Here is a 72,066-nt window from a genome sequence, read left to right as displayed (position 1 = left end):
AGCGTCTGTAAACGATTGTGTGCTTTCAGTTTGCCCAAGATTATTATTTAGACAGTAAGAAACTTCTCTCGTTTCGAAAGTACTTACAGAAATGTCCGGGAGAGCTCGCGCGTGGTGTTTTCAGTGAGCGCTGACAGCAAAACCTATGAGGAGCGCGCCGCGTGATCCTTCATACTACGCCAGCGAGGCGCTTCCGATAGATGGCGACTCCGTAACTCCTCGCCGCCAATATCGCACAAGTGTGGCTACGCACATGGCAGTGCTGTGACGACGCTCATAGTGTTCCGTAACTTTGAGAATTATTCGAGGGAACAGCAGTTATTTGTTTGCTCTGTTGCTTCTATAGACCAATCAAAGTTTAGAGAAATAATAAAACCTACAAACCGAATGTCTGCGCGTCTTTGTTTTGCTTCGTACCTTAGCAAGGGAGGTGTACTTCCGCTTCGTCTTCTCGTTCCAATGACGTGTAGTCGCGCGCGTACAGAGCGAAACTATGTGATTATCTACCGTGTTCCAGCACGCGATCATGTTCTGTGATGCGCTTGCGTCTGCCTCAGTGTTCGTGTAGCGGAAGTGGACCGCGCAGCAAAAAGGCGAGAAGAAAAAAACGAAGGAAAAAAAAAAGTCGTGGCCCGTGACGTGTACGTCACGCGATCCTCCGGCTGCGGCATGTGGGAACGCAGGGAAGGAATTTTACTTGCGGAGGCTGACGGGGACAGATGGAGAGGGTGTAATATTGGTGATGACGGTCCCCTCCTGAAATCATGCGTTCGCGGCACCGAAATATTTATATCTCGGCTATTCATAAGCAAAATTGAAAAATTCTTGCGCTAGAGTGCGCCCTAGAGGCCGCATAGATGGCGTATAACCAAATTTTCTATGTGACCTGGTGAGGGGCCCCTTAACCGCCTCCCTCCCCGTGGGCATCCGTCGCACAGCGTGTAGAAGTGACGGGTCTGTGCTTGAGGAAGCCGTGCGTGGCTGGTTCGATTCTGCTCAGCACGTAAGACGCTTTAAAGAGCATATTTTGTTGTTCAAGACTGCCATGAACGAGGTTAGGCTCGTATGTTTAGAGTGCACGCGTTAGGGATCGGCCCGCATTTCCTTTGCTGCACTATGTTCGGGATAGGTCCACATTATTGTTTACCTACAGGGCCGGAAAGGAAACTGGTGTGACATGGCAAGAACGCCACTAAAATTAACAGGAATTTAAAGTATCGCCATGCAAAGGAGCACTGATCTGAGATAGAGAGCACGCAACTGCTCGCTCAGTGGTATAATACAGTTCAGTGGTTGATTTATGGCTACTGCAGCATGCTGGCTATGTCTTCGGCTCTTGTTAGCTGGCAATCTTAACATACGAAATGCTGTCTAATTGTTCTGAAGGAATATACGGGCTCCGAATGATGTATGAAATGCAACAAGAGTTATTTGTATATTTTCTTGTATTCAGTGTTTTGCGAATATTACAATTAAAAAATAATCCGGCGTAGCCCATCTCTCCATTACTGTCGACGTTATTGAGATTTGTATTTAAGCAATGTAGCGACACACACTGTATTGCTGACGATACCTTAATTAATTTAGAATATGCAGTGGTTATTCAGAAATATCCACTGCTTCGCCTATAGCGACCTACAGTGTCTCCGGGATCGGCCCACATTGTTGTGACTCTCGCTTGCCAGGGTTGGCCATGGCCGAGACGGTACGACGGCTGTATGACGACCACGCAATCACGTCATAGGAACGACGAATGTGGTATGACGACGACGGCACGACGCCAACGGGATGGCGATTCCCAAATGACGACGATAGCATTACTACGGCAGCGTGACGACGACAGCGTGATGACAATGGGATGACGGCGAGTGCACGGCGTCGATGGCGTAACGACGGCAGTGTGACGAGAACCGGATAACGAATCTGGAATGATGATGATGATGGAACGACCACGACCGCGTCACGACGACTGTATGACGCCGATGACATGACAACGTCGGGAAGATGACGACAGAATGACGAATGCAATATCACGATGAAATTAGGCCGATGGAATGACATAGGCGGTTAGAGGAGCACGGCATGACGACAATGGGATGACGCTACTGAAGTGACGACGATCGTGCGATAACGACCGGGCGACGAAGTTATGACGACAAAGGGATGGCATCGACTGTATGACGACGGCATGACGAGAGTCGGACGACAAAACTGGAATGACTACGATGAAATTACGACGACGGCATCACGACCACCAGTGCTCAGTAGCCGAAGCTATAAGCAGAAAACATGGGTCACTGGGTCGGCGTTAAGGCTAGATATGTCATTTTTGCCGCAGTGGTTCAAACGACTTGTGAGATGGAGTACAGATACATGTATCTCCTGCTGTGTCCTCATGTGGGCACAGACCCTAAGAAATATTAAGAAAGCCACGTGTGGCAGATACCAGAATTTTAATCCTTCAGCTGTATTGCTCAAACAAGCGGGCATTAATTTCACGAGAAATCGATACACATGTATAATCCAAGAATTAGCAAAATTCACAGGTTAACTTTTTAACGAGCAACCTTACGGCACATAGAGCAATTTAAAAATTGTAGCCAGGGACAACGCAACGGCGCTTCAAGTTGAACCAAGTCTCAGGATGATATTAATTTCGATTTTTTTCCAGAACTTTGCAAAAAATACATTGGCAGTCCAGGTATTTTCGTGCTTCAATGCATAACACGGTTTTTTTTCTCTCGAAAAGTTGAACGACTGTGCATTTTTTACTGCAAGTTTGTTGTCGCGTATCTTGAAAATGATGGCACTCAAAGAATTATTTTCAACTGGATATTCCTTGCGGGATGTTCCTGCAATCACAGGCTGCAATTTGTAAATCGCAATTGCGATTGCAACAGAAGTTTTTTGCTGAAAACTTAATTCGTGATTTTGATTCGTTGATTCTCTATTTTGATTTCTCACTCCCGTCATGCCAGTCTCTTCGAGTAGACCACCTCAATGAGTAGAAATGTGCCATATGCCGAAGGCAATTTTTAAATATTACTTAATGTCTGCGCAAAAGCATCTGGTATATATACCCTTTCAACGTCAATGAAGATTCACTTGGTAGTTCTTCTACGTGCCGTCTACTTTACGTCTTTTCAAAACGTCTGTCAGCTGATTTTCTGAAAAGTATGAGCCAACTATAGCTCAGCTGAGAAACGTATTGCGCGGAACGGAAATCCAACCACGTCTCAGTGCTGGCCAGTTGCATGCTTCTGTGCTGCTAACATAATGGATCGCTGCTAGCTAGTGTTAGAACCACTGATAATAATCAGCCTTATAGTATAAAAATATCGCGTATATCGACACGCAGAAATTGCTAACTAGACGTCTTCAGTTGCCACATTTAAAAACAATAATTTAAATTAATAGCGGGGCTTGGCGTCTTGAAGCGAGGCTATGAGGTCTTCGGATTAATCTGACCTACCTGGCGTGCTCTTACGCGCAGGTAACGCTAAGTGCAGGAGCGTTTTATTGCATTTCGGCCTCCGTTGGGATGCGGCCACCGCGGCCGGTAATCAAACTCGCGGCCTCGTGCTCAGAAGCAGAACGCCATATAGCCGCTGCGATATCGTGACCGGTTGCATTATCAGTCATGAACCTCCATGAGCGCCGCATCCGATTGCAGTGCAAGACATACCCCCCCCCCCCCCCCCTATTGCCGACTATGGCCGAGAGAATTACGCACCTGTTAGAGAAGTCACTGACGAATTACAACACGCCCTGTGCCCAATTAGAAGAAAATCCACAAAGGCATTGTACCCTGATCGATTAGTTTTCGCGTACAAGTCAGAAGTTGGATTGTTACAGCAGATTGTATACACCTGTAATCCCATACCCGCCTCTTTGTTTCGACTGCCGGAATGAGATACGACGTAGTTAAACTGACATCTCATTAACCTAATGACAATGAAACAGCACACCAGTGTGTTGCAATACACCAGCGCGCACAATTTTACTGTCTGCTTTTACCTTCTGCTTTGTGATGCACAGTCCTTCTCATAAAAACAGCATAACCCTTATGTACGGTATCTTATGCCCCTTTACAGCCAAATCATCGTGCTCATGTCCCTCGAACTGTGTTGACCAGGTTACAACTGCTTGGGTGCTCTGGGGGCTGGCAGCTCTTGCGCCATAAAACCCCATCAATTACCTGAACTGGAAAACCTAATTTTGGCCAAATATTGAAACGCGACGGCACGGGGAGAAAGGCGTTGTAACACCGCCGCCTGTCTGAAAAGAGGCGCAAGACAATAACGGACGACAGGCTCAACACATCCTCGATATTCTCGACCTAGTACGCTTATGTGGTCTTACCTGTGGCGACCGCGGAAAGACGCAAAAGAAGACGGTGGGCGACGTGTGCCGAAGTCGTTATCGCTGTTGCGAGAGAATGGCCCGGACCCACCAAGGGCGATAGATCGACAAGTCGGTGACATGAAGTAGCAAGAAAAAAAAGAAAAAAAAAGAAAACGCAAGCAGTGAACGCTTAAGTGGACAGCCAGCCTTTCAAGTGCAGGAAGGCGCCTTTAAACATATGTTGGCCAGGGTTAGTAAAGATTTGAAATGTGAAATACAGAGAAAAGAAAAACGGTTTCTTTGGAAATTGGATATCACGGGGTAGAGGGGGTGGTTCTTCAATCCCTGGTCATGTTCTGCCTCACTGATCATCTGTTTGACCTGTATTTGCTGTTATCTTTTCTCTTTCATACAACGTCCGGTTTGCAATTTCTTTTCACTATACTCCCGTACTGGGCTTGGACCATTTTGCGTCGACAACAACGCTCCTGGAAAATTTCTTCGCAACTTCGTTACGTGATATCTCAGAAGATTCGAGGCACGTAGCGCTTGTACCGTTTGTCAGGCACAGCTTCGCCTGGAAACCGCACCATATAATATGTTATACTTAATACAGACCACATAGCAGCTGTCAATAGAGCGCGGGAGTGGTGCACTTCCGAAGCGGGGGCGCGCGTGTACGCTGCTACTGCTGATGATGATCATGACAATAATAATGATGATGGTGATAATGGCCCATTGTATTGGCACTCCTTTCGAATCGGGGCGGCGACAGTCATCTCGCCAGCTTGAGCTAATAGCATTTTACTACATCAATGTTGCAGTCTTGCATTTTGCCTCTACATTTCTTTGATGTTTCCTTTCTTCATTAAGTCCGCCATCTCTATAGTGTACCCATGCATGCAACTGCCCCAGCCCTATCAATCCCTCCTGTTTCTTTCTTTTTCACCAATGCTCTAAGTGTCCGTTGCATACTGCCACTGCTGGCCAGTTAATGCTTTTATCCGTTTTGAATCCCAGCGCTTCTAAGAGGAGCACGTTTCCTACGGGTCCTGCTGGGAGAATATTCTGGCATTCCATTACAATGCACTGAGTCGTGTTCGGACTTTTGCCGGGGCAGACGCGTGCCTCATCTTGTTGCGAATATTTGCTCCAGTATATTTTTGCCCTCAGGCAGCAAGCAAGCTCCGGCCTCAGGCAGGCGGGCACAGCCCTTTTGTACATATTATCTTTGCAAACTTATTTCTTGCCGTATTTGTAAATATTAGTGGACGTTTTTTTATTGTTTCCACTCTTTGCATGCACTTTACCGACTGTGTTCTCCTCACTTTATTTCTGATGACTTCTGGCTATCTATGTTCTCTTTCATCCTGTACTTAATTTTAAAGCATGAAACTTACACTGTACTTGGTTGCCAATTTTCTTGAGCTCTTGGTCCATTCCTTGTCTACATTATCACAAGATACAGATTTTACTGTACCCCATTTTTACTGTACAGACTTTACCCACCCATTATTTTTCTTCTTTCTTCTCAAAAATTAGCCAACCATATGTTACTCAGCACTGCTTCATTTGAAGCTTTTTCTTGGGCCCCCAATTCCGATTGGCCCGCATACCTTTGGTTAACTTCCGAACCCGATAATGTGTCTGTAGCCCCAAAGTGTTCCGTGTTTTCTTATTGCTGCATTCCGCTTCCCTTTCCTCCTAACGTTCTTCTGGCTCAACCCACAGACCCGCGTGTGGCGACTCCCTGTCCGCCAGAAATCACCAGAAAAGGGGGGCTGCGCATTCGCAACTCCCATTTCTGAGCGCAGGCTCAGAAACTAATACGCGCGTGCCAGCTTCCAGGCAGCCGGAACTAGGCTTGCTATTGTGTTACGGTTCCTATATTAGCACCTCTCCCGCCCTCTAGACAGCCGTGACGTGGCTGTGCGTCTATTTCCAAAAAAAAAAATGCTTTCCGCTCTATATTTGCTATCTTTCTTGTTTACTATGTTACTTTCTCCTTTCATTGCTCTTCCTTTCATTGAGATAGCAATTATGTGGACACTGCAAACCCATTTCTGCCATTGCGGTCGCCGTGACGTTCCCTACAAAGCCCAACGGCGATAACACCGTCGCCCGCGCGAAAGGAAAGAATGCGAAGAGGAAGCGCGCAGTCTTCCTTCGCGCGCGAGGCATACAATGTTGAGAGGCCTTGGGGGAGGGGGTGGGGGACGCTCTCTCCGGCTGCAACTCCGGCTGGAATGTGGCGGTTGTGCGTGGTCGCTCTGCCGTATCTTGAGAGCGCTCTGCGTTGGGGGCAGGGTACGTCGGCGGCTCGTAGCTTTGTGCGGGCTGTGTGGCTCAGCGCTCACTTTGCGTTGAAGCTATGGACGTCCGCAAGCCAAGTTGCATCCTAGATGTCAGCGCCCGTTTCTCCCATGGCGGCACGATTTCATCTCCAACGGGCGTAGGTTTCCGCCGCCGCTTCCCTTCAAGGTCGCGCCCGCGTTCAGTTCGCGCTGCGCGTGAAACGTCTCTTGTTTGCCGCGGCGCCTGTTCGAATGAGCGGAAATTATGATTGTGTTGTTAACTGTCACGACAGCAATGTAAACACGAAATTATTGATGCCACCAGTGAAATTCTGCCGATTCACAAGAAAATGGTACGAAAAAAGCAGACGACAGACATGGATTACTGCGGTGCGCCGAGCGAAGTAAAGAACTGGCAATCGAAGCGAGCTCGTTCATTGATCACTCCTGAGTGTATGATGATTTTTATACGTAACCCACATGAATTTACTAATTACTCGGTATATAATCCTTTTATTCATATAAAAAACTTTCAGTTGTTCGACCAGCGCTTGTCCTGTCTTCTTTCTCGTGTTTCGTTTGTGTGTGCGCTGCCCAAGCGTGGAAACCACTTCTGTTTTATGCGCAACAGTGGCCGAAGTTCACGCGTGCCACGAAATTGAATATATGTACGGTACATTGACCATGACCGGAGTTCATTCCCGCATCACCACCGCACTGGTCGATCGAGTTACTGGACGATACACGCACGCGTCTTGGTCGCACCGGCATTTTTGAAGCAGAAATGATTACTAATACTTTCAACTTCCGTCGCTTGAGCACTGTTAAAAAATGGCCAAGCTATTTACATTGCTGCCTCTTCTGTATTGTAGGGGACGTACTAGTTAAAGTTGTGTGCGCATGTCGTACTTGTGCTATGCAGCGATATATTTTATTTATTTCCGCACAGTGTCGATGGAAGTCCGTTTTCGCCATCAGAGACAACACGGATTTGTAGCAAACATTTCTTGAGAAACTGCAAAAATGACTTTAGCCCATATGTGCCGTATTTATATGCCGCATCGTATGTGCCGACGATTTTTCCGGCGGCACATACCACGCCGTTTCCAATTACGTGCTCAGCGTCACTTACATGGCGAAGCAGACGATGCCCTTTCACCGCATTGTAGCCATAAAAATAATCGTCAAGCGTAGCGATCTTCTTAAAGGCAAATAGAAGCGTGTACAGTATGTTTGACACTTAGGACGACTCCAACGAAAAGCTGATGCAACTAGGGGTGAACAACACCTTCGTCGAAATGGCGGAAGCACAGCGGAAGGCGCAAATGAAAAGACTAACGGGGAGCTACACGGGGCGAAACCTGATCGGTAGGCTGGGCTTCGAAATAGGAGACGTCGACCGGTACGAGGACGTACCGGCGGGAATTAGGAAAACTTTTAACGTAAAGCCTATACCGAAGAACATGGATCCCAGGCTCCACGAAGGCAGAAGGAAAGCTAGGGCCGAATACATAGAAAAGACAGTGGCTAGAGAAGAGAACACTCACTTCACGGACGCGAGCATAAGTGTAATAGGAAGCGAGGCGAAGGCCATCGCGGTAGTAATGAATAAGTAGGAAAAGCTTGTCTCGTGCGTCTCGGCCGAGATATGGAGCGTAGCTGAAGCCGAGGAAATCGCCGTGGCGCTGGCGGCGATGCAAGGATATAGGGGGAATAAATCGCTAAATATTCTCACAGATTCGAAAGAGACCTGTCGCAACTACATGAGGGGCAGAATATGCAAAACTGCCCTTAGGATTCTCAGAGGGAGTAACCCCTCGGAGGAGGCGGAAATCAAACACAATCTGATCTGGATACCTGGACACGAGGGCATAAGGGGTAACGAGGCAGCGGACGGTCTAGCTCGAGCTAATAGATTCCGAGCTGGGCAGCAGCAGGAGTACCGCGCTAGTTACGCCGGGATCCTCAGTGACAGTTATTCGGAATTACTGCAACACTACAGGGGGACTAGACTCAAGTACCCACCGCCCCATGAAGCGCTGACGAAGGAGGAAGCAACGGGCTGGCGTAGGCTCTAGACAAACACCTTCCCCAACCTATTCATATTCAACAAGATGTTCCCAACGCAGTATAGGGACACCTGCCCCTGGTGCGGGGCTACACCCACACTCTATCACATAACTTGGGAGTGTGAACGAAACGACGTATTCCGCGATCATAAACCCCCGAGTGTGGAGCATTGGGAGAGCCGGCTCGTCAGCTGCGAGCTCGCCGTCCAAAGAAGGATGGTGGAGCACGCTAGGGACGCGGCCAAACTCAGCGGAGCCCTGGACTGAGGGACCACCCGTGCTGAAGAGGCTTCCCTTCGACGAGAAGACAGCGTGAAGAAGAGAAGACCTCGATCCGCGAGAATTCCATTTTATGATTCAATAAATGTTTTTCTCTCTCTTTGACACTTAGGGGAAAACTCGGAACGTATTGCATCGCGATGCTGCAAGCAATGGAGTCGTGCGGCGGTGGCAGCACGAGCAGACGCAGACGCTCGAGGGGCGGAGTCGTGATCTGCGTCGTCTGCTACGGCGGCGCGCCTTGGCCGCATTGTCGGGAAGCGTGCTACTGTCAGGGGCACTGCATTGATTTCATCGGTACTGCGTAAACTGAGCTGATATTCTTTACTAAATGTTGTGCGACGCCAAACTCTGAGCCTTCAGTGGCGATAATGGAGTTCCACAAACTTCTTTTGACAGCATGCTTCGTTTGTTCTTACGAAAGGCCGGGGTACTGAGCGCGGGCACGCATATTTCTTCACTGTGTGTGCTACCGTAATAAGCAGCGACAAGACGCACCAGGATGTGCGCGCAACGTGCTCAGTCTTTATTTTTCTCGAAACGAAAAAAAAGCACTCAACAGTTATAAATATGTGGGTCGAACACGATGAAACAAACGCATACGATTAAAGGAATGTTTTAGGTTAAGACAATGAGCTGGAAGTGATTTTTCTCGACCATCAATTACTACACCAGACAGACCCTGCCCAACGGCGAGGAATTGGACACGTCACGCTCCGAACTTCAGTTAGTATCTCGTCTTGTCCCCAGCGGCAGTGATGACAGCGCTCATCATGGAAGGCAGTGAAACGTAGAGTGACTTCATCAGGGATGTGTTCATTTGCAGCACGTCTCAGTCGCTGACGATGGGGGACCGAAGCCTATCCTCGGGCGACTCATAGAGGGAATCGTGCGCCAGTGATACTTTCAATGAGCCCCAGACATTTTAAATAATGTTGGCGCCCGAGGATTGAGGCGGCCACTCCAAGAGAGTGACGGCGCGCTCTTCCAGCAGTTCTTGCACAACATGAGCAGTGTGGATCGGCAGTCTATCGTGTTAGAATATATAGTCGCCTTCCAGAAACCGGCCGTCAAGAATGTATGGAATCAGTACGTCGTCTGTGACTGCTCTGCACCTTTTAGCGATGAACTTACCTTCTAGGCGTATCAGTGGGCGTCGCACAACGCTTAGTAAAGAATACCGGCTCATTTCACGCAGTAACAATGAGATCGGCGCACTGCAACTGGCAGCAGAAGGCTTCCCGACAATGCGGCCAGCGCGCGCCGCCGTAGCAGACGACGCCGTTCACGACCCCGCCCCTTGAGCACCTGCGCCTGCGCGAGCTGCTGCCGCCGCCTGGCTTAAGCGCTCGCCGCATCGCGATGCGATGCGCTCCAAGTATTCCCCTAAGTGTGAAACAGACTGTACATCGTCCAGCGAATAAAACGTCCACGCACACACATGTAGGCACACACCGCGCGCGGTACGAAACGTACCCAAACACGCGCTGTGCAAGAGGCAATTAAGGCGGTGCGAACGAGAGATAGGAGAGGCGTACCACCCGCTAGTTGAATTTTGCCCCGAATGCAGCGCTCTCAGCGCCGGCGCAGCAGCGCCGCTCTCGGTACCGTTCTTGTCTATTAGCCCCGAGAACATGGATGCCCGAGAACGACCTAGAGGGGCGCTGCGAGCGGCGCTCGCGTGACGTCAGGGCGCGGACTCGCGCCTGTCGTCTGCTGCAGTTCGGGCTGTCCCCGGCCGCCTTCTGCAGTGTTTCCGTTTGTTCGCTCTCGTTGTCTATGCTTGTATACTTATGATAGGCCTCTCAAATATATCTTTTAGAAGTCTTCGTTCGCGAAAATGTAATCAAGGAGCGTATTTCCTAGATGACAATATATTTCTCAAAGGCAACGCTATAGTGTCACTCACCCGCGTGGTTGCTCAGTGGCTATGGTGCTGGGCTGCTGAGCACCAGATCGCGGGATCGGATCCCGGCCACGGCGGCCGCATTTTGATGCTGGCGAAATGCGAAAACACCCGTCTACTTAGATTTAGGTGAACGCTAAATAACCCCAGGTGGTCAAAATTTCTGGAGTCCTCCACTACGGCGCGCCACACATTAAGAAAGTGGTTTTGGCACATAAAAGCTCATAATTTTTTCTAGTGCCACTCGAGGGAGCTCAGACCAGCCTATTACGGGTTTTTCATGCACGGATCTACATTTTGCAGCGGTAGCTCACATGAATAATGAAAGCAAAGACGCAAAAGCACAGCACATAAGAATTCAGTTAGGATCCCGTGCCCACCACGGTGCAAAATGCTTGTCGCAATCAGACGCTGCCTATATATGACTTGTACAACATTTATTTTGATTTTAACCAACTAAACACGTTTGCTGACGACGAGTAGTTCATGGTAGAACATTGAATTGTTCTATTTCATCACAGAAACGCTCGGCAGTAACACGAGGACACAACCAACATTGCAGTTAAGACTCTGCCAGCACCACTTGCATTTTTAACTGCTTCTCAAAAGGCCGTTCTGCGCCGGTTAAACTTAAGTGGGCGTAATTTGAAGCAAAGATGATTGAGGCTTACAGCTCTTTGCAGCATACGGAAAGGAATATGTACGAATATTTATTCCCTTTCCATGCTACACGCTCAGCTCACTTGAGCAATTTACTGGTGCTACTTGCTTGAGAAACAGACGTGATGAACTTTTTTTGAGAACTGACACAGGTTGATCGGGCCAAATATTTGTGTGAAATATGCCTTTTGTGCCGTTGCAGCCACCAAGAAGCCGAAGCCTCATTCATTAGTAGTGTGGCACATATTGAAGATATCATTGTTCCTCAGTGGAGGTCAAAAGTCAAGTGAATTTGTTTGAGGCTAGTGGTGTCTTTTTATGAGGCGGGTATGCGAGGTTTTCTTGTGCGCACTGAAGAAGCGAATAGTTTTCTGTTTGTATAATTAAACAACGTAGGATCGAGACATGGTGAGGCAGAATGTGCTTGAATTTTCCATTTCAAGGGAGCCTAAGCTGCGCTGTAGTGCCTGGAGTATGCTGCAGGCATTGTAATTCGCGCTTTAAAGAGCTACTTCATAGTTTCAATTGGAAGTTGCACTGAGCGGCTCGGTTTCGCGAACAATGCGTGCCTCGCCATAAAGACAGTCGGTTGCTTCCGTTGGGGGAGGTGTGCCATGTCGTCGATGAAAGCTAGCGAGAGCCACTATGACACTATTCATCGTTTGCCGTTTATTGGTTCTCGATCTTAACCACAAAATTTTCTTTCATGTGATTGATGTTATGGTATTCGTTAAGTATACATATACAATATGTGATGCGCCGTTGTGTTACGAGCCAATGCGTTTCTGGGTGCCTGTTTCAGAGAACGGTGAAAGTAGTACCAAACCTTTTTACAAAAAATGCGCCCCTAACTCTTCCTCTTAGGCCTTAATACAGTTGCCACGTTTGACTAAAAGTCGCCAGAGTAATAAGAATCGTAATGAAAGCTTCCTTCTAACATGATTTTATAATGTTGACGCCATGACATTAAGGTTTCCTTCCATGTAAAATGCGATGTCGCTCACAGCTAAGTACTAAGAGAATGTTAAATGTTTAGACAAGCATCATACATAAGTTCGCGTGTTGAGCTTGCAGACATTCTTTTTAAGCAACATTTATGGACAGAACAGTAGACTCCTTCAGCGCTACTAGCTTGCGATATACAAATCGCAAATTTTCTCGATTCGCGCGGTTTTGAAGAAGAAACTGCGGTTCAGGCATGGCAGCAGAAAGAATCCGAAATATTCCTCAGCAAGTACGACTCGAGCTGCCAATACCCCAAGCATGCACGAAGGGATAACCTGATCGGTTTCCGTCCTGGACATTCGACTCAAGATGCAATGCTTTTATTCAAACATCACCTTATTCTGGCTAGCTCGCTACATACGAGAGCTCTTCTAGGCCTAGATGTAGAAAAGCCCTTTGATCGCATCAAGCACAGGGCCATATTGGATATCCTCTCGGAAATGGGATTGGGTAAGCGATTGCACAATATAGTCAAAGCCTTTCTCGGTGGCCGTTCTGCTTGTCTCAGGTTAAGCGAACTCCGATCGACAACTCTGGAACTTGGGAATCGTGGGACACCACAAGGGTCTGTCCTATCTCCCATGTTATTTATTTGGCAATGTCAAAAGTGGCTCGAGGTCTCGCGCAGAGTGAGGGTATCCACTTTGCTATATATGCAGTTGATGTAAAAATCTGGAGTGCCGAAGGTAATATTGGACAGAGACCAAACTACAGGAAAGCATTTATGTGGTGGAAACAACAATTGAGGGTATGGGACTGAACTGCTCTGCTATAAAATCAGAACTATTGGTATTACGGAGCAGTAAGCGTGGGCGCAAGCCGAATGGATATATCCCAGAGGAAGAACCCCTCATTGACATATACGCCAAGAATGGAGAACTGATCAGGCAGGTGGAGACTATTAGAGTGCTAGGACTTCTCCTGTAAGCAAATGGATCTAATTGCAGGACGATAGAACACATCTCTAACAAGTCGGAAGAAGTCATTAGGCTTCTGCGTAGAATTACCAACAGGCATAAGGGGCTAGGAGAAGACAGTGCCATAAGATGGGTACATGCATTCGCCTTTTGCCACTTCTCGTACGTGGCTTGCATGCTACTATGGACACAGGCTGATACGAACAAGCTAAACGCTTTAATCAGACGACTTATAAAGATTGCACTAGGACTTCCCACCAGCACGGCCAATGATAGCTTATTGCGCCTAGCACTTCATAACACACTAGAGGAGATAGCTGAGGCTCAACAGGTGGCCCACCAGGAGAGACTAATGGGGACACGACCTGGGAGGGCGCTACTTGAAGAAATTGGCGTAGAAATTAACAACCACACCAACGAAGGAGAATTATTAACACAATTGCAAGCGGCACTACGAGAAACATTAAAGATGACCCCGTTCCCTAGGAACATGCACCCGACACATAACCTCGAGAGATGGAAGGCAAGGGCGAAGGCACTCCTTCAAGACATAGATCAACATAAGCAGCAGGCGGTGTTCGTTGACGCTGCCTCAGTTAAAAATAAGGATGCGTGTACCTCCGTTGTTGTAGACACTCAAGGTAACATACGGCATACCACCACCGTCTATACCAAGGGCCCAACAGTAGCAGAACAAGTAGCAATCGCCTTAGCCATCCGGGCTAATCAGTGGACACATATTTACAGTGACTCTAGAACAGCGATACGCAACTTTACCAAGGGAAATGTGACACGGATAGCAACAAAATTACTAGAGAAGGTCAACAGTGTGAGGACTGAAATCCGCTGGTTTCCTGCACATCTGGGGGTGGTGGACGGAGCTCGGAGAAACCTCAATGAGGTGGCAAATGAAGCAGCATGAGGACAGCATGAAGACCGAGCAACTTACAATTCACCCGGGGAACATAGGGATCAATTATTAACATATAACAAAATCACGAAGCATTATTATTTAAGCAGAAGGGAGTACCCATTGCCACACGGTAAGCTTTCCAGAGCCCAAGCGGTCACATTACATTTGCTACAGACAAGAACATACCCGAGTCCAGATTTTAATAACAGGACCTATCCGGAGAGGGAAACTCAAAGCAACTGTAATAAGTGCAATGGCATCATTACTCTTGACCACATGCTTTGGCAGTGCCCCGCGGTCTTCACAGACTGTGACAAGGAACAAGAATGGTGGCGGCAAATGCTACACAGCGAATCACTCTCTGACCAATTACGGGCAATCCAGAAGGCCCGCGATGCGGCTGAAGGGCTCGGCCTGACAGTCCCAACGTGGGAGCGGCCCGCGTCAACGCAGGGTTGACCTTCAGGACCCAATAAAGTTCTCTACCATACCATACGAAGGGAACGAGCGCGCACGACAGCCGAGCAAGCGGGAGCGAGCGCCGTCCTGGCCGTGACGTCACTTCGCTCGCTGTTGCCTCCGCGTTATCTCATGCCAGCGTTTTGACAGCGAGTGTCTGTAGTCATTGCGTGTGATGTGTTCATGTTTGCTGTGCGCGCTGACACCATGCTTAATAATTTAGATATGAAGGGAATATTTACAAGTTGATATGGCTGTCTTACTTACTTCGTATGGCTGTCTGCTAATTTGCTGTCGCAATCAATGCTTTGTCTTCCGCGTGAAAACACGCCTTTTTATCGTTCTTCCGAATTCTCGCTGAATCATAGAATGAACCTTTCTCAATTTTCTTCCTTTTAAATCTAATTTCCATTTATCTGGACTGATTAATCAATTACTTGGTGTACTCTAGCTACTACATTTACGTTACCTTCTTCTTCGTTTCATGTATATTATTATCATTATCATCATCATCATCATCATTATTATTATTATTATTATTAACACTGCTATTATTATTATTTTATTGCGTTTTCTTAAACTCCCCCAATCTTGGCACTTTACACACTACGGGTACAGGCCACATCTGGTCTCGTAATAATCATAATCATCACGATTATTCAAGAATTCGGGCCCTGCGGAGAACGCTGGGTTTGCCGCACGCGTTCGTTCTAACACCAGCACCCGGTGAAGAGACTGCGGACGAAGACAGAAACGAAGTGAACGATGCGGGCCCGAAAGCAAACTGCCGTGCCTGCGGAGACACCGAATGTGTCCAATGATAGCGGTGAAATATACGTCCACAACGGCCCACGCGATAAAAGCAAGAGAAATGCTGTTGGACACCAGCCAGATGCAGACGAGGAACCAGGTAGGAAGACAATGGCCGCGCCCCGCGGGCGAGTCAACAGACGTGCCCGCTACGCTCGCCTCACTACTGGTGGCAAGGCAGCTTCAATGGACAATGTGCAACACGGGTCTGCAATCAAGCATCCCGCGGAGCAACCCGATTTACTCGCGCGGCAGAAACAAACATTGGATAACGACGAGCGGCGGTCTGAAGACAGAGGCCGGCGCCACCGCGAGAAGTCACCTAGAAGCGAATCCCCTGGTAAACGAGCCATGCCCAGCTGGCGCCCTTCTTACAGAGAGGCTGTCCTCGAGGAGCCCGACGCAGTCGCAACGCCACTGACGCACAAGCGACTGCTCGCTCCTCAGCTGCAGGATCAGGAGAGACAAACTACCGAAACGGAGTTGCTCAGCTCAGCGACTGAGAAAGACAAATATTCTGAGCAGGTACGCATTCCGAATAGCACTGCGGCTGACCATAAAAGTAAAAGTTTAAGTCTATTGAACGGCACACTTCATTAGAGCATCGATCTATATATGCTGATATACTGATATTTTCACGCTTTACTAATAGGCATATGAGTTAAGAATGAATTTTCTATTCGGCGTACTTGTGCTTAGAAAGACAGCATTGGTATCACAACGATAGCGGCACTCACAGTCGTCAGTCGGTCAAAAAATCTGAATGACTGTTCAAGTACGTCCAGTATTTATACATGTGAATCACAGTATGCATTCCAGATTAATCACTCGCACCAGTGTGGATTCGAGAATGTTACACAATATTCATGTCGCGTGCGCATATATTATGAGACTCAACTATTACGGTATCGAATCGGCGACAACGTTCAAAATACTTCGATACAGTTGATCAAGAATGGGGCTGACAGATGGAATAGCACCCTGTGGTATAAAGGTTGCAAATCGGGATAAGGTGCCTCAAAAATGCTTGCCAACGTTTCGATAGGAGGACCTATCTTCGTCGAAGGTGGCCTCGTCATCCTCGGCATGTTAGTTTTAACGGGTTAACCCATTAAAACTTACATGCCGAGGATGTGTCGAACCCATTGACATATCGCATTGTTTGGACGTGCTGGTCTCCCATTCTGGACTTTCGCTGGACGCCATGACACCACTTACGAAGAGCTCCGGCTTACCTACCGAGATGTTGATTAGTGTGCTGACGACAACCTTTCCCTTGAACACTGCGACGAACTTCTGTCCCACCTAGATAGTTTCCTCTATTCCTTCGACTGTACGGAAGGCGCGTTGGGTCGTACGGACAGTGTTTCCCACCACATCGACACCGGGTCCCAGCCTCATCTCAGACAACGCCCTTATCCTGTCTCAGCGGCGGAGCGTTGTGTAATCAACGATCAAGTGAATGACGTGCTCGAGCGTGGCATCATTCAACCATGCCAGAGTCTATGTTCTCCTCCAGTATTGATAGTGCGTAAAAAGGACGGTTCTATTCGATGATGTGTCGATTACCGCCGCCTCAGGAAAGTAACACGGAAGGATGTCTGCGCCTTACCCCTAATTGACGATGCACTTGATTGTTTACAAGGCACCCAGTACTTCTCGTCATTGGACCTGAGATCTGGTTACTGGCAAGGTCCCATGTCCGCGTGTGATCGTCCTAAGATAGCGTTTGTCACCCCTGATGGGCTGTATGAATTTAACGTCATGCCATTAGGACTCTGAATGCACCCACAACATTTGAGCGCATGATGAATACCATACTTCGCGGTCTAAAATGGAGCGTATGTTTGTGCTACCTCGATGATATCGTCGTTTTTTCTTCAGATTTTTCGACGCACCTCTCTCGTCTCCACAAAGTTTTGACATGCCTTAGAAACCCTGGTACTCAGTCGGATATCAAAAAGCGTCGCTTTGCAGCTCGCATCTTGACAATCTTGGGCCATCTTGTATCCAAAGATGGCGTCCTCAATGATCCTGCGAAACTTGGAGGTGTCGCCGAATTCCCTAAACCGACGTCACTGAAGAACCTTCGGAGCTTCTTCGGCCTTTGTTGTTATTTTTGTCGCTTTGCGTACGATTTCGCGACCGTTATCGCGCCTTTGAGGAGCCCTCTCACTGTTGGCACCGACATGTCTAACTGGGGAGCTATAACGTAAAACTATTCCAAACTTTTCTATTCCAATTCTGCAATCAGCCCTCCGCGATTGGTCAAACACTTTTTTGGACCAACCCAACTTCACCTGTCTCACGCGACGTCACGAAAACCGCAATAGCTGCCCATCTGATATGACGAGTACACAGTGATTATGCATAATTTGACCGAACAAAAGAAAAACAGTTATTTCTCAATCGACGCCTTCTCGCCGTTAGCCCTCGGCTATTGGTCAAAAGTTTCGGGCTGCGCCCACTTCACTTGCCTGTCACGCGACGTCACAAAACCACAAATACTCACGGCGTCAAAGTGACGTGTACGCGTTAAAGATGCATTAATATCCCGAACGAAACTGCATTTTGTTCTGAATAGCCGCATGCTGCCCCGTTCCGAAAGGAATAAAAGATGGCCACCGCCGATCGCTTAGGCACTGGCTACTCGCACCTGCGAGACAGCATGGGTTTATTTGCGTATAATAAAACGTTCTTTGCGTGGCCTTGTAACGTTTTCGAGCTCTTTCGGCACGTTTACGACCTCGTTCTGCCAACTTTTCTTTTCTGAGGATCAGTTTTAGCCACATTCTTAAGCTTCCGTTGCATGCCGCCGTGATTGTCGACGAGCTACCGCAAGCTAAGTAAGAGAAAGCGGACCAATCTTAGACGGCTGCACCACCCTTTTCATCCGGTTATCTTTCTTCAGTGCACTTGCTCGGCCCCATCGAATCTCTCTCCATTTGAGCGTGCTCCTCGTCTCTTGGGAGCCAATCAGATAAGACAAGCGGCTGAGTGTAGGCAATGGTATTCGTTTTTCAAGGAAACAAAAGTGACCTCCTATGATCGAAGAGAGCGTTTGATTGGTTTGTTCATACAACCCTGCGGATGAGTTCCCGATGCTTGCGTCGCCAGTTACGCAAATTGGACGTCAGGAGATTGGAATAAAAACATATTGGAATAGTTTTAAGTTATATGGCCTCTGGTCTCCCGAATGTGATGATGCATTCCAGACACTACGCCGATTGCTCACATCTCCTCCGATACTGCGGCACTGCGATATCCGGGCGCCTACAGAGATGCACACACAGATGCAAGTGGCGGGGGCCTTAGTGCGGTGCTCGCGGAACGCAAGCCTGAGTATTTATTCAGTTTAATATTTTACAATACTGCAGGCCCTTGTCGGGCCCATGCAGGAGTGGTTACAACATGGAATACAGTACAAAAAAAATGAAGAAGATGAAACTACAGTATCCAAAACAAAGATCATAAGCACACACAAAAATGAACCTACTCAATCAATATATACACTCTGTTTAAATGAGCGGTTCGGGAAGCAGGAGAAACAGCGTTTACCATAAGAATGCATCTACAGAAGCTGCATATGGAATACGGGGAATTTCTCCACTCGAATTTTATATTCTCAATACTGTCAATCAATGCATTGGCAGATGGGCTATAAAGAGTATACTATAACTAGTACGTTGTCTCCTATGCGAGTCGAACCCTCATAAAGGCCGCGACTAACTATTCAACCTCTGAGAAAGAGTGCCTGGCCATATTCTGAACGATTGGGAAGTTCCGACCCTACTTTACGGATGACCCTTTTACGTCGTCACGGACCATCACGCTCTTTGCTGGTTGCCAACTTCGAAAGACCCCTCGGGCTGCCTTGGTCGCTGGGCACTGCGGCTGCAGGAGTATGATATCCACGTAGTGTACAGGTCTGTCCGCAAGCACTCCGACGCGGACGCCCTTTCTCGCTCTCCACTACTCCATGATACAGCATCTCTCTCGGCACAGTACACCGTTATCTCTGCGCTCATCGTCGAGTCCATGCATTAGGAGCAACGGAAGGATCCGGGGATTGTTGCTCTGCTCGACCTTTTGTCCGATTCTACCACCATCACGCCCTCCCGCGCGCTGCGCCATGAAGCCTCTCATTTTACCTTGCGAGACAACCTTCACTACTGCCGCAACTATATACCGGATGGTCGCAAGTAACTTCTCGTCATACCACGTCACATGCGCTCCGACATCTGCGCTTCTTTTGATGCCGACCCACAGAGTGCTTACGCAGGCGTGGTGAAAATTCACGCAAGGTTGCGCCAACGCTTCTACTGGCACGGTATGTACAGCGTTGTCCTCAAGTATATCGTTGCTTGCGAAGCGTGCCAATAACGCAAGGTTCCTCCGGAACGCTCGACCGGCGCTCTTCAGCCCTTACCTTGCCCTGCGCGGCCTATCGATCGCGTCGGCATCTACCTTTCCCGCCCACTCCCGTGCACTACGTTTGGAAACCAATAGATAATCGTTGGTGTTGACTATCTCACCCGGTATGCTGGGACAGCCGCCCTTCCTGCCGCTACAGCACGCGAGGTACCTTTCTTCATTCTGCACAATTTCGTGCTTCGACATGGCACTCCTGAAGAACTCCTCAGCGACAGAGGGCGTGTCTTTCTTTCCCAAGTGGTTGAAGATCTGCTTGCCGAATGCCACGTCATCCACCGCACGTCTACCGCGTACCATCCTCAGACCAATGGATTAAGTGAGCGCTTCAATCGCACTCTCGGCCACATGCTCACTACATACGTCGCGTCGGATCACTCCAACTGGGACATGGCTCTCCCCTTTGTTACCTATGCTTACAATACCGCGACTCAAGCGACCACAGGTTTTTCGCCGTTCTTCTAGTTGTACGGACGAGAACGCTTGTGCACGCTCGATACAGCATTGCCGTACCAACCCGACGCCTCCGATTTTAGGCCCATATCAGAAGTAGCCAATTGCGCTGAAGAATGCTGCCAACTTGCCCGTAGATTCACGACGGAGGGTCAAGCTCACTAGCGGAATCTTCATGACAACGACCTGAGCGCTACCACTCTGTGTTGGCTCCCGCATTTGGTTATGGACTCCGCCTCATGTTCCCGGTCTTTTGTCTAAGCTGCTGGCACAATACCACGGACCCTATCAGATCGTCGCCGGTACACCTGCCATCAACTATGTGGTCGAACCTCTTGACTCCATCTGACGACTTGCGGCATCGCGGTCGTGAGTCAGTGCACGTCAACCGGCTTAAACCTTATTATGATCCCCTTATCGTATCGTCACCGTGAGTCGCCAGGAAGGCTACTCACGGTGGTCTCCTCACGGTACTCAAGGGTCGGTGTCGCTGTTCTCGCTCGCGCTGGCGCTTGGCTGGAATTGCTTGGCTGCTTTCTGCGCTGGACCCAATCTGACTGCGATTCCCGCTAATAGTCACCTCGTAGCAAACCTCGTAGCAACTGGAATGCCCACTGCGTTCTTACGCACATCGTGGGGTGGCTAACTTCGAAGTGGTGGTAGTCGCATGATTTTTCCTAAGCCAACATGACCTCACCACTTCTCGGGTTAAGCTTCGCAATTGCAAATCATGCCCGAAAGTGAATAATGAAAGCGTAATTGGCTAATCTCATGAATTAGCTACATATATATATATAAGTCACATGATTTTTCCTAAGCCAACATGACCTCACCGCTTCTCGGGTTAAGCTTCGCAATTGCAAATCATGCCCTAAAGTGAATAATGAAAGCGCAAGTGGCTAATCTCATTATTAGCTATATATATATATATATATACATATATATATATATATATATATATATATATATATATTCGGATTTTCGTGTGGCTTTGTTTTTTAAGTGGTCATGGGCCGACTCACCAAACGCCCAATTTTTCTGAAATGCCCTCGGCTTTTCCCATTTTCAAGTACAGCGTAGCGGAATTGGCAAATTCAGGTCATGCCGCACAAGGCTGCCATGGAGGTGGAGAGTCCAGCCGTTACTAAGACTCCTCGGAGTGCGACTGAGGTGCTGTCGGAAGAAGGCGGCTCCAGCATCTCCGCTGGTGGAGCTCGCAAGAGCGGCCAATCGACGGAGACCACGGGCCTTAACCGCACGGACATGAGCCGCGCCATCCTCGTGACTATCCTGTGCGCTGCGTTCGTTGCCATCATGGCGCTCCTTGCGCGGCTCATCGCGGCGCACAAGTTGGATGGCGCCGCTTTCACGGCTTCTACCTGGCTAAAGGTGCGAGGCGACATGTATACAGTGAATTCCACGATGATTCAGCTGCAGCGCCAAGTAAAGGGAACGAAGTGCCAAGACTATATCGCGAGATTTCCAGCCTAAAATCCCTGCTTGTTTTGCCCATTGCTATAGTATTACACTTCATACTATGCATTACACAACTGCATACCTACTTTGTACATTGGTATAGGACTTGAAGGAAGATTTTCTTCGACACATAGACGGGCTACAACGTTTCCCTTCCAAAATGGGTCAGATTGACCTAGGATATGTGGATTGAATTCGTCTACACTCCCTGAACTTGTCCGGGATGTGCATGTCGGTATTTAATTCATCAATGCAATTTGGCAGAATCTGCACGTCACCATTCGTTTTACACGGTTCAGGCTTCGTGCATAACGAGTTCACAGGCTTCCCTGTAATGGCCGCCTAGGGCGACTGCGCGAATGCGCGATGGCTCTGGGCCCGTACCCGATGGCCCCTACTAAGCCACTGGGCGGTGGCCCGCCGCAGTGGCTCAGTAGGGGCTACGAAGCTCTGCCTCGGAGCACGAGAGCTCTGGTTCCATTGCCGGGTACCACGGGGACCGGAATCACGCGCGAGTGATATGCGAATATTCGTTCACAAAACTTGCGGTGCACTCAAGAAAAAAGGTCCTTAGTGAAACTGCATCCGGGGATCCCTTCACTACGACGTCTCTCATGGCTTCTGTGCCGCTTTGAGGTGTTAAACATCCCCAATTTTTCGGAGACTGTACCTATCGGTCGCTGCGCAGTGGCGGTGATATGGGATTTGCTTACTTTGATTCGAATCTTTGAGGACCCAATTAGAAAAGCGACTTCTTCTTCGCCCCCTGTTCAGGAAATGGACGAGCATTGTAACTCTCCCGACTGCCTTATTGCCATCAAGTTCATCGCCGCCGCCATGAACGTTTCGGCCAACCCTTGCACCAACTTCTACGTGTTTGCGTGTGGCCACTGGCGATCGTTTCCGCCGGCCACGACGAATGAGTCAGACTGGACGTCGCCCGCCGATCGCAACGTATCGTACATGGCGTCACTGAGGAGCGACTACGTGGCCGCCTCCAACGAGATCCTGTTGCGCGTGGCGCAGGGATCGGCGACCTCTGACGAGCAGGTCAGTGACATGGGCAAAGTCTACGCATCGTGCCTGGCATTCTTCGTTGACAAGGTGAGTACAAGCATGGTGCAAGTTAGTTCATCCGAGTCGCAACACTATACGCAGCTGCGCTTGTTCCAGTAAAGTGTTCGGAAGACGGGAGGTCTGAGACGGTAGGTGCTTATTTGGCCCATGGTGAGGGCACCAAATACGAGCAGCGGTAAGTGTGTTGTTGTGAAATGCTGCGAGCCCCCTTGTAATAAAAAAATGTCAGCAGGATTCTTTTTGACGTGCCCTGTAGTAGTGTGCTAGTGTAATGGCGCGGACGGGAAGGCTTTGGCAATGAGATAATCCCAGCTATCGACGTGGAATTAACTGATCAATTGGCGGGCTGTTTATTTACCCGTTGGTTCATGGATATGTAGGCGAGTACCAAAGGATGATTTGCTTTCCTTAATCAGCTTGTTAATGAGCGGTGGTATCCAGTTTAGCGGCGGAAAGAGGTTAGAAGGTTTGTTCACCAAGATCGTGTCAGGTCGGCTACCCTGCATAGAGGGAGGCGAAAGAAGCATGAAGATTACGTGAAAGTACCGTGAATGACAACCTCACGCTCCCGGGAAGAGTCACCAACAAAGTTATGGCTGCCCCAGTGTCTGGCTGTCGCTAGCTTTATTTTACCGTTGTCCTCATAATTTCGTGTACTGAGAAAATTTGAATGATCTGTCTGGAGCAAAAAACAAATTGTGAAGAAACCATCGACAATGATTGTCAGTGTAAGCGAATAGAACGAACGAACGAATGAACGAACGAACGAGTGAGCGAGCGAGCGAACGAGCGAGCGAACGAACGAACGAACGTGCGAGAGAACGAACGAACGAGCGAGCGAACGAACGAACGAACGAACGAAGGAACGAACGAACGAACGAACGAGCGAACGAACGAACGAACCAACGAGCGAGCGAGCGAGCGAACGAACGAACGAACGAGCGAACGAACGAACGAACGAACGTGCGAGCGAGCGAACGAACGAACGAACGAACGAACGAACGAACGAGCGAACGAACGAGCGAGCGAGCGAGCGAGCGAGCGAGCGAACGAACGAACGAACGAACGAACGAGCGAGCGAGCGAACGAACGAACGAACGAACGAGCGAGCGAGCGAGCGAGCGAGCGAACGAACGAGCGAACGAACGAACGAACGAACGAGCGAGCGAGCGAGCGAACGAACGAACGAACGAACGAACGAACGAGCGAGCGAACGAACGAACGAACGAACGAGCGAGCGAGCGAGCGAGCGAGCGAACGAACGAACGAACGAACGAACGAACGAACGAGCGAACGAGCGAGCGAGCGAGCGAACGAACGAACGAACGAACGAACGAACGAACGAACGAGCGAGCGAGCGAGCGAGCGAGCGAACGAACGAACGAACGAACGAACGAGCGAGCGAGCGAACGAACGAACGAACGAACGAACGAGCGAGCGAGCGAGCGAACGAACGAACGAACGAGCGAGCGAGCGAGCGAACGAACGAACGAGCGAACGAACGAACGAACGAACGAACGAACGAGCGAGCGAACGAACGAACGAACGAACGAACGAGCGAGCGAACGAACGAACGAACGAACGAACGAGCGAGCGAGCGAGCGAGCGAACGAACGAACGAACGAACGAACGAACAAGCGAACGAACGAACGAACGAGCGAACGAACGAACGAACGAACGAGCGAGCGAGCGAGCGAGCGAACGAACGAACGAACGAACGAACGAACGAGCGAACGAACGAACGAACGAACGAGCGAGCGAGCGAGCGAGCGAGCGAACGAACGAACGAACGAACGAACGAACGAACGAACGAGCGAGCGAGCGAGCGAGCGAGCGAACGAACGAACGAACGAACGAGCGAGCGAACGAACGAACGAACGAACGAACGAACGAGCGAGCGAACGAACGAACGAACGAGCGAGCGAGCGAACGAACGAACGAAAGAAAGAAAGAAAGAAAGAAAGAAGGAAAGAAGGAAAGGAAGAAAGAAAGAGAGAACCGAGAGAACGAAAGAACGCTCTCCTTGCCAAAGCTCACGCTCGGCGAAGCATTATGAAACTCGCTGTACGGGGGGACTCCGGAAATTCTTGACCACTTGGCCATGGATCTTTAGCGTGCCCCCAATGCACAGCACACGGGTGTTTTTGCATTTTGCCTGCATGGAAATGCGGCCGTCGCAGCCCGTATTATACCCTTCGACTTTGTGCTAAGTTGCGCCACGCCATAGCTGCTTAGCCGCTACGGTGGGTGATTCGTTTGAGAAATTGTGCAGGTATGTAGAGCAATAAATTATCATTTTAAGCCGCATGCTGCAGAAGGAATTTCATGTTATTTACGTTTCGTCGCGGTCCTGTTCAAGTGCATACCTTTCGGCAGCATACAGTGAAGGTCTACTTAGTTCCTACCAGGCACGTACCCAGGGGGGGGGCCCGGGGGGGCCCGCGCCCCCCCCCCAAATCAAGTGGCATAACCCCCCCCCCCTCCCCAACCACGCCACCGCTCCTCACACATTCCTAAAACGCCACCAGATCAATGTTGAGACTTGACAGCTGTTCATCGGTCAGCATTAGGCTGCCTTTTTCACTCCTTTTAGACGGCGGTAGTTATCGGCACCTCTTGTAATGTGAAGGACAGGTTTCTCATAGATTCCGCACCCGCGCGATTACCTCGAGATGCCTTCAGTTGTCACCATCTATTCAACCGTCACGCGCATAGCTGTTGCTTTTGTTAGTTCAACTTTCTTTGTTTAGTCTGATCCTGGGACCAGGAGAGGGATGCGGCTGTTACTCAGCTGGTCTGTACTCTCATGGAACGAGTTGCGGCTGGAGAAAACGCCAATTGCGTTAACCTTTTCCCTTTGCTTCATTATTTTCTTGAGTTACGGCTCGCCGCGACGCTGGCAGATGCCCGGAACCATATACACGTGATATGGGTTAGATAAGGTGGGAAATAAAATAATGTGAAAGAGCGTCCATCATGAAACCCTGCAATAACCCTTAAATCCATCAGCAAGATGACTGTCGCCCGTCACCTGGTCTGTTTTTCTCTGACTGTATAGCACTTTTCGTGCAAAATTGGCAACTGGAAACAAAAATCGCAAGGAGTTGAGAAATTAAGTGATTTACTAAGACAGAGTACCAAGCCAACAACCAAACTGCAAGAAAAACGAATAAAAAAAAGTTAAGCGTTGTTTATGACACTATTTATGGATCAACATCTTTTTATTGAAAAAGGAAGTAGAGAAAATGCCGCCGGAAGTGGAGAACAATTACTTGTTTTGAATGACGCTTCTACAGTTATCGGTCGAACCTCCTCACGTAGCCACTTCTCTGCTGTGCTTATGTGGGTGTTTTTCTAACCTTTCGCGGTGAGCGCAGTACGTCTAGAATCGCAGAGTCCTGCGCTCTACGCGGTTGTATGGGACTGGCAGCCGCACAGCGTTACGCAATTCGCGGAACTGTCAAAACTGATCAACAAGGCGAAAATAACTGCTATTCGAAACTATAACATGAGAAACACTGAAGAAGCCGTAAAAAATGAATGCAGCCTGAAATCAGTAAAAAAGAAACCTGCCATAGGACAAACCATGATGTATGCACTAAAAGATAAAAAGGGGAATATCATCAGCAATCTCGAAGATATAGTAAAAGCAGCGGAAAAATTCTAAGCTGACCTGTATACAGTACCAAGAGGAGTCACGATACCTCACTTAGAAACAGTAATCAACAGGATACAGAAACTCCTATTTGACAGAAACCACATTTGAAATCCACAGAAACCCAGAAACCCACATTTGACAGCTTCTCCAGTGTATAAACACCTGGCATGTCCCTGGCATAGCGAATCCTGTTACACAAAGATGCTTGAGGTCTGCCTCACCAAATTACGCTGCCGCATTCCCTCCCTAAATTTGTATTTACACAAGTCGGGTTTGGTTCCCTCTCCCCTTTGTTCTTTTTGTGAGGAGGAGGGGACGATACAGCACTTTCTTCTATCTTGCCGCCGCTTTGCTGCGTTAAGAAAAACATTGTTGGATATACCTTTTCGAAGAATTGGCCTGGACTGGACAGAACCTGCAATTCTTTCGTTCGGGGCGTCCACTTTGGAATTCAGCCACAGGGATGCATGCTTCGCTGTCCAAACATTCCTTACAGAATCTAAACGAATGCCCTGCTAAATTCTATTTTTTATTACTTTTAAATTAATTATTCCTCATTCAACAGCACCTTCCTGATTTTATTTTAGCCGGTAATTCAACTCTATTCAATGCTATTCGAATCGATATTAGGAAATTTATGCTCTATATTATTTTGGAATAATCCACCCATTTCTTGGCCAATCCCCCATCGTGGGTAGGAGGCACACGTGCCACAGGCTACAACAACAACAACAACAACAACAACAACAAAGGAACAAGAGATCAGGATCGCCAGTCGGCCAATAGAGACTGTGAAGGAGCACGTTTACCTAGGTCAATTAATCACAGGCAACCCTGATCATGAGAAGGAAATTCACAGAAGAATAAAAATAGGTTGGATCGCATACGGCAGACATTGTCAGCTCCTGACTGGAAGCTTACCATTATTATTGAAAAGTAAGGTGTGCAATCACTGCATTTTGCCAGTGCTGACATATGGGGCAGAGACTTGAGAGCAAGTTAAGGACCACGCAAAGAGCGATCGAAGGAAGATTGCTATAGGCATAACGTTAAGAGAGAGAAAGAGCAGTTTGGATCAGAGAGCGAACGGGTATAGACGATATTCTAATTGACATCAAGAGGAAAAAATGTAGCTGGGCAGGTCATGTAATGCGCCGGTTAGATAACCGTTGGACCATTAGAATGGTTACCAAGAGAAGGAAAAGGCAATCGAGGACGACAAAAGACTAGACGGAGCGATGAAATTAGGAAAATCGCGGGCGCTAGTTGGAATCGGTTGGCGCAGGACAGGGGTAATTGGAGATCGCATTGCAGGGAGAGGCTTTCGTCCTGCAGTGGACATAAAACAGGCTGATGGTGATGATCATCATCATCATCATGATGGAGGTGGTGGGCCCCCCCCCCCCCGAAAAAAAATCCTGGGTACGTGCCTGGTTCCTACAACACGCCATGCGGAGATCTGGAACGAGTCACATCAAATATTAGTTTACGGTTGCTGAGTCAGGGACGAGCCCGTAGTAGCGTGATCATTGCTAATTAATAAGGCATTGACAGTTCCCTGCAAAGCAACCACCTCTTGCAAATGCCACGCTGCAAGCGCAGAACTCTCGTATTCCTCACCTACCGCGAGCCAACTGTATTGGCAGAGTGTGGTTCATCGCACGAAAGTGGTGCCATTTACACGACAATTGTAGCAACAACGCAATGTGACCGATTATCGCGGCACCATCTGCTGTTATAAAATTTAAGGTATGTTATCGCTTATCAAATGTGACCTTTTATTTCAATCGCAGCCACTGAATTTAATGACAGCATGGCAAGCTGCTAACATCTACACCAACCTCTGGCTTGAGGCCAAGACGTTCCAGGAGTCCTTCTTCTTGGCCGTGACCCACCTACTAAATTTCCGGCTAGACTCAGTCCTCTATGCCGCCTACAAGGCGCAGGTTGTGCACATCTCGCCGGGCACAGCCATACTGCATCACGTCAAAGCAGGGTTTCGTCGCACCATCGTGGTTCACGCCGTCAAGGCATTGCTCCCAAACTATGGCTTCCGTCAACGCTCCAATCTGGTTGACGGCGCCACGGGCGACGACCAGATGGTTGACGCTATAGTGAAACTGGACGATGTTGTGTTTAATCAGACGGATACTTCGCCTCCAGTGGAAATCGGGCTGAGTGAGTTGGACTCGTCCAAGTGGAATTGGACAGAAGTGTTCACTGCCTACTCTTCCGTAGAACTCATGGCTTTGCCCATTAAGGCGCGCGTCACAAACATCGCCGGTGTGCGAGCCATCTTGGACTCGCTGTCCAGTCAAGAGGACATGATGGCGACCAAGATCTACCTGATGCTGGTGCCGCTCGCCAAGTTCTTCGGACTGGAAGAGCGGGCCAGAGTCCACCGTCGTATACCCAAGGACGACATCAGAAACGAGCTCTGCGTGACGGCGGTGGAAACGATGTTCGGAGATGTCTATCAGCGCTGGATGACGGCCGAGTTGGTAGGCTCGGACACTGGTGCCGACTTGAGGCGCATGCTCTCCGACGTGCTGAAGGCGGCCGACAAGGTGCTAGAAATAACCCGAGGTGGCGCCCTAGACTACGGAAAGATGGTCGCGGCCACTTACCCAGCGCGAAGTGAGTACTTTAACTCTTTGCGAACATTGTCACTAAGACATTGCTTGACGCTATTGCACCGAAAAATGCGTAGACGAAAATATAATGTAGCAATGTGGGTAGGAATAGTGGAAGGTTGTACGCGACTGGAATGTCACGCATTACAAGTAGAAATGCTTTTGTTGACTACGACCTACTTCCTTCCTTCCTTTCTTTCTTTCTTTCCTTCTTTCCTTCTTTCTTTCTTTCTTTCTTTCTTTCTTTCTTTCGTTACGCCTGCGTGCTTTGCTACTCTGATAAGCAGAACATAAACGATCCGTGCAAAGCACACAAAATCGTGCTGCAAGATTAAGCATCACCAATTATCGTTGCTTTAGCAGCGTCACAGTAATGAACACAAATTTGTATCAGCCTTTGCTGAGCCACCGAAGGCGCTGCCTTTGTCTGAAATTTTTTAGCAATATCTACGAGCGCAATGGCATCAACATAGCAAGATATACAGGGTGTCCCACATAACTTGAGCCAAGAATTTCAAAATGAAAGGCGCATCGGAAGCGCATTGAACCGAACGCATACTATTCGCAATAGTGCAGGCAATGTTTTTTGTTCTCCCCAGAACTCACTACTTAAGTTTAACTACCCAACTTTCTAATTACTGCTTGAGGACCCCAAGTGTGAAACGCAGATGTGTAGAGCGCCTTCAGAAAGTACCGATCTAGTTGTTTCCTTTACGATACGTCTCACGTAGTCCTTTGTTCCGGCTTGAAAAGAAAGCCCGCGAAATGTAAAAAAAAAAAGCCACGTGACGCAGTGTTTGCGCAGTGCTATTGCGCTGCCCTCAAGCGTGCGTTCGGTGAACAAGGTCGGCTGCGTCGTGACTGGCGATGAGGAAGCAGCATGGCGTTCTTTTATGTCCTCGGCAGGGCTCGGCCAGCAGCATGCATTTTTGCCGTCGTCGGACGGGAGCCGACCTCGTTAACACCACACTACGTCTCTCAACGACGAGACCACGAATTGAAACTATGGGAAATAAAATCTAGAACCAATTTACTAAAATATTCTTTTTCCCACTCGTCATCTCAGTGGAAATTATTTTCTGAAGAGGTTGTGAATGCTGAATCTTTGTTTTACAAAGGGATCTCATATGTAAGAACGTAATTGTAATGAAATTTTGTTTTTTAGTGCTGTGATGTTGTGGTTCTTTATCACCGTGTTTAAATATGCTGTGTTTTTGCAGACAGTATTTCTATTGTACTAGTTTTTTATTACTCTTTTCTACAACAGGTGTCTTCGCTTCTCGTGGCGCCGTGTACGCCGTTGTTCTGACAAACGATAAACAACCCCCCCCCCCCCCCCCACACACACACACACGCACTGGTGCAATAATATTGAAAGGACACAATATGTCAGTTACAAAACCTCATCAATGAAGTACAAGGTGGGAAGACATGTTCCACACTCCGTGGTGGTGAAGCGGCAATGGCGCTGTGCTACTAATCCGAGGGTGCGGGATCGACTCCCGGCCACGGCGGCCACATTTCGATGGGGATGAAATGCAAGAACGCCCCTGTACCGTGAATTAGTTGCACTTTAAAGAACCGCAGGTGGTCGGAATGAATTTGAAGGCCTCTCACTACCGAATTCCTCAAATCAAATTATTGTTTTGGCATGTAAAACTCCACAATTTAATTTAAGGACATACTTAGCAATTTAGAGTCTTTGCATCAATCTGCTGCGGCACGTCCAACCTTTAACATCCCGAACGTCCGTCATTTGCTTAAATCCACACGCAAAAGAAAAACTTGATGAGGCCCAGAATAAGTTGAACGTTTAAAATGCCCCTGGGTTACAGAAAGGACAGACCTCTCTCATTTTTCTCCTTACAGTTTATCCTCTCGACAACGACACAATAACAACGGTGGAGGCCAACTACGGGTCGGACTTCGTGGTCAACGCTGTCCTCTTTACGGCCGGCGGGCGCAGTCCCGCGAGGCCTTTGCTGGACTTTGACGCGCTGTCGGCGGAGTGGAGTGACCGAGAAGTGGCTCAACGCCTCCTGATACCCGACTTCTACTACGCGCATACGGCGCAGGTCGTGCTCAACTACGCCACTGTCGGGTACTACTTGGCCAGGCAAGCCTTTTGGGCAGGATCGCCGTGGCACGGCGCTGGGAACGACAGGTAACTCCGAACATGGAAAGCATCAGGCTGAAGGTTATTGATAAAGTGTAAGTCATAAGTAGGCTTCAGTGTTTTCGGTTTTTTCTTTTCCGAGATTCGGCATACTTTTGCCGCTCTTTACTCCTGCTCTAAAATTTCTCCTTCTTCGGCGATTATGTTTTCCCATTCGAACTGCTTTCTTTTCGTTGGATCCTTGGGCCATATAACGTAAAACTATTCCAATGCTTTTATTCCAATCTCCTGCGCGAAGTTCGCGTAACGACCGACGCAAGCATCGGGTGGTCACCCGCAGTGTTGTCTGAACAGACCAATCAGACGCTCTCCTCGTTTATGGAAGGTCAATTTGCTTTAAAAACGATAGACATTGCCTTTAATGAGTGGCTTTAATGAGTGGTCATTAAGGGTTACGGACTGGATCCCAAGGGAAGGGAAGCGTAGCAGGGTGCGGCAGAAAGTTAGGTGGGCGAAGGAGATTAAGAAGTTTGCAGGGACGGCATGGCCACAATTAGTACATGACCGGGGTTGTTGGAGAAGTATGGGAGAGGCCTTTGCCCTGCAGTGGGCGTAACCAGGCTGATGATGATGATGATGATGATGATTATATCTGATCTAATTAGCTGACAAGAGGCAAGAAGCACGCTCATGCGGAGAGGGATTCAATGGGGCCGAGGCACTGCACGCAAAATCGATAACCGGATGGAGAGGGTGGTGCCGGCGTCTGTGATTTGTCCGATTTCTCTTACACACCTTGCGGTGGCTGATCGAAAATCGCGGCTGCATGCAACGGAATTAATGATGACGCTAAAACGGATCCTCAGCAAAGGAGAGTTGGCAGAACGAGGTCGTGAACGGGCCGAAAGTGCTCGAAAGTGTTACACGGTCACGTAGAAAGTTTTATTACGCGCAAATAAGCCCTTGCTATTCGACAGGGGCGAGAAGCCAGTGCCTGAGCGATCGGCGGCAGCCATCTTCTATTCCTTTCTGAACGGGGCAGCCTGCGGCTATTCAGAAGAAAATTCAGTTTTGTTCCGCATATTATTGCATCTTTATCGCGTACACGACACTTTGACGCGGTGGGTTTTTGCGGTTTTGCGACTTCGCGTGAGAGGCAGGTGAAGTGGGCGCAGCCCGAAAACTTTTGACCGATGGCCGAGGGCTAATGGCGAATAGGCGTCAAATCAGTAATAACTATTTTTCTTTTGTTCGATCAAACCATGCATAATCCGTGTGTACACGTTATATCCCTATTGGAAAATCCTATTTAAATTCAAACTGGGTTATACAGGTTTAAACTGGTTCTAACAGGGACCTGTTTAGCAACAAACAGGTATAAACAGGACCAGTTTACACATGAACAGGTTTGAACGGGGTCCCGTTTGGCATGCAAACAGGTATAAACTGGACCAGTTTACACACGAACAGGTCTGAACGGGGTCCCGTTTGGCATTCAAACAGGTATAAACTGGACCAGTTTACACACGAACAGGTCTGAATGGGGTCCCGTTTGGCATTCAAAGAGGTATAAACAGGACCAGTTCACACACGAACAGGTCTGAACGGGGTCCCGTTTGGCATGCAAGCAGGTATAGGCATGACCAGTTCACACAGAAATGGGTCTTAACAGGAGCCCTGTTTGCAACTAAACTGGCTTATACTGGATGCAGTGGCACCATATAGGGTCGCCTGTTTGTCACAAAAGCTGGTTTAATCTGGAGCTTTGTGGCAACTATACTGGATGGCATCATGCATACCAGTTTAATGCTTGAATATAACTGGGGAGGAGCTTTTTTATTGTTCGACATCCTGACAATTTAACCCCTAGTGCTAAATTGGGCCATTATCAAGCTCTACAGAAATTGCGTGAACACCTCGGAACATTCACAGACCAAACTGCGATATGATAGCTGCAAATTTCAAACCGATTCCCGGTCCTGCCCAGTTGAAAAAGACAACAGGAATTCCTGCTGCAAATACAGAAATTTCTGTTGTACGACAGAAGTTCCTAACGTTTCTGTAGTTGCGACAGACATTTCTGGCGTTACGACAGCAATTCTGACGTCGCAACAGAAACATTCGGTCGCGACGGCCAAGAGTTCTGAAGTCGCAACAGAAGCACTTTCCGTTGCGGCCCTTTAAAATGTCAGCTTCGCATCGGTGGTGTACACTGCACTTTTCTCTTGCGCGGTATTCAATCGTGCTTCTCTGAAGCCGGCAATACTGATAGCACCGACACCGGTATTAAAGTCGACGTGGCCAATTGTTATAATTGTGCCGTGACGACGCGGCACCAGCAACGCGCTACCGGCCTCCTCAAAATCGGCCGCTGATCAAAATCATACCATCTGCGGGAATGGCTGCGTATCCGCTTTGTTTTATTTGGTAAGATGGGGCACACAGTCCTGTGGACTTACATGTGCGGTTACACTGACACATTAGTTAATTTCCCAGAAATACTGCACAAGCTTATGCGAAGCGGAAAAGAAGTTTTGGATTGTTTCACAAAGTTGCGTGAAAAGCTTTCTCGCTCGGGTCTCGTTAATCTGGTACAGCGCTGCCGTGAGAAGCCAGTATACTGTCCGGATCAAGACTCACCCACGAGTGTTTATGTAGCTATTTTGCATTGAACGCACGAATTATATGCGAGCTCAAAAGTGTAAAGAGCAAGAGACAACTGTCGAAATTAGCAGTAAAAACCTTCAGTGTCCCCGGTCACCGTTGTCTATTTCTGAATTTCTTATTAAATATGGATATCGTTACAGCAAAATTGATGTTCTAGCATGCCACGATGTACCTGTCGATGGTAACAACACTTTTGCGCATATAGAGATACGGTAGTTGACGCGACCGGTGAAGTGAAAGCGCATCTTGGCTTTTAAAATGTAAATGTAAACAGCAACCCAGAAAGAGATTTATATTGCTAGCCTAGTCGAGGCGTGGGCGTGTTTGGCGTGGTGCGGTGGTAAGATGCTTGTCTCGGAATCGTGAGGTCCGCAGTTCGAATCCTGCGCGAAAGCTTTTTTTCTTCTACTTTCTTTTTTTTGTATTAATAATTTTTCTTATCCTTAAAGAGGTCTCTGTCAATTTTTAATCAAATATATTGATCAGAAGCTACAGAATTTTCGACTACAAGACGTCACACTACAGAGAACAGAACGACAGTCACAACGTCCCAAAATACGACAGACTGAAAATTTCCTGTTGTGTTATTCAAGTGGGTGAGACGTCTATACGGCGTATACGCACATTGCCGTCCTTACTATTAAAAGCAACGTTGCTGAAACACGTCGTACAAGACGCTGTACGACTCGCATAACATCGAAATACAACGCCGTCACCATCCATGAGATCACCGAAAGCACGGTCGCTTTCGGTGGCTGCCTACAGATGGCAGCACAGGTAGCGCCGGTAAAGTTACAGGTGATATTATTTTGCCGTCTTCAGCCTTAGCTACATGTGAGTGCGCGCTGCATTGACGCCGTCCGATGCAGTTGTTTAATTGTGTGTACGCTGTGCCGAGAGTAATTGTGGTGCATTTTGTATTCATTGAGAATCACAAAACCACTGGGACCGCGTAATGTAGCCCGCAGTATCCTTCGTGTGGTGCGCCGATGTCGAAGGTATGAGCCTTCGCCACTTTCTTTGTTCCGGGCTCACGAAAAGGATCTCCTCCTCTGGCACTCTCGCATCGTATCACACTGTACGGAAGAATTTGGTGAAAATTGTGCTCTTACGTCCTGTAGTTGATCCGCAATTCAACAGTGTGTGCGCCGGAAGGACCGTTGGTGCAGTCGACGCCGCGGCACCTGTGACGCTAAAAGGAGCGTTTTCCGAGTACGCCTAGAAAGGTAAGTCCGGCGCTTGCGCGCATTCTTCCTGTCTATGGTTCGTGAAGTGTGCGTTCTTGTACGTATCGCAAGATCCGTACAACAACCGAATCCGAATGAGTAAAGCAGCAAGAATTATAAATGTGCTTTTCAAATGGTTGTTCATGTCGCAGTGCACATTTAGCAAAAAGTTCCATGGAAATTGCCCTAAAACGTATTCATGTTACCAACAGCTCTATCTGTGGTTTATTTACTTTCACCTATGAAGCACGCTAGCGCGGGTGGTTCTTTGATCTGAATGGGCACAAAAATTCAAGCAAAGAAAGTTACTGTTTGCGTACATAATTTTTCATTAAGAAATGGTATAGGCATTTCCAGAAGTAGTACGTCGATGTGTCGTCTTCACAGCTAACAGCTGCGCGAGATAGCACCCGATTTCTTCGTCGACGCATGGCCAGATTTTCAGCTTGTATGGAAATTCTTCTGTTTATAGAGTGTCGTCAGATGACGTGTATTAGTGTCCTGTGTGTTTTCGTGTACTTGTAAAGGGTTCCGATCTTGCAGAGAAGCCGAAATTACAAAAGCAATGTTTCTTTTTAATCGAAAAATCTTTCTCTTTTCTGTATTGTCTCTCCAGAAACAGAGGTGGTCTGTTGTAATTTTGAGCGCATCGTCCTTTGGGAGCAGTGCTTTGTTGCGCCGCATAAACAAATTAGGTTTTGGAACGCTTTTCATGTCCTAAGGAATTTTTCGATAGTACAATTCACATTTCACGTTATACAGCTGTACGTTTGTGTGAACCTTTTCATAGTAGATTCATGTTTGCTACAGTTCGATTTACGTGTTATTTAACCGCCTGTGATGTTACGGTCAGATATTTGCACAACCAGTTGCAGCTTCATGTAACTGGTTGTATGAGACTTTTTTCAAAATATGACGTGATCTTTTTATATCACAAGTTTGCAGTTTCAGCAGGGATTACAATAAATTAAGCATTTATTATTGTTTAGGGATGGCAAGATTTTGTGAACCAGAGGCACCTCCACATATGCACCTGCGGCACTTCTGCAGCCTCAACAGCACGGCAAAGTACCTGATATGCATGCTGTGACAAGGTGTGTGCAAAGCAGTCGCTGTCACTTACACGAGCTACAGATTTTGTTCGTATCATCCATGTTTGGAAACTCTCCTGAATTTTTCGTGGGTTTACAAATGTGGGCTCATTTTACAATTTTTTCAATGTCACTTTAGAAAGACAATGAAGTTGTGTTGGTTAAGATGTTTTAAAGCTGTTGAGAGATTAAGGGCATGACATTGTTAAAATGCATGTAAAAAATTAATTGTAATGGTACTTGTACTGGTTTATTATTAGCGATGCAATATCTCTAACAAGAGCATCAGAGGGGCACTTGCTTTAGGGAAGTTTGGTCAGATAAATTCATGAAGCAGCGTAAAGCGGCAGCAGCAAGCACGCTGAGAAAGCTCTGTAATCTAAAAAAAAAAACAAATTTGTCAGTTACTGGTTTCAAGTTCGCTGCTGCTTTTTGTGCTGCACGACAAGTTAAATAATGGTTGATAATGTGTGCGTGATGTAATAGTTCTGCGCAAACACACGAGGTGGAGAGAAGTAATTATTCAAGGGAAAATCAGACATCCGCCCGCTCGTAGCATTTGCTACAAAGGAAACCCATATGTGTTCCTCAAAAGGAAAGCCGCACAGTTGAAGAAAAATTCGTCCTGGTCCGGGACTCGAACCCGGGACTACCACCTTTCCGAGGCAGCCACTCTACCATCTGAGATAACCAGGTGGCTAGCACATGGCAGGGCGAAGTCGAATTAGTTGACAACACGAAGCAAAGGCAAGGGTTTGACGTAATATTTTTTTCCCCTTTATTAATTACCTCTCTACACCTTGCGCGTTTCCGCAGAACTATTACGTCAGACCCTTGCCTTTGCTTCATGTTGTCGACAAGTTCGCCCGGCCATCTGCTAGCCGCCTGGTTATCTTAGATTGCAAAGCGGCTGTCCCGGAAAGACGGTGGTCCCGGGTTTGAGTCCCGGACCTGGACGGTTTCTTTTTTTCAGCTGTGAGGCTTTCCTTTGGAGGAATCCGTACGGGTTTCTTTTGTAGCAATTGCTACGAGTGGGTGGATGTGCGATTTTCCCTTTATTAATAATGTGTGTGTGTATGCAACAATGGGGGTGCTGAGAGCAAGCTTTAAAATAATGTGTGCTATGTCCCCAACAAAGAATTTAGTGTGTGCAGCATTTTTACAAAATATTATGTTCACAGGTTGGCAGGTATGACATAATGTACAACGATATTGTACAACACTTTTGCTGTAGATGCCATATTCATAACGTTCATTTTCTGTCTACTTGAATCGTATATTTAGAATTTGGCCCACCTTCAGTTTGATCAAGTTACATAGGTAGCCCCCTCTGAGGTAAATATAATTAGGGGCTATTGTAGATAAGCATGATATACCTACTCACTGTATTGTGACATATTTTTAGGGACTGTGTTGTGAGGCATGCCTTTTACCTGTATGTCTTGCTGCCGGTTGCCCGACAAAAGCATAAATGCTCTGCCCACCTTTATTATTATGCTTTCATGTAGACTTCTAACATCTGTGCCCACATAGACTCCATGTTCTTAATTACATTTTTCTAAGTATTCACTGTTGTGCATTACATTATTGTGTTACATTACTGTGCATTACATGCTTTTCTTTGTTTTATTTGGGAGGGGGTACTCCTTTCTATAATATTACAGAGAATAGGACTTCAAAACAAAAAGCCACGAAAGGTGGCTTCAAAGTGTATGATGCTTGGAATTCTACATTCCATCCCCTAAAGCGCTACCAGTAGTAAAACATTCCTAATTGCCTTTTTTATAAGCTAGCTGCCAGATACATAGTCCCATTATGAGAGTATGTTATTTTTCTTTCTTTGGTCTGACTTGTTTTGTTGAACGTTCTCCTGGTTAGTTCAGAATTTGTTTTCTTGCCACCTCATGCAATACTCCAACTGGAGCCTATGAGCTATGTGTATAATAAATAACTAAATTCCTAAAGCATGCAACAAACCATGCAGCATAGCATTTAAATGTTGCCAGTTTATAATGCTTCTTGAGTGCAGCGCAGCATGGAGCTTGAGGCTGATCTCTTCAGATGTAAAAAAAAATTGCAGGTTATGAAAATGTGGTCCTACAAACTGCTGGTTACGCATGTCAGTCAGCCTGTTGCAGTGGTCACAAGTGAGAATGTAACCAAAAGCTGGGCGTGCTCGGCCATTTTGCATATGGCACAGGATAAAGCTTCACCTCTGCTATTGCTTCTCTTATAATAATGGCCTTCGAGTATACATGCCGAGTTATGCTTCTGGGGACACTTACTAGTTAACCTTATCAGGTAATACCATTAGCCTTATGGGTGCTGTAATGTTGCAGTGCCTGCAGGATGGCCAGCATTACAATACACATTAAAATTATTGTACAAGTCATGCAATGGTATCGGGATTGGCCCACCAAGTGACACCCTTTAATTACACTATACCTGGGATCAGCCCAGCTCACTCAGTCAGGGAGACATCCATGCATAAGGGGAGGGGTATAGCAAATAGAGGGCGTTCAATTAATCTTTCTCACATAGATAGCTCATACATATAATCTTTCTTAAATTGCATGCTTTGTTGCTCAAAGTGAAGTTACTTATGTGCATAATGTCAGCATTTCGATCCTATTTATGCCTAACGAAAGTTGCTTTGTTCAGTGTCACTTTTTGTATTGTTTCGCTTGTGATTCTAAGCTCAGTTGTTTTATAACTGCTATAGGTATGGCTGGACCTGGAGAAGAAGTGTAAGCAGACCATGCTATGTTGCTGATCTGCGCTGATCTCCACATCCAAGTTGGTCCCGCGACCGTTGGGCGCCATTGTGCCTTGCTTCATTGACAAGGTGATATAATATGGTGAGCTTGTACTTCAATATCAGTATTGAAAATTATGTTAAGGAAAAAAGGCAAGGATTGGTCTTTATGATAGATACACTCATGTTCTTTCTTTAAGGTGTTCTTTTGACACTGTTCTGCATGGACATATTTTTAGAGAATTATAACAGTCCTTTATTGCAAAGTGCCATGGCGCTAGTTTATGCGTTAAAGTAGCACTCTTTCACCAAAAAAAGCCGTATTTAGCACACAGTTCACAAGGAAAGAAAGGAGGCAACAGGACAGAGTGCTACTAACAGTTCAGTATTAAAGCTCGCACAGTAATATTGTGCAAAAGGTGAAAGGGGGAGAATAGATCTGAATACATATTGTTCGCACAGAAACGAAAAGGACGCATCACGTGGTGAGTGTGACACTTGTTTTACAATGATAAGAAGCAGTCTCACTGTCTAGTAATTCTCTGTATGGGGAGCTAGTGCTAGGTTCCTCGTTATACATATAAGAAAAGCCTCAGATATCTCTCCAGTGCTTTTGTCTTTATATTTTGTCACGATCAAGCAGCTTTCAAACATAGGTGCATGTGCACCGAGAGTAGTGCACTACCACTGCTAACTGACCCTCGCATCAAGTTTGCTTGGTCACGCTGCCAGTCATTTATACATTGGCCGGTTTATCCGATGTAGCCTCTACTGCATGAAATGGTATGTGATAAACACTGCACCTGTGTACTGGTACGTGCTTTCTTACATGATTTTTTTCAGAGATAGTGATGCAGGCCTTTTCATTATTTACATGCCTACACAACAAACCACGCATTATCTGTGCTTAGAAAGAATTGTAGGAAAATCTAGCATGAGGCAACTGTTCTCAGCACGAAACAAACTTGATTCGTTGGTTTTCGTTCATTATTGCGATCACACTAAGGCAGACAAGCTTGTAGGCTGTGCTTCTGCAATTTGTACAGCACACTGACAGCACTGGTGTGGGCCTAATCTGTGGGCTGACTGATGGCACCTTCTACGGCGCAGACCACTTGTGTTGGGCGAGGCACCAATGTTGACGTTTGTTCCCTTGTGCAAAACAGCAGTCCTAGGTTTAGAGTAGCTGTAGGAAGACAAGGTAAACATAACTTCCATGGCTTGAGTGGGCTCATTTCTCTTGGGGCATCTAGCTTTTTTTCTTGCAACTGTGCAGAGGTGCTTCCCTAGAGTCAGCGTGAAAATGGCATAGAGTTGTGCATTCGGGAACTCCTGAACAATGATCTGCCGTAGTTAGGGCCTTGCGAAAATGCACTGTCTACCAAGTGGTAGGAGGTGCATTATTCAGCCACTGATTTCCTGTTGGCATGATTGCACTCGTGCTGTCAGTAATTTCTTGGCTTGCCGAATTATCTTGAGGCCCCACGCTGATGATGCTACCGATGTCTTCATGTGCAGATTTTCAGGATGACGTTTTTTGCTTTGCAAATGTTGTTGAAAGGTAGGTGGTGCTTACAGGTAGCTATTCTAAATATTAGTGAAATGAATTGGCCCATCTTGCTTCGTCAAACATCGTCACGCCGACATCAGTTGCACAAACAAAAAACCTGGCCTACTTGCAGCGTCGCGCACGAAGAAACAAACAAATCAGTTGCTGGATTGTCTTGACATCGCATACTAAGCTGAGACCAGAACTGCTGTAGCTACAAACCAGGCAGAAACGATGATGATGAGCAGGGATTCGCAGTAGCGCCACTTCGTGGGGCACCAAGGAGGCTCCGTTCAAAACAAAAATGGCGTTCAGCAAGTAGAACCATGCAACGGTCAGAGTCGGTGCATGGTGCTCTCGATCAAGTTGGCTCAAGGAGTGTCTGAAAAATCAGACGAGAGGTTGCAAGGCGTCCGAATATTCGGAAGTTGTTATACATTATGGTCCATGGGGAGAATGGCAGTGCCGTGAAGCAGACCAAGTAATCATGTCCGGAAAATCAGTCGGCGACTGTACCTATACCTATGTGTCTATGTATACCTAGGTGCAACAGTGTTTGCTATGATCTGTGCCAGAATTGCTGTTGCCCGTAGATGCCCAACATGTAGGGTGTCAAATTGTAAAATACCTTGCAAAAGTGATCTACGGAAAAATACCGCTTCTGCTATATTTGGCTTTTGCAAGAAATTTAGCGGCTGCTGGCACCTACCTTAAAAGGCTTTATACGGTCTTCGCATGGCCAGGGCCTTGTACTTTTGTAAGTTTGCTTATCTCGAAATTTACCCCAGTTTTTATAACTTCAAGTTGGCAGGATACCTAGTCTCCTTTAACGTGTACCCAATAGACCTTACATAGGGGTTTTGGCATTTCCCTGCCATCTAAATGCCGCCATTGTGGCCGGGATTCAATCCCGTGCCCTCTGCCTGAGCAGCGCAATGTCAAAGCCAGTACATTACGGTATTTTGCTGGCAGAAGGGTTTAGTTTCTGAATAATTTATTATCTCAACCTGTCGGTGTTGTTTTTAAAGGTATTTCATGTTTGTATTCTGTTGCTTCAATACTAGTAATTATTGTTAATCAAACGATGTGTCCATCTTTTTCCTATAAGACTTGCTTCAATCGCCTGCTAATTATGACAGCTTATTCTCCCACAGTAATCCATGTTCCCTTGAAACATAGGCAGTGCATGAAACCACATATTTTTCAATAAGATTTATTCATTATCTTCTATGACCGGAATGCTGAACCTTTCTTATCTGTGAAAACATAGGCGAATTTGCCTATGTGCTAACCTGTTGCATGAGTCAAGATAAATTATTGGCTTTACTTTTTCAGGTGGCCTGCTCGCTCTCACCCAAGCAACCCACTCCAGCGGTCTTCTCTCGGCAGACTGGATGCATCGAAATACCGTTAGAAGGTCCAATAAACAGTGCTTGGGACATTTATGACATGCTTTTATTTAAGCCGGAGGACTTCAGGCTTAATGAAAGCTCAAGTGGGTGTACAGAAATACCTACGTAAAGTATACTTGTCTTTTCCACTTACAAGTACATGCCAATACTTTGCCTGACAATTTTCACCCCAAAATTACGCTATACTGTGGATTTGTGAACAAACCATTACAGCAAAAAGCACTGCATTAAGACGAGTACAAGTAATCAAACATATACTAAACTTGCAAGAATTACATTTGCATACTTGTAGTAAATATGAAAATGAGGTACAGTCTTCTTCAGGGTGCATTTTCTTGTAGGTCATACATAGAGAACGTACTCGTGGGTCATACAAAACTTGTTCATGATTTATCACATCGGTGTTGGTAGTGCTAATCAATTTATGCCGAAAATTGTGTTCATCTTCGTATCAAGCAATGTACCAGGCAAACCTACATATGAAAGTGGCGTTCTTGTTGCGAACCTAATGCAGATCTACTTTTCTTCAATGCTGATCGCGAATACACAAGTGTACAAAATAGGTGTAAAGAGTAAATTATATTAAGCAACATCAATCCATTCTGAAAGGACCTGGTATGAATGTAGCAAAAAATAGGTCTGAACAGGGGCAAACAGGTCTGGGTTAGATAGGACGGGATTAAACGGGTCAGGATTAAACGGGATTAAACGGGTCAGGATTAAACAGGATTTAAACGGGTCAGGATTAAACAGGATTTAAACGGGTCAGGTTTAAACAGGATTTAAACGGGTCAGGTTTAAACAGGAACAAACGGGATTTAAACGGGTCAGGACTGAACAGGATCAAACGGGGTCCCGTTCCATAACCCTATTTGATGAAACCCGTTTGAAAACAAATAGGATTTTCTAGTAGGGATCAGATGGGGAGCTACTGCGGTTTTCGTGACATCGCGTGACAGACAGGTGAAAGGGCGGTGGTCCAAAAAGTTTTTGACCAATCGCGGAAGGCTGATTGCAAAATTGGAATAGCTTTACGCTATAGCGCCCAGCTTTACGTTATAGGAAGCCTTTGTTCGCATCCAGCTTACCGTGCTTTTTTTTTCTGTGAATCTCTGGCTCACTTGTTTCGTAGACTCTGAAAGTGCTACAAGACAGTAGTTTCAACTCGTCAGCGCCGTAGTCCTAGTCAATGCATTGGATGACAATGTTTTCGACAGCAGTCTAGCAAGTACACAGTGCCATACGACGGTGTGACTATTCAGAAATAAGAGACTACTTAATATTCGCATTAAATATAATGAAACTTGATTTCTAACATTATGCGAGTACCTATGTTCAAAATTATAAAAAAAAGGACTAGGTAGACACAGTCCTGCGTTACAACAGTGAATTAGTTCGTCGAACACAGTGGCCGCTACAGGGACTGGAAGAGCCCTGGCCAGGCCCTCCTAGAACCCTCCTCTTACAACCACGCTCCGCCCCCCCCCCCCTCAAGCCTTTTTTTCAGCTTTTAGTCTTTCTCACAGCGGCTAGGAAATCGGTTGCAAATGAGAAAAAAAAAGATACCTTGGGTATCATACTGTCATCTGACGCTGAGCTTGCGAGTGCCCTGTCAACAAAACGCATGTAGGCTCGCATATTCGCGCCAATCGCCATTTTTCCTGTGTGGTAAATTTAGTTTCATCATCATCACCAGTCTATCTTCATGTCCCATGCAGTACGAAGGCCTCTCCCTGCGATATTCAATTACCCCTGTCCTGCACACACTGATTCCACCTTGAGCCTGCAAATTTCCTAATTTCATCACACCACCTAGTATTATGCCGCCATCGACTGCGCTTCCCTTCTCTTAGCACCCATTCTGTAACTCTAATGGTCAACCGGTCATCCATCCTACGCATATTACATGGCCTTCCCTGCTCCATTTCTTTCTCAATGTCAATTAGAATATCGGCTATCCCTGTTTGCTCTCTGATCCCCACCGCTTTCTTCCTGTCTCTTAACGTTACGCCTCACATTTTTCGTTCCATTGCTCTTTGCGCGGTACTTACCTTGTGCTCGAGCTTCTTTGTCAGCCTCCAACCTTCTGCCCCATATGTTAGCCTGGTAGAATGCACTGATTTTACACCTTTCTTTTCAATGATAGTGGCAAGCTCCCAGTCAGCATCTGACAATGCCTACCGTATGCAATCCCACACATTTCTTGTTATTCTCTAAATTTCCTTCTCATGATAAGGGTCCCCTGTGAGTAATTGACCTAGATAAACGTATTCCTTCACAGACTCTGGAGGCTGACTGGTGATCCTGAACTCATGTTTCCTTTCCGGGCTATTGAACCTTATTTTTGTCTTTTCATACGAATCTTCAACTCCACTCTTAACACTTTCTCTGTTAAGGCCCCAAGTCATTTGTCGTAATTCATCCCTAGTGTTCCTGAACAGGACAATGTCATCTGTAAACCAAAGGTTGCTGAGATATTCACCGTTCATCCTCACTCCTAAGCCTTCGAACACTACTTCCAAGCATGCAGTGAATAGCACCGGATATATTTTGTCTCCTTGTGTGACCCCTTTCTTGATAAGTAACTGTCTACTTTTCTTGTAGAGTACCAAGGTAGCTGTGGGTTATTTGTAGATATTTACGAAGACATTCACGTAATCCTCCTGTGCCTCTTGATTATGTAATGGCTGTACGACTTGTGGTATCTCTGTGAGTAAAATGCATTTCCATAATTTATGAAAGCCATAGAGAGTGGCTGATCGTACTCTGCAGATCTCTCGTTTACCCGATTGATGACCTGGATGTGATCCATTGTAGAATATCTCTTCTTGAAGCCAGCTTGTTCCTTTGGTTCACTGAAGTGAAGTGTTGCTCTTATTCTATTGGAACTTATCTTGGTGAATATTTGATATAATACTGAAAGCAATCGAATGGACCTAAACGTCAAAATGAAGCTTGCAACGAAAAATACGGACCATACATTAGCGTAAGGCTATGTACGGTGTAGTAATGATGCGTAATTAGCGTAAACAGGCCGAAATTAAACCCAGATGGCCCAGATAGGCCGATCCTGGATAATGTGCAGTCTCTAATGTGGGCCGATCACGAAAGTCATGCAACCTAAACAAGTCACATGGTAGGCTAATGCACCCCAGAAGACCTTGTCTTCGGTGTAAACTGTTGTCCAGTCCCTTTCCTTCCCCTTTTTATTTTTATTTTGCTTTAAAACAGAAACTCTAAATTCTAGGTACAGAACCAAGCCACTTTACCATTCGCAGGTTTTGTCGGCAGGTATAGTTCATTATTATATTATAATATTTAGGGCCTTAAACCATCGCTAAGTCAACAATTGTTCACTGTCGACTCTACGGTGCCGTCGAAGGAACCACCACCCTCATATCATGCCTTATGCCATTCACGGTGCCCAGCCCAAACAAGCCTTGGGAAATGCGTCAGACTACATCAGGTTCTGGCGTCATGGCTGATCTTTTTCTTTGTCATTTTTTTTCGATAGACGTTGACTATACATTGCCATGTGGAAGTGCTTCGCTCGCAGTGTTTGCGTCGGCATAGCGCGCGAGCCTCGGGTGATATTGTTAAAGAAATAGCGCTTGCCTGGCTGACATACTTCAGTAGGCAAGGGCTGCGTATCGTGGCGCCAGCAGAGGTGTTATTGGTAAGGGAAGTAAAACAAAAGAAAAAAAACAACTTCCGTCCTGCACAAGAAAGGGCTGCCGCTTTTAGGCTTAGTTCGTTACGACTACATATAGCCAGTTGGCATTTAACAAAAGGCGCTCTCCAGGTATTTGTGTAGTATACATGTGCGAGCCAATCAGCGTCTCTCCTAAGACCTCTCCTATCATCGTATGTATTCATTAAATCGGCGCGTTCCAAAATTGTGCTACCAGCGGCAGCTGGATTTCGGTGGGGGCGAACTGCAAAAACGCCCGTGTACCGTGCATTGGATGCACGTTCAAGAACCCCAGGCGGTCAAAATCATATAAATATGCAAATTATTTGTGTCATTACAAACTTTACGTAAATGTTGCAATTGCGAAACTGACGCTGACAAATAATGAATTCACGTCTGATTAATAGAAATTATAGAAGGAGCACCACCTTCTAGATACCCTGCAGTCCCCAAAATATGCTAAAGAATACCTCGGTATTTCAACTAAGGTTGTGCTGAACTGCTAGAGGCACACTTTTAGAATGCTGCTAAGTGGCACGCCCAATTTTTTCGTAACACATCCTAAGGTCGTACATATCTAAAGTAACGCCACTTTTAAGATTTTAGGATTTTTGTACAACTGTAGCAATACAGAACTCCTAAAACGTCATATATATATATATACAGTGAAAGCTCGTTAATTCGAACTTCAATAATTCGAATTTATGGATAATTCGAACTGTACGATTTGGTCCGGCCAAGCTCCACAGAAGTCTATATATAAAAAAGTCCGTTAATTCGAACGCGAGAAGGTTCCCTCACGGATAATTCGAACTACGCTCGCCTGGCACACGGCCAGAGAAACACGCCTACTGCCTACACACAAGGCTGTATTGCCTCCGAAACGGAGAGAACGGCGAGAGAAGGCGAAATCGGAAAAAAATCTAACCTGCGCGCAGTCAGCCAGAAGGCAGCGGGGGCTGCCGCCTCTCCGTTCTACGTAACCTCCGAGACTTCTTGCCCGTTGCGAATCTCGGAGGCTTTACAAATAATATACAGCTACTAATGTCGCGCGGAGATGGCACGGCAAGCGTCAAAACACAGCGAATCAAGTACGTCGCAGCAGTGCTTGCAATCAAGAACCAACGAATCAGGGCGTTCTCCACCTTCACATGTTCAGCTTCTTTGTCTCGGCAGTCTTCATCGTTTGTGCACCTCTGTTTTCAGATTAGCAGGTATCGGCCGTCGCGATTCATTGTGATGGTGTTAAGCCTCGGCTAACGTTCGTTTTGGAGGACATCGGTGGTGGGGCACAGTCGGACCCAGAGCTTCGACTTGGAGATGGCGTGTGCCCGCGGCAAACACCATCACTTTCTGACATGCCCTACTGCTTCCAAATCGCAGTGTACTGTTGCGCTCCTTCACTTTCGTTAGTTCGAACTTTCGTTAACTCGAACTGAAGCGGCTTCCCCTTGCGGTTCGAATTAACGAGCTTTTACTGTATATATATATATATATATATATATATATATATATATATATATATAAATATATATATATATATATATATATATATATATATATATATATATATATATACATATATACATACACATTGGGTTATTAAATAAAAAGTAAATTATCAAATTTTACGTAATTGGCAGAACTATCGTTGAAAACTATCTTGCTGCTAATGTACGCCTAGACACGTAGCATATCAGGAAAAACGGCAGCAGCCTAGATATGACAGTTAAAGAAAGCATTCCGCATAAAACGAAACATTGGTACAGTGAAAGCTCGTTAATTCGTACTTCAATAATTCGAATTTATGGATAATTCGAACTGTACGATTTGGTCCGGCCAAGCTCCACAGAAGTCTATGTATAAAGAAGCCCGTTAATTCGAACACGAGAAGGTTCCCTCACGGATAATTCGAACTACGCTCGCCTGGCACACGGCCAGAGAAACGCGCCTACTACTGTATGCCTCCGAAACGGAGTGAATGGCGAGAGAAGGCAAAATCGGAAAAAAAATCTAACCGACGCGGGGTCAGCCAGAAGGCAGCGGCGGCTGCCGCCTCTCCGTTATACGTAACCTCCGAGACTTCTTGCCCGCTGCGAATCTCGGAGGCTTCGCAAATCTTGTACAGCTGCTAATGCTGTGCGGAGATGGCACGGCAAGCGCCAAAACACAGCGAATCAAGTACGTCGCAGCTGCGCTTGCAATCAAGAACCAACGAATGAGGGCCTTCGCCACCTTCACATGTTCAGCGTCTTTGTCTCGGCAGTCTTCATCGGTTGTGCACCTCTGTTTTCAGCTAAAGAGGCATCGGCCGTCGCGATTCATTGTGATGGTGTTAAGCCTCGGCTAACGTTCGTTTCATTGGACATCGGTGGTGTGGCACAGTCGGACCCAGAGCTTCGACTCGAAGATGGCGTGTGCCCGCGGCACACGCCATCACTTTTTGACTCGCCAAATTTCTGAGATGCCCTACTGCTTCCAAATCGCAGTGTACTGTTGCTCTCCTTCACTTTCGTTAGTTCGAACTTTCGTTAATTCGAACTGAAGCGGTTTCCCCTTGCGGTTCGAATTAACGAGCTTTTACTGTATTTACGTTACAGGATGACGGCGACGAAGGTATGAGCATTCGCTTTGAAAAGATGTGGTGAGATATGCAGTCGAGCTAGTAATTCTAACTATTCTGGTTTATCGAAGTCATTAAATATTTATCTGCACAAATTTACAGTATTGCACGAAAGGTAACGTTCACTTCATTGCATTTTTTCCTTTCCTTTGCGCAACCAATCTCGCAGCATTGTATCTTGTACACTGTTCGCGTATAGGAAGTGCCACATAGCGAAATATAACGACTATCTTATCGGGAAGCTATAGCTGCGTTTGTATAGGTTTGCGATAGCGTTACATCGCATTGCATTTCTAGCACATCGCATCCATGAAAACCGCAGTAAGCCCCCCGCGAGGCAATTCGGAATTGTTGCGCCAGGCGCGGTTAGGGCTCGGGTGGACACAGGTGAGTCGCCTCGCACGGTGCATGTAGACGCTGGTGCATCACATTGAGGGGGAGTGGAAAAGTGAGACGGCTGCCGACGTGCTCACTCCTTCGTCCACCGGGCAAACCAGAGCTCCAGAAAAAGGTTGTAGCTTGTGTGGCACAACCGATAATGTGCAATATGCAAATGCCGTGGTGCACCAAGGTGTAACTTTCATTTTTACAGGCCGCCATTGGAATCTGAACCTGGCAACGTTTAACGTTAGAACGCTATCTAGTCAGGCGAGCCTAGCAGTGTTATTGGAGGAATTAGAGGGTAGTAAATGGGATATAATAGGGCTCAGTGGGGTTAGGAGGACAAAACAAGCATATACAGTGCTAAAAAGCGGGCATGTACTGTGTTACCGGGGCTTAGCGGAGAGACGAGAACTAGGAGTCGGATTCCTGATTAATAAGGAATTAGCTGGTAACATACAGGAATGCTATAGCATTAACGAGAGGGTGGCAGGTCTTGTAGTGAAACTTGAGAAGTACAAAGTGAAGGTGGTACAAGTTTATGCCCCTACATGCAGTCATGATGACCAGAAAGTCGAAAGCTTTTATGAAGACGTGGAATCGGCGATGGGTAAAGTCAAAACAAAATACACTATACTGATGGGCGACTTCAATGCCAGGGTAGGCAAGAAGCAGGCTGGAGACAAGTCAGTGGGGGAATATGGCATAGGTTCTAGGAATAGCAGAGGAGAATTATTAGTAGAGTTTGCAGAACAGAATAATATGCGGATAATGAATACCTTTTTCCGCAAGCGGGTTAGGCGAAAATGGACGTGGAGGAGCCCGAATGGTGAGACTGGAAATGAAATCGACTTTATACTCGGCGCAAACCCTGGCATCATGCAAGATGTAGACGTGCTCGGCAAGGTACGCTGCATTGACCATAGGATGGTAAGAACTCGAGTTAGCCTAGACTTGAGGAGGGAACGGAAGAAACTGGTACACAAGAAGCCAATCAATGAGTTAGCGGTAAGAGGGAAACTAGAGGAATTCCGGATCAAGCTACAGAACAGGTATTCGGCTTTAACTCAGGAAGAGGAGCTTAATGTTGAAGCAATGAACGACAATCTCATGGGCATCATTAAAGCGTGCGCAATAGAAGTCGGTGGTAACGCCGTTAGACAGGAAACCAGTAAGCTATCGCAGGAGACGAAAGGTCTGATCAAGAAACGCCAATGTATGAAAGCCTCTAACCCTACAGCTAGAATAGAACTAGCAGAACTTTCTAACTTAATCAACAAGCGTAAGACAGCGGACATCAGGGACTATAATATGGATAGAATTGAACAGGCTCTCAGGAACGGAGGAAGCCTAAAAACAGTGAAGAAGAAACTAGGAATAGGCAAGAATCAGATGTGTGCGTTAAGAGACAAAGCCGGCAATATCGTTACTAATATGGATGAGATAGTTCAAGTGGCTGAGGAGTTCTATAGAGATTTATACAGCACCAGTGGCACCCACGACGATAGTGGAAGAGAGAATAGCCTAGAGGAATTCGAAATCCCACAGGTAACGCCAGAAGAAGTAAAGAAAGCCTTAGGAGCTATGCAAAGGGGGAAGGCAGCTGGGGAGGATCGGGTAACAGCAGATTTGTTGAAGGATGGTGGTCAGATTGTTCTAGAGAAACTGGCCACCCTGTATACGCAATGCCTCATAACCTAGAGCGTACCGGAATCTTGGAAGAACGCTAACATAATCCTAATCCATAAGAAAGGGGACGCCAAACACTTGAAAAATTATAGACCGATCAGCTTACTGTCCGTTGCCTACAAAGTATTTACTAAGGTAATCGCAAATAGAATCAGGAACACCTTAGACCTCTGTCAACCAAAGGACCAGGCAGGATTCCGTAAAGGCTACTCAACAATAGACCATATTCACACTATCAATCAAGTGATAGAGAAATGTGCAGAATATAACCAACTATTATATATAGCTTTCATTGATTACGAAAAAGCGTTTGATTCAGTCGAAACCTCAGCAGTCATGGAGGCATTACGGAATCAGGGTGTAGATGAGCCATATGTAAAAATATACTAGAAGATATCTATAGCGGCTCCACATCCACCGTAGTCCTCCACAAAGAAAGCAACAAAATCCCTATAAAGAAAGGCGTCAGACAGAGAGATACGATATCTCCAATGCTATTCACAGCATGTTTACAGGAGGTATTCAGAAGCCTGGAGTGGGAAGAATTGGGGATAAAAGTTAATGGAGAATACCTTAGAAACTTGCGATTCGCTGATGATATTGCCTTGCTTAGTAACTCAGGAGACCAATTGCAATGCATGCTCACTGACCTGGAGAGGCAAAGCAGAAGGGTGGGTCTGAAAAGTAATCTGCAGAAAACTAAAGTAATGTTTAACAGTCTCGGAAGAGAACAGTAGTTTACGATAGGTAGCGAGGCACTGGAAGTGGTAAGGGAATGCATCTACTTAGGGCAGGTAGTGACCACGGATCCGGATCATGAGACTGAAATAACCAGAAGAATAAGAATGGGCTGGGGTGCGTTTGGCAGGCATTCTGAAATCATGAACAGCAGGTTGCCACTATCCCTCAAAAGGAAAGTGTATAACAACTGTGTGTTACCAGTACTTACATATGGGGCAGAAACCTGGAGGCTTACGAAAGGGGTTCTGCTGAAATTGAGGACGACGCAACGAGCTATTGAAAGAAGAATGATGGGTGTAACGTTAAGGGATAAGAAAAGAGCAGATTGGGTGAGGCAACCAACGCGGGTAAATGACATCTTAGTTGAAATCAAGAAAAAGAAATGGGCATGGGCCGGACATGTAATGAGGAGGGAAGATAACCGATGGTCATTAAGGGTTACGGACTGGATTCCAAGAGAAGGAAAGCGTAGCAGGGGGCGGCAGTAAGTTAGGTGGGCGGATGACATTAAGACGTCTGCAGGGGCAACATGGCCACAATTAGTACATGACCGGTAGTTGGAGAAGTATGGGAGAGGCCTTTGCCCGGCAGCGGGCGTAACTAGGCTGATGATGATGATGATATAAATAAAGTTTCCGGGGGAGAAGATAGCCCCAAAGGTGCCAAATTTTTCCCTTAGAATGTACTTCAAAGGCGAATGGGACGGCGCAGTGCACAAGAAGTGCATGGAGCGTTCGAACACGGTGCCCCATGTGAAATTTTCGGACAATTAGCGTTTGTCAATTCGGGAACCCGCAACCGCATTGCATGAGGCATCATGCAGCCAGTCTTTCGCTAACGTATGAACCTCCTCTCGACGCAGCCACGCCAACTCCTCCGCGGCGTGGGACCTGACTGAGCACACGCACTGCCTGGCGTCCTACGCGAAGCAGACCTCCGGCATCGAAATGTCCGGCGACGAGCCGTGGTGGCGGGACGCGGTCCAGGTCCGCTGGGCCGCCGAGGTCTCGTTCAGGGCGTCCGCTTTCCGAGACGCCAACATCGCGCAGGAGAGGTCGCTCAGGCAGCTCTTCTTCCTCCGCTTTGGCCACACCTTCTGCGCAGTGCCCCAGCGCGGCCACTGGGAGGCGGCAGCGACGGCGTGTCGCGTGGCCACCATGACGCTGCCCGCGTTCGCCGGAGCGTTCGGGTGCCCCGCCATGGTGGGCATCGGGTGCTGACCACTCGGCGGCTGCACGGTAGAAGCAGTAAAACGAGAGTCACTCGCAGAGAGCAGCAGTGCGGCTTCGCACGGCGCGTCAGTTTCTTTTAAAAATGCGCAACATGTCGAAGGCGTTCGTGACTGATTTTTCTCACTGCTGACTAACCGGAGCAGGAAGATGGCACGCAAGAGCGCACTTGCTAATAAAGTGACACAGCCTGGTAAAGGAAAATAATTTTTTTCCATCTTACATACTGACAAAGACTCTGTTAAGTGAGCATTCGATACTTTACCAATATTGTTACGCGTACTGGAGAGAGAGAAAGAGCGATAATTTTATTGCGATAGCAATTATATGGACACTCAAAACGAATTTCCGCCGTCGCCATGATGTTTCATATAAAGTCGAGGTGGGCAGTGGCGTAGCCAGAAATTTCGTTTCGGGGGAGGGGGGGGGGCTCACGTTGCAGCTCGGCCTCCTCATTATGAAATTTGTCGAGGGATCAAATACGTGAATAATGACCGCATTGCTATTGCCGAAGACGCCGCAAACGAATTCTTGAACGCTACGCACTGTCAAGACAAGTAAAATACGTATTTTTTCATAAAAGAATACACTCGTATGTCCCAAAAGTTCTGTCCGAAAAAACTGATATCAGTTCTTCCATGTTTTTGTCTATTTAATAGGTAAAGAATATATCACACGAACTTTAGAACTATATCAGCTCGAAACCAGCAAAGCAGTTAATGCCACTGTTATAAAAAAATGTAAAGGCCATGAAATTAACAATTTGAGGACAAATAGTTTAATGAAACTCTGTCAGCGAAGAACCTTGTTTACATTTTTGTCCATATACCACAACCACACAAAAATTTCAATGACTCTGTCATTTGTTCCGATGTATTGCTCATGAGCAGCTATCATCGGTCGTGTACTGTGAGCAAATGGACCGAAATTATAGTCGCAACAGAGAGCCCCCTACGTATAAAAAGCAGGAATTGTGCAAAATATACGAGGGCAATTCAAATGAAAGTGAGCCGAATGCAATATATGGCAAACGGGGTATTTATTTAAAAGTAGTCTCCATGAGCATTTAGACATATGCGCCACTGGCTAACGAGTCGCGTGATTCCTGTCTCATAAAACTCCTTGCTTTGCTGCTTCAAAAGATCTGTATATTCACGTTACCGTCCGACACGAATCTGGTTCCCTTGAGCTGTTTCTTGAATTGCACCAAAATGAGGAAGTCGCAAGGCGACAGATCTGCACTGTATGACGGATGTTGCAGCGTTTCCTACTTAGACTTTGCCAGTTTTGTATTAACATCACAAGCGACGTGGGCACTGGCATTGTCGTGGAGTCAAGATGACACCATTCGTCATTTTTCCACGCCGTTTGTTCTTGACTGCGACACGCAGCCGACCCGGCGTTTCACAATAACAATAATAAATAACGTTTCACAATCAGTAGTGACCTCTGACGATCGAAAAAAAAGTCAACACCTTTCCGACGGAAATGGCAACTTGATTTTATTTCCTTGAGGATGGTGAATTTAAATGTTTGCACTGTAAGCGTTGGCTTCGTGTTTCAGGCTGTAGTAGTGGCACCATAATTCGTTCCTGTTCACAAATGCAGACAAGAAGTCGTCACCCTCATTGTGATACCGGATTAGATGATCGAGTCAAGGCAGCGCCGAACTTCGTCTGCTGGCTGTGAGTCGAAATCTAGGGCATATCCACTGGGCACACAAGAGCCGGTAACCGAAATGTTACTGAATTATGGTGTGAGCCAAACCGTGACTGATGTTTACACGCTTTGCCAGTTCATCGACGCTTATCCTCCGTTATTATTAATTTTTTTTATCCTCCGTTATTGTCTAATCATATCATCAACCTTTGCAATTGTGTTGCGGGTGATTGCACGGTGGCTTTAGCATGGTCTTGGATCATCTTTGCAATTTTCACGTCCGTCTTTGAACCATTTGCTCTAGCGCTTCACAGTGGCCAACGAAATGCAATGTTCAACGTACACCTTCAGCTGTAAAAACCTCACGACACCATGCTATTCAACTTTGGATTGTCCATTATGTCACTCAATCGTGTTCAACACAGTGTGTGAGTACATTAAAAACCTTTATTCTCACACTTGCGTGTCACTTTTGTAAATGAGAGATGCCTGTGTGCTACGCGCATGCTTCGCAGATAATGAACAGAACCATCATTGCGCGGTCTTGGTTGGCTCACTTTCATTTTACTCGCCCTCGTACATTACAAATGCGAAGATGCAGCTTGATAAGGGGCAAAAAAGTGTCACAGGAAACATAGGTCACCGCACACATAGACAAAACCTCGCAATCAGTCAGTCAGGAACTTTATTGAGGTCCTGAGGCGGTTTAAGCCGTTGGGAGATGGCACGCGGGGAACCCCTTGGGCCGTAACCGTAGGCGACGCTCAAGTCAGGACGGGAACGTTGTGACGCTCCGCCAGTTCTTCGGCCCTCTGGACGGCCTTGAGTTGGAGTTTGAGGTCCCGGCATTTGAGGGCTTCTTCCCATTCATTATCGGCGTCATAGGAAACGAAGATGCCGATAATGCCGCTTGGGCAGCCCTTGAAGACGCACAAGAAGAGGCCATACCACTTTTACGGTCCGACGCAGCTAGCAGACTTTGGGTGCTTGCACAGGTTATCTCGCTCTCTCTAAGGTGCACACCAAGCAGCCAAAACAACCGGAGCAACCGTCAATACCACCTGCCCTTTTTGAAGCATCTCTGTATGCCAACTGGACTCTGCCGAAGAGAGGCCGCTCCGCTTTATCGCTTATGGCTGGGGGTGGCTTTCACGAAATCTTACTCATTTCGCATTGGAATGGCGGACAACGCTTTCTGCAATGCCTGTCTTTGCGAGGAGACGCTTGAACACATTCTGTGTGACTGTCCTGCGTATAATGTTCACCGACAGTCCCTCGCATCCGTTCTAGCGCACCTTGACACTAGACCACTATCCCTCGAAACGATTTTCACATGCCGCCGACAAAAGACATCGCGGCTGAAGGCGACGATGGGACTACTTCGGTTTTTGAAAGAGATGGCATTGGACAAGCGGCTGTGGCAGTGATATCCCGTACCACGGAAAAGTGATGGACTCTAACTGACGATGTGTGTACTGTGCTATGTGCTCTCTCTCTCTCCTTTCCGCATCTTTCCTCCCCCCATCCCGCTCCCATGTGTAGGGTAGCAAACCGGTTATGCTAAACTGGTAAACCTCCCTGCATTTCCTTCTTCACTTTTTCCTTCCTTCGCATTCGGGCTCACTGGAGAGAGGGCCCTTTGGTACCTTTGGTAACGTGGTACTTTGCCATAGCATGTGCGAGAGTGAGCAGTAGAGTTCTGGGCAGTCTGGGCAATTTGCCGGGATTTCTGAGTTGTAGTGGCTTAGTAGGCCTCGTCACGGATACGAGTTCGTTTGTAGCATTCGAAACGCGGCCGCCGGCACGCGTTCGAGTTTGGCGTGCGGGAGGGGGTATTTCATTCTGCCTTTTCGATAGTGTGAAGTGATTTCTTGGTCAGTTAGTAGCGGGTCATGAAACTAAATGTCCATCCCCTCGGAGGCCGTGGGACCATCACTGCGGGCAAGTTCTCACGCACGGTCTTGGGCCGTTTCATTGAGGTTGTGTTTTTTCGGGTGAATGTCTTTCCCCATGTGAGCGGGGAACCAGGAGAGGCATCGTTTGCTCTCTTTTGAGCTTGCTTGTAGTATATGCGCTACCTCTTTAGATACGTGGCCGCTTTCGCAAGCTAGAATCGCAGCACGCGAATCCGTGAGGATATGGGTAAATGTGCGGTATGCCATAGCGGTGGCTACGGCTATCTGTTTTGTTTTAGCGCTGGTGGCCGATTCAACCAATGGGGATGATCGTAACGTTCCGTTGCCATCCACGACTGCTATCGCGACAGTTGATGTGTTGCCGAACTGGGCCGCGCCTATAAGAGCAGTGGCTTCACGATCAACGTCGGTGCGGACGAGAATAGCGCAGGCGCGGGCCCGGCGCCTACCCACGTTGTGTAATGGGTGGACGTTTCTGAGAAACGGTGAGACTCTGTAGTTGTCTCTAATTTTGGTCGGTAGGGTAACCGCGTGCTCGAGATAGGGAGAGGGGGAGACATTAGCATCGCTTAGGCTTAGCCTACCGGCTTTGGGCAAGGATAGGCGAAGTATTTGCGAAATAATCTGAGCCTCAATCACTTCCTCGATGTTGTTGTGCATGCCTAGCTGATCAACCTTTGCTGTACTTGCTCTTTGTGGAATGCCCAAGACCTGTTTGATGCGCTGGCGCATGAGTGTCTTTAGTTTCTTCTTTTCTATTTTCATCCAGTCGTGGGCAGAGGCGACGTAATTAATGTGGCTCATAAGGAACGCCTGGTATACGCGCAGAAGGTTATCTTCCCACAGACCCTTCCTGCGCCCTGAGACTCTGTGGGTGAGTGTCTAAGATTGGTGGTGAGGGAATTCGCAGTCTCCGAACCGGAGGGGATGGGGCGACAACAAACCCCCCCCCCCCCCCCCCCGCGTGCGTTTAGTGAGGGTTCGACTGCTGACCGGCGATAAGGTCCACGCCTGATCGACCGTGAACCAGAGGCATGAGACGGGAGGCGACGTAAAACACACACATTCAATTTAATAAGATAAAATCATGTCCGAGACATAATGGGAAAAAAACATGCAAACTTCCAGTAGTGGGTCCTAGCTCGCGGAAGGCGTGCGGGTCACACAACACACGCCCTGACGCCACTCGCGCGACACTAAGCCCACCACGTGGGAACCATTAACACTCGCGAAATAACAAAAAATCCGCGACACAAATGAAAAATAGACGCGACAATAAATACGGCAAACACTACACTAACAGAACATACAAAAATTAACACGCGATGGATAAACAAATGAAAGATTAAACGCGATTAAAAAAGAGAGTCCTGCGGAAAGTTCTGAGAGCGGGCTGGAACACGAGGCTTATCTGGGGCGTGCTTGCCGAGGTCCCGATCTGAAGAGCGTCGTGCTGCTGCAACCTCGCTGCCGAAGATCCTGACGGACTTGCACCGTCTGTCGCTCGACCGGCGAAGGCTTCGGCCGGGAGATCTCAGCCTGCCGACCACATCTTCAGCTGTCCCCCGGTGCCCGACCAACCTCCTGCGTCTTCCAAACCACTCTGCCGCTCGCCGAGCCGCCTCGTCCCTCCGTTGCAGTCAGGCGAGCCACGTCACCAACCGGTCCGGCGAGGTCAGGGAAAATGGGAAGCTCTCTTCCCCATCGCTGTGCAAGCGGCGTTGCTGCTGCTGCGGCAATGGCGGCCATCTTGAGAGGGGCGTGGGCATGCACTCTGTGCCAGTGAGTCTGATCATGTTTTTGGTTTTGGTGGTTAAATGCTTAGGTGTGTGTCCGTGGCATCCAGTGGCTTCGATTAGGGGCACAAGAATGCGTATATGGTTGACTCGCGGAATCTGTTGCCCGTCTCTTGTGTGTAGTGCGATCGGAAGTTTGTCTAGAGGAGTTAGGCAGCGGACTCCTTGGCAAGACTTGCGAAATAGTAAGAGTTCCGATTTCTTAGAGGATAGTTTCATTCCTGTGTCTAGTCGGTACTCCTCCATGGCATCTAGGGCAGACTGTAATGCCGGTTCCCTGTCTGCCAGGGAGCCTCCCGGGCTCCAGATGGTGATGTCATCTGCCTATAGAGCGCAGTTTACGTTCGGGATGTCTCGTAGTTTGTCTGCGAGTCCCTTCATCACTATGTTAAATAGAAATGGAGAGGTTACTGAGCCTTGCGGTGTTCCGACGGAGCCCAGCGTGTAGGGGTCCGACTTAAGTTGTGAGACACGCAGTCGGGCTTCTCTGTCTTTTAAGAAGGAGCGTACCTACTCCTGAAATCTCTGGCCGAGGCCGAGGCCTGCCACCGACTCCAATATGAAACGGTGCAAGACGGCGTCGAATGCTTTCGTGAGATCGAGAGCGAGGATGCCTCGAACGTCTCTTGTTTTAACGTCGAAGATCTGTCTATTTAGCAGTAACATGACACCTTGCGGGGGCACCTTGCGTGGACAACTCGCAATAAGATATTTAAATATACGTATAAATCTCCTATAAATTTACGTATCTAAGAAAAACTCACGGTATATAATGCGACAAGCAAAGCAAACAAACGTGTTGCGCAATCACAGATTCACAGATAACAATCCCAATGCCTGCGCCTCCTCCCTCCACTGCCCGCTATGTATCGCGTGCGATCGTGTGCGACGGAAGGCGGTGCGCTTCCTCCCCACTTTTCTCCCTTGCGCACACAAGACTGAGCCACCATCGCCGGCTCACCCTTGCAACCCCCTCCACATCCTTTCACTCGCACATACAGCATGCGGTGCGCGGTCCCGATGTTATCGCCCTTAATTGGACTTTATACTGAACATGAGGGTGACGGCGCGGGCAGGAATGCGCCTGGGGTGTCTATGTAATCGCTATCGCAAGAATAGAGTTTCAGAATAGGGGCCCCAAACATTTTGAGGCCCCGAAGAAATAGCGTCGAAACCACTGCGCATGCGCGAGACGCAAACTGCGTTTGGGTTTTGCGTTGGGAACGTTATTTCACCAATTTAGCGAGAGCGCAACTAGCGGGCCCCAAAGCTTTGCGTCAGCAAACGTGGCGGCACCCATCGAAGCAACGGCTCTAACCTAGCACCAAACTGGGTTCGATTCGAGATAACACATGAAGTTCGGAAGCTTGGAGAAGTGACTGCGGTTATTGCTTTCTCTCAACTAACGTGTGTTATGAAGATTGATTCATTAGACGACGCTGATTCCGAATTCGATGGTGAATTTTGTGGCTCGTAGGCCTAACACGGCTAAGCTTGGCTGGTGAAGGTACGTAAAGGTGGTTTGCTCAAAACTAAGCGCAACTAATGCTTTGATACTTACAGAATAACCTCTAAATTGTAATTAAACGCGAAAACAAACGAAGGTCAAAATTATTATTCGCATCATAAAATAGTTTATTTTACTGAATTATTTCTAATAGCTTTTCATTGACGCCGTAGTGGCGCTGTCAGCGCAAGACGCTATCCGCAAACGCAAAGCCCTATTCTAAAGCTCTTCACTCCTGCGTGCTCCAACGCTAACACCCGCAAAGCTCTTTGGGGCCCCAAACTATTGGGGCACGTATTCTAAAACCCTCTAATATAATAAGAATATCCAGCAACTGAAGCGTCCCGTGGCCCATTACTTCCGCAAAGGAGTTACAAAATCGAATTTTTACCATGCGACAATTCGCTGCGACGCAACAATGTCCTTTTTTTCTTTCGTGCATTGGGCGGGGGCATCGAAAGTGAAAAAAAAAAGAACGCTAAGGAAGGCATGCTGGCCACAATCGAATGCCTGCTTTGGGCACCTACGGTGGCTACAGAAGGGATATCGAAGAAAACGGGAGACGCTTGGTTCACAAAGAACCATACGCATATTGCTCAGTATCCTACACCGGCGAGATAAGACTTTCCGGAGAGGTAGCGCTCAATCGAACGCGTTGCAATACGTCGAGTCCCCACAGTGATGGCGGCATGCGACCATTGTTTATTTTACTCGTCTGCTATCCAGAAAGTATCCAAAACTCTGCCAGGAGAAAATCCACTCGGCGACGCATGCGCTCTGGCTGGCTCTGGCAGCCCAACGATAGCGTGAACAAGGAAATTGAAGAGGATCAGTGTGTCCTGGTGAATAGAAGTCCAAGTAGAAAAATAAATAAGAGCGTAGTTACCTTTGCTGGCTTTAGTGTCTTGACATGGATGCTTTGGCACAGGTGAAAAAAAAATGTGGATATTCTATTTTGTGACATGAGCGCATAAATGAACCACCACAAAGTTTCGCTTCATCGGACCTCACTGCGTGCTTTGTCAACTTGTCTGATAGTGTGTTGATTTCACTTGTGTCGTTGTATGGTCCGGTGTACGACTTTAGAAAGGTCAAGGCACCTTTGGCGTCAAACGTTTATAACAACATTAAGCCCACAAAGTTCTCGAATTGAAAATCTAAAGCACAACTTTAGAAATGTCAATGCACATTTCGCATCAGAAGTTTCTGCGAACTTTATAACCATAACGATTTGGAATTGAAACCCATTCCTTCCGTAGATTCCGTGGCCTTCGCGAGATGCCGCGACGAGTCTGCTCGCTATCAAAACGCCCTTGAAACTTTGTGCTCGGATGGGGCTCTTCGCGTTATGGGACTACCGGTGCATGGGTGTTGCCGCGAAATCCAGCCCAATTTCGCAATGTACGCCCTGAGATGTCTTTTCGAGCCTGAAGATGACATTCTAGACAAAATGCAGAATGATTTCCTGCGCCAGCGGTTGTTTTGGTCGGCAGTGCATGGACAGCGCGAAAAAATTTCGAGGGGGGGGGGGGGCTGAAGCCCCATAAACCCCTCCCTCCTGGCTACACCCCTGTAAGTGGGATAAGATTGCTACCGAACGCCACGTTCCGTAAGTGCTAGTGGAAGCGTGCGAAGGTGAGAAGGATATACTGTATTGGAGTGGAAAGTTGGGCGAGTTGGTATACATTATTAACGGGAACAGCGCGAACAAGACGACGACGGGGTGAAAACACACAGGACGAGGGCTGACTCACAACTGACTCAGTTGTTAGTCAGCGCACGTCCTGTGTCCTTTCACTCCGTCGTCATCTTGTTCGCGCTGTTCCCATTATGGAAGGATATAGTAATTGGAGTTCGCGTGCGCATAGGAGAAAGGCAGGGAGGGTGCGCGCCGTCTTCCTTTGCGCACAAGCCAGCAGGAGGCCGTGGTCCCATCCCGATCGCGGCTGCGTACGGCGCGGCCGCGCTGGTCCTACGTCCAAAGGTATACTTACTGTGGGTACAAACGCTAGGCGCACCGATGGATGATGCTTCTTCTGCGCTGTGTTCTCGCCGGTTAGTTAACGCTGAGGCGAAAGACAGCACGACGCCTCCCGATCTGCCAGCAACCACGATTGCGATGATTCAGGCCGTGGTCAGACAGGAATTTGAGAACATGGGTCTGAACTCCGTGTGTACAACGTCTCAACCCAACGTTCACCAGTTGTCTACCGGCCCTCCTCATCCCCGACAGTCCTTTTCTGCCATATCTCGCCGCAACGCGTCTGAATGGCGTACCCGTGATGACAGGCCGATCTGCATCCACTGCTGTCGCATCGGCCACGTCGCTCGTCACTGCCGCAACCGATGGCCAGCACCTCCTCGGACATACGCCGCCACTTATTCCCGCACTTTTGGACCTTCTGTTCTCTATGCCAACCGCCATGAACCCACTGTTGCTGATGCCCCTGCTCCGAACCTTCGCTACAGCCACTCGCCCTCACCTCGACGCCATCAGTCTCGTTCGCCCCAACCCCGCCGCTTCTCTTCGCCGCCTATCGCCTCCCGGACCCAGCCGGAAAACGAGGCACTGCAGCTTCTGGAGGTGAAGCTACGTTGCCGACCCTGCCCTCAAATCCTCTGCTCACGTTACCAACGAACCAAAACCTTCTTGACGTTGACGTTGACGGCTATCCTGTCACTGCACTCATCGACACAGGCGCACATCTTTCTATTATGAGTGCTGCCTTCCGACGACGACTCAGAAAGCTCCTCACCCCGGCGTCGGCACGCATCGTCCGCGTTGCGGATGACGGTACTGTGCCTATTATCGGCATGTGTACGGCACGAGTCAGCATTGTCGGCCGCCACACCCCTGTACTCTTCACCGTGATTGCTCATTGCCCCCACGACGTAATTCTCGGCCTCGACATTCTCTCCGCGTATTCTGCCCTTATTGACTGCTCTGCCAGTACCCTTCGCCTTGAGTTGCCGATTCTCGCCGAACCTTCTGACGCACCCCAGTGCCGCCTACGCCCCACCGGCTTTATTCGTCTGCCGCCAAAATGAATAGCCTATATTGAACTCTTGTCTTCCCCACCAGTCCCTAAGTATGACGTTACCGTGCCTCACAGTATACTTACTATTACTGCGAACCGCACTCGCATACCTATCTTTAACTTTGGATTGGCAAAGAAAATTCTACCGCACGGTATTTGCCTTGCCAACGTTGATTGCCTCGGCGACCATCACGTGGCAGCGTTATCAACCGATGCTTCTCGCGAGCTTAGCAGGCCTATCGTCCCAGCCTCGGCCGCGGATCCCAAGATACAGAAAATAGTTGCGGCGGACCTGTCTTCTGCGCAGGCTGAAGACCTTTACCAAATATTATCGTCCTACAGAGATATTTTCGACCTCGACGTTCGCCCTTTAGGCCAGACACTCGCGGTCAAGCATCGGATTTTTACTGGCGATGCTACGCCTATTCACCGACGACCGTATCGAGTTTCTGCGTCGGAACGCCGAGTAATCCAAAGCGAAGTCAACAAAATGCTAGACAAAAACATCATTGAGCCTTCTTCGAGTCCCTGAGCGTCACCTGTAGTGTTGGTTAAGAAGAAGGATTGCACGTGGTGCTTCTGTGTAGACTACCGCCATCTGAACAACATTACTAAGAAGGATGTCTACCCGCTCCAACGTATAGACGACGCCCTTGACGGCCTCCATGTTTCCAGCTATTTCTCTTCTGTCGATCTTCGTTCTGGATACTGGCAGATTGCTGTTGACGATATGGACAGAAAAAAAACCGCGTTCATCACACCTGATGGCCTATACCAATTTAAAGTAATGCCGTTTCGATTATGCAACGCCCCTGCCACCTTTGAGCGTATGATGGACACCTTGCTCCGTGGTTTCAAGTGGTCCACATGTCTCTGCTACCTCGATGACGTCATCGCCTTCTTGCCCACGTTCGACACTCACCTTGAGCGTCTAACAGCTATACTTGATGTATTTCGAAAGGCGAAGCTGCAACTTAACTCGTCGAAATGTCGTTTTGGCCACCGCCAAATTACTGTTCTGGGCCACCTCACTGACGCTTCCGGAGTACAACCTGATCCCGACAAAACTCGCGCTGTCCGAGACTTTCCGGTTCCGAAGACAGCCGCAGACGTTCGAAGTTTTGTCGGGCTATGCTCGTACTTTCGTCATTTTGTTCAAGATTTTGCGGCAATTGCTATACCCCTCACTAATCTTTTGAACAAAGGCGTACAATTCTCGTGGGGTACTGCAGAAGCCGCTGCGTTCTCTCGTCTCGTTACTCTTCTCTCCTCACTACCCATTCTCGCCCACTTCCACCCTGATGTCCCTACAGAATTGCGTACAGATGCCAGAGGTCATGGCGTAGGTGCCGTCTTAGCGCAGCGTCAGCGTGGCAAGGTTCGCGTTATTGCTTATGCAAGCCGCCTCCTCACACCTTCGGAGCACAACTATTCCATTACGGAATGAGAATGCCTAGCTGTAGTCTGGGCGGTTGCGAAGTTCCGTCCTTACCTCTAGGGTCACCCCTTTTCCGTAGTCATTGACCATCATGCTCTCTGCTGGCTCTCCTCCCTAGAGGATCCTACCGGCCGGCTTGGTCGATGGGCTTTGAGGCTACAAGAATTTTCGTATTCTGTGGTTTATAAGTCTGGCCGCCTGCACCAATACGCAGACAGCCTGTCGCGTTACCCTGTTGACGACCCTGACTCCTCCAATATTACCAGTGCTGCTTGTGTATTCTCTGTGTCGCAGCTGCTTCATTTCGCCGCCGAGCAACGTCGTGACGCCAACATCAGTGGACTCATCGACCGTTTTGAACACTCTCCGGCCGACGACAATCTACGCCTATTCGTCCTCCGCGACGGTACTATGTACCGTCGTAACCTTCATCCGGACGGCTTTGAGTTCCCACTTGTCATACCTAAACAGCTCCGCTCAACCGTTCTAGAAGAGCTCCACAACGCACCAACGCCGTACGTCGTGCTACGTCGCCATTTTTTCTGGACGGGCCTTGCCCGTTTCGTACGACGTTACGTCGCCGCTTCTGAACTTTGCCAACGACGCAAGAAGCCTTCCCAGCCCCCCGCTGGTTACCTGCAGCCGCTCGACATCCCTGCCGAGCCCTTCCATCGTGTTGGGTTAGACCTTCTCGGCCCATTTCCGGAATCTGCATCAGGAAACAAGTGGGTTGCAGTCGCGGCGGACTACGCGACCCGCTACGCCGTAACCCGCGCTCTTCCGACCAGTTGCGCAACTGACGTTGCGGACTTCCTTCTACATGATATCATTTTATGCATGGTGCTTCGCGTCAATTGCTAACAGACCGTGGCCGTACGTTTTTGGCGAAAGTCATTGACGGCATCATGCGGGCCTGCTCCATTCAGCATAAATTTACTACCTCCTACCACCCTCAAACGAACGGCCTCACTGAGCGTTTGAACCGCACTCTTACAGACATGCTATGCAAATACGTTTCAGACGACCACCGTGCCGGGACCTGGCTCTACCCTACATTACCTTTGCATACAACTCTTCCCGTCTCGAAACTGCCGGCTTTTCCCCGTTTTACCTCTTGTATGGCCTCGAACCGACGCTACTACTAGACAACGTGCTTCCGTCCATCACAGCTTGAACTAGCGCTTATGCCCGTGATGCAATCGCCGGTGCTGACCATGCTCGTCAAGTTGCGCGCGTTCGTCTACAAGTCTCTCAAGACAAACAGAAGCGACGCTACGACCTCCGTCACCGTGATGTCCATTTTGCGCCCGGCACCCTTGTGTTGCTTTGGTCACCATCGCGTAAAGTTGGTTTTTGTGAGAAAGTGCTTTCCTGCTACACAGGCCCATATCGCGGTCTCCGCCAAGTGACCAATGTCACCTATGAAATTGTTCTAGCCACGCCGACTATGTCCTCCGGTGTGACAACCAGTGACATTGTCCACGTTACCCGACTCAAGCCCTACAACTCTCCACGCGCCTTGGATATTTAAAAGCACTGTGACGGCGCTTTTGCCGCCGGGGGGTAGTATTACGATATTATCGGTAGATACCGGAGAGATGAGCCGCCGCGAAAACGACGACGAAGTGGGTTTGTGCCCTTGGCGCGAGAAAATGTCGGCCTGGCGCTCTGGCTCCAGTCCAGTGTAAATAGCTTGTAAATGGCCTCTTCCGTCTGCATCTTTCTACACGTAACAATATTTTAAGTGGGGAATGAAGTTAAGTTTTGTGTCCAGGATAATACCTAAGAATTTATGTTCAGGGCTGACAGTTAGTCTTTATCCATTAAGGTTAATATCTGGTTGTGGTAGTACACCTCTCCTGTTTGAAAATAGGACACGTGCTTTTTGGGGGGTTTAATTTAAAACCATTCTCGTCCGCCCACCTTGTGAATCTATTCAAGCCAAGCTGTAGCTACCTCTCGCAAATGCTAAGACTGCATGATTTGAACCCTATCTGTACCTCGTCCACATAGACGGAGTAGACGAGTCTGCGAGGTAACACAGTGTGGAGGGAGTTCATTTTAACAATAAATAACGTACAGCTCAGTACTCCACCCTGCGGTACACCTGTCTCCTGTATGAATGGTCTAGACTGCACGTTGCCAACTCTAACACGAAATCCCCTGCCAGAGAGATAACTTTCAATTATTCTCAGCAGGTTGCCGTGAATACCCATTGCAGAAAGATCCCGAAGGATCCCGAAGCGCCACGTAGTATCATACGCATTCTCCATGTCAAGAAACACTGATAACACAAGCTGTTTGTGGACAAAGGCGCACAAGCTGATCTGTCGTCGATCTGCCTTATCTGAAACCACATTAATATGGATCTAATTTCTTGTTTATTTCTAAATAGTGGACCAGCCGGCTGTTTAACATCTTCTCAAAAACTTTGCATAAGCAGCTCGTCAGTGCTATAGGCCTATACCCATTTGCCAAAGAAGGATCCCTACCCTGTTTCAAAATGGGAATTACGATGGCCTCTTTCCAAGCAGAAGGAATTTGGCCGGAAGACGATATAGAATTGTAAAGACAAAGAAGCGTGTTTTGTGAATCAGACGGTAGGCGTTTTAGCATTTCATATTGGCCTCGAGCTCCACCACTGGGAAAGCTGGCGCCACCGTCGGCGTGACGTGCTAGGAGGGATCACGTGGACATAGCGGCCGCGTCGGCTGCTTCGGGCGCGCCGAAGCGAGCTGAAAACGAGTTTAAATTCCCTCGTACGCTGCGGTCCTCATTTAGTGGCGAAATTTTCCCGCTTCGAGCGTCTCCTTTACAACGCTTGAAAGCACTACAATAGGTAGTGGCTGCCTTTGAAGGCGCGCAACATGGTAGGCTACTGCTCGGTGCCGCAGGGCCGGACGCACGTAACTGAGGCCGGTGTCAGCCTTATTCATACGTAGCCGCAGGACAAGAAGCTGCGTGAAGCTTGGCTCGCGAAACATAAAACCGGCAAACAGTCATTGGCTACAACTCGGGTATGCAGCAAGCACAGACGCGAGGAATATTTCTGCTACGGCGCCCGGTCTGCGATGTTCTGAAAACGCGCACTCGAGACGCTCGCCCGAGTCCGCTGCCCGACAAATGTCATGACGGTTTGGTCTATGAACTTGTCGATGCTATAGATACTGGCAAGTGCAGTGGAGTGGAAAGGCAGCGGTAAGAAGCACGTTTAAAAAAAAGCATGGCATATGGTCATGTTCGTGTTATGAATTAATGCACTGGATTACAATCAAGGAGCAGCGGGAAATTGCACGCTGAGGACACCGATAAACATACAGTGCGACGCAACTCGAGAAATAGATTTGAAAGGTCAAAGAATTCAGAAGCAAAGAAAGATTGAATCGTCGCGACGGCACATCACAGTCCCCGTAGGCGTCGAAGTCTCTACATATTCACTGCAGTGAAATTATTTTTGAACACCTCTGATAGCGTCCACGCATCAATGGTTGCTTTTATGCTGTCAAATGCTCATATTCTGCAGCCTAAAGCTCATGGCACGGTGCGAAAACGCGCGCGCCGAGAAAGCGAAACAGTGCGCGGACAAGCATGCAGACGCGCAGTCGGTCGCTGCGAATCAGCGCAATCGCTGCATTGAGGCTTCGTTCGTTTACGCTCCATTTAGTTATACAAACGCTATCAGAACATATTTCACATAGTTTGCTCTCAGTGTTTACCTACCTTTCACGCAAAAAGCCGGTTCGGGAGACTCCATCGCGGCGACCGCGCGCAGTGGCGTCCAGTGTACGTATTAGTTAAAGAGATAGCGTCTGTAAACGATTGTGTGCTTTCAGTTTGCCCAAGATTATTATTTAGATAGTAAGAAACTTCTCTTGTTTCGAGAGTACTTACAGAAATGTCCGAGAGAGCTCGCACATGGTGTTTTCAGTGAGCGCTGACAGCAAAACCTATGAGGAGCGCGCCACGTGATCCCTCATACTACGCCAGCGAGGCGCTTCCGATAGATGGCGACTCCGTAACTCCTCGCCGCCATTAGGGCGCGGTCAGAACCTGGGGTAGATTTGTTGCAGCTATTTAGTGCTTCCTGAAGCGCCGCCATACAAAAAGGTCTATTGTATGCTTCGCATTTTGTGCTTTTTCGCTCTAAGGGTTCTCTTTCTATTTGCCTTTTGTACCTTTGGAATGTTTCAGACTAGTTCGACGAGCTGGATATCTGTTCGAAATGTGCGCCAAGCAAGTTCGCCTGATCTTCCACGCTGTCGCCTTGAGTATTCACGAAAGGCAGCGAGTAAGGCTGTCGACCGTTTATTCTTTCGTTTCGTATTCGTTTATTCTAAGGGTTTTTAATAACTTTCCATTTAAAGTAAGGTAGAAGAGTTGGAGATGCAATGCCAAGATCTATGGAGGAGTATGTTTTGTTTGCCATGTTATAATACGTGGGCTCCTTCTCATTCAAAAGACATGCACCTGAAGAAAAAAGGAACTGTTGACTCAAGCGACCTCTCGCGTCACAGCGCGAGTCGCCCCATTGGTCGACGCATTTGCGCATTTAAATCTCCAAGCACAAGATATGGTTCAGGTAACTGATCTAATAACGTTTGGAATTCTTGTTTGTGAAGTTGAAAATGTGGCGGTATATATAGGGAGCAGATGGTTATCAGTTTATTTAAAAGTACAGCTCGAATGGTCACGGCCTCAAGGAGCGCTTGTAGCTGCAAGTGTTGACAGGCTATAGATTTGTCAACTATGATGGCTACGCCGCCTAATGATGCGAGGGCATCATCGCGATCCTTCCGAAAAGTAACATAGTGACGAAGGAAGTGTTTATGTTTAGATTTCAAATGAATCTCTTGGACACACAGCACTTTTGGAGTTAGTTCATTAAGGATTTCTTGGACATCATCGAGGTTGCAAAGCAGGCCTCTGATATTCCACTGAATAATCAATGTATCCAAATTAAAATAAATGCTGTGCTATGTGTCAGAGAGCATGAACTTCGTTTAGCTTTCAGTGCCCTTTTGGGGTCCTGTAATTGGAATTTTGTCTTTCCTGGAATGGTCGAGAAAATCGCGCCACTCCTTAGGCATCAACTCCGCCTTCTTACTGGGTGTTGTATCCATAGCCTCTTGCGAGGCACTGGACACGCGCTCTTGCGAGTGGTGTGTTTTCCGGCGAAGCCTTGTTTCGGAAGACAAGGCATTGGAGCCCACCGTGCTCGTGGTTGATGGGCTTGTGTTGACCTCTGAGTTGTGCTGAGTGGTGCCAGCACTAGCAGAGGCCTCCGGTGGGGTAAATTCGGGAGAGGTAGGGCAGCCTTCGCTGCTCCCACCATGGGGGCGAGTGGCGTTGCCGCACGCTCGCTATTCGTGGCGTTGGCGTCCGCCAAGTGCCATTGTGGGACTGCCCGCCGACGTACCACTTCGGCGAAAGATGCGGTCTGTGCAAATGTTGCTGAGATGCGTTGCCTTGCTTCTCTGAAAGTTATGTTGTCTTTTACCTTTATCGCAATTATTTCTTTCTCTTTTTTCCAGACTGTGCATGATCGAGAATAGGCAGGGTGGCCACCATTACAAGTGCTACAACGGGGCTCAGCCTTACAGTCATCTGCAGAGCGACCATTGATGCCGCATTTCGCACAGGTTAGTCGTCCTAGGCAGCTCTGGGAAGCGTGACCAAACCTCTGACATTTAAAGCAACGTCGCGGGTTTGGGATGTACGGTCATACTCTGATTTCGGTATATCCAGTTTCTAATGTCTCTGGTAACGTGCTAGAGACAAAGGTAACTATCAGGTGCTTAGTTGGCAGTTCCTTGTTGTCACGTCTGATTTTTATTCTTTGTACACTTATTACGTTTTCATCCTTCCATCCTTCCAGGAGTTCTTCTTCGGTCAAGTCCATCAAGTCAATGTCAGAGATTACGCCTTTGGCTGTATTCGTGGTTAGTTGTGCTGTTACACTGACAGGGATGTCTCCAAGTTGTACAAGGTTGGTTAGCTTGTCATGTTGTGCTTTGTCTTTCAGTTCGAGTAATATGCCCCACTGGCCAGCTTGGTGATTTTATAGCCGCCTCCAATGGTCACTGTGAGACACTTGGCCGCGACAAATGGTGAAATCATTCTTGCTTTTTTGTCAGGTTTATCACCGTGGACAACGTGAATTTTCGGGAAAGTCTGAGTCCCTTTTAGAAAAAACTGAAATGTAGCATCGGTGCGCCCCCTTTTAGAGGGACGATCGGTTGAGAAAGGGTTGGAAGTTCCCATGAAATATGTTCAGTGTTCAGCGACGATGCCAGGCACCCACCACCGAGCCCAACAATGGGAAAAGGCAGGGTATGAGGTGAAACAAGCCCTACCATGCCAACTGTATGTTGTCGCTATAACCACATATGTTATAACCAAGGTAGGTCATAGCACACCAGGTTTACCCTCGCCGCCAGGATTGTTGGAAGTTATCAGAAGAAAAAAGAAGACAGGAAAGACTAAAAGGGAGAGGGAAAGACGAAGGTGTCCGAAGAGAGAGACAGGAAAAGGCGACTGCCGATTTCCTCCAGGTGGGTAAGTCTGGAGATGCCGTCTATGTGAAGCCAAGGCCGAAGAGGTGTGTTGCCTCCGCCGAGGGGGGCCTTAAAGGTCCGCACACCCAGCATCAGCTCAACCTCCAGGATCCTCCTTTCCCCAGACACGGCTAAGTCGCGCACGGCTACACGCGGGAGGGTCCAACCCTCGTGTGCTCGGGTACGTGGTTTCGCAACACACCAAACGCCTGCTGACGCAGACGCCCCAGCGGGGCTGGAGCATATGGTGTGGTTCCTTTAGTGGAAAGTACGTAAAGCAAGCATCCCAAACTGTTAGGCTAGTCAGGTACTTAACCTGTGTTAGACTAATGTCTGAGCATGCTAATAGCAGCCATTACAAACTAGATTAATCGGCCAAAATAAGAAATTGCAAGCAAGGTCTCCACGTACAATCTAATCTGGTATTCACGAGCGGATTGTATTAAAAAAATGTGATACCCATTTTAATTACCTGCATTAACCCAATGCTGAAAATAGGGCAGACTGATTCTTTTTCTTACTGTTAAAAAGCTGCTTGAATGTTATGAGCATACTAGATATTGTTCTATGAGAAGTGTTAGGTACGAACACTGTCACTAAGCTTTTATATGGGCTCTCTCATGAACAGCAATGGCATAAAACTGATTGTCTTTGCAAGTTTCCCAATCGAAACATTGTGAAATCTTTGAGGAGACCTCATAGACAATAAAATTGTGAATAAATACAAATACACCGACTAGGAGGCTAGGTGTTGCGTTGACGCGATAATACTTGCATCGCTTTCGAAGCGTGGACTCGCCAGACACTGATGCGTGCAACGTACTGAGACTATAGAGAGCTTTAGGTTAGGGGAGGCCAGTCGCACACGAGCAGTGGGAGACGTAAACCACAGGGCGTACAAAATAACCCGAAGTGAGCACAAAAGGGCGCGAAAGGCCCACCATAGAGTTTGCGACCCCCGACGCTTGGGGGCAGCTTGCGTGCCCTAACCTAAAGGTCTCTATTAGCAAGTTTTATAATTTGCGTACGCATATGGGTTTGGGTGCCCAATAGGTCCTTCGCGTACGCAAAGCGGCACACCCCACTTTCGCTCTTTTGTGCCTCATGGTTTCTTCTTTTTTCCTACACATTCGTGTTCTTTTGTAAGCTAGACTGTCTGAGTCCCCAACTTTGCGTACGCAAAGTCTAAAAGTGCCTAATCGATCGCGTAGTACTTGCGTATTTCTTGCTTGTCCCGGCTATGAATGTTCCCGGCAGGCATTGACCTTTTCGATAGCGGCAATTAATAACAGCACGTTAAGTGTAAAAGTGTTTCTGGACCATTAGGTGGACATAACAACGAAGCGAGACATCAATTCCATCTTTCAATATTTAGTTAAGGCAGGTTTAGGTACAACTCTGTGAGTGGGTCTTTTGAACAAGAACGTGTATATAATCGATTCCTATTGCCTGCCCTCATTACTAACTCCTTGTCTCCTATTCTTCTCTTCTCTTTCCCCCTGAGTAGAATAGTAGGCAAAATGTCTCAGCGCTTCCTCAATATATTGTACTCCTCTCTCTCTCTCTCTGTCTCTGTCTCCCTCAGTAAATCTTATTTTGTTATA

General features: G+C 47.7%; 1 protein-coding gene and 1 long non-coding RNA gene across 5 annotated transcripts; both read left to right on the top strand.

The window, feature by feature from the left end:
• Positions 1 to 15,548: 15,548 nt before the first annotated feature.
• On the top strand, positions 15,549 to 52,556 carry LOC139052029 (uncharacterized). 4 transcript variants are annotated; one of them, XM_070529102.1, is made up of 6 exons: positions 15,549 to 16,181; positions 21,639 to 21,929; positions 22,791 to 23,120; positions 28,545 to 29,388; positions 31,254 to 31,548; positions 52,188 to 52,556. In XM_070529102.1, exons 1-6 carry the CDS (start codon positions 15,612 to 15,614, stop codon positions 52,543 to 52,545), a joined length of 2,688 nt encoding a protein of 895 aa, XP_070385203.1. In that variant the 5' UTR covers positions 15,549 to 15,611; the 3' UTR covers positions 52,546 to 52,556. The 4 variants fall into 4 exon arrangements, with proteins under 4 accessions (XP_070385203.1, XP_070385204.1, XP_070385206.1 ...); XM_070529105.1 differs by having other exon boundaries at positions 16,047 to 16,181; positions 21,616 to 21,929; XM_070529104.1 differs by having other exon boundaries at positions 16,062 to 16,181; positions 21,611 to 21,929.
• LOC139052032 (uncharacterized) lies at positions 34,972 to 43,093 on the top strand. The gene is made up of 4 exons (XR_011509674.1): positions 34,972 to 35,393; positions 36,383 to 36,487; positions 39,207 to 39,342; positions 42,124 to 43,093. It is a non-coding gene; the product is annotated as an uncharacterized lncRNA (long non-coding RNA).
• Positions 52,557 to 72,066: the final 19,510 nt, after the last annotated feature.

Source organism: Dermacentor albipictus, unplaced genomic scaffold (genome assembly GCF_038994185.2).
Source record: "Dermacentor albipictus isolate Rhodes 1998 colony unplaced genomic scaffold, USDA_Dalb.pri_finalv2 scaffold_17, whole genome shotgun sequence".
Taxonomy (NCBI): domain Eukaryota; kingdom Metazoa; phylum Arthropoda; class Arachnida; order Ixodida; family Ixodidae; genus Dermacentor; species Dermacentor albipictus.
Note: the sequence above shows the minus strand (reverse complement) of the source record. Positions and strands in the feature narration are given on the sequence as shown.

Coding starts and splice junctions, on each gene's coding strand:
- LOC139052029 (XM_070529102.1), top strand. CDS start 15,612: ATGCGGGCCCGAAAGCAAACTGCCGTGCCTGCGGAGACACCGAATGTG. Junction 21,930..22,790: donor CGGCTTCTACCTGGCTAAAG/GTGCGAGGCGAC, acceptor CCCCCTGTTCAG/GAAATGGACGAGCATTGTAA. Junction 23,121..28,544: donor TGGCATTCTTCGTTGACAAG/GTGAGTACAAGC, acceptor TTTCAATCGCAG/CCACTGAATTTAATGACAGC.